This window comes from Callorhinus ursinus, unplaced genomic scaffold, assembly GCF_003265705.2.
Source record: "Callorhinus ursinus isolate GAN/ISIS: 27379988/994484 unplaced genomic scaffold, GSC_fseal_2.0 scaffold1, whole genome shotgun sequence".
NCBI lineage: Eukaryota > Metazoa > Chordata > Mammalia > Carnivora > Otariidae > Callorhinus > Callorhinus ursinus.
The window spans coordinates 11,444,982-11,514,869 of NW_027397063.1; the positions used below are offsets into that span (position 1 = coordinate 11,444,982).

The 69,888-nt window shown below is 36.2% G+C and overlaps 1 long non-coding RNA gene across 1 annotated transcript; it reads left to right on the plus strand.

The window, feature by feature from the left end:
* Positions 1 to 33,175: 33,175 nt before the first annotated feature.
* LOC141373400 (uncharacterized) lies at positions 33,176 to 60,484 on the plus strand. Its single transcript, XR_012379332.1, has 3 exons — positions 33,176 to 33,309; positions 40,803 to 40,834; positions 60,402 to 60,484. It is a non-coding gene; the product is annotated as an uncharacterized lncRNA (long non-coding RNA).
* Positions 60,485 to 69,888: the final 9,404 nt, after the last annotated feature.

Here is a 69,888-nt window from a genome sequence, read left to right on the forward strand (position 1 = left end):
GGGAGACGAACCATGAGAGACGATGGATTCTGAAAAACAAACTGAGGGTTCTAGAGGGCAGGGGGGTGGGGGGATGTGTTCGCCTGGTGATGGGTATTAAAGAGGGCACATTCTGCATGGAGCACTGTGTGTTATGCACAAACAATGAATCATGGAACACTACATCAAAAACTAATGATGTAATGTATGGTGATTAACATAACAATAAAAAAATTTAAAAAAACTATTTGTTCTCACTGGGCTGTGAAAATTTCCCTTTGACTTTTCATCTTATACTTCATTAAAGAGCTTATCTAAGAGTCCTTTAATATTTAAGTAGCATGGATTTTTTTTTTCAGACTAAGCGTTATTTTGTACTTTGCTGAGTTCCATGGCTAAAATTACAAAACAATAATATAGTTATTACATAAATGAAGAAAGCAACTGTTTAGCTCTATTTAAGCTAAATATGAAGAGCATAGAGGGTTAATATTATTTACTAGCATTATATGGTATAGTACAGAGAGTATAAAATATAACACAACAAAAGATTGGACTATACAATCCATCTGTCTTTTGTGTTATTATTATTCAAAAGAAGCAAGAGGGAGTTCCTGCAAGACAGTTCATAAACCAAACACTTTTGGTCCTCTATAATTTTGTAGATCTTTTTCAATATAAATCAAATCTACCATGCAGATAAAAGCAAATTGAGGAAAGAAAATATAACAGACAATAAGTTGAGATGAGAAACTTACAGTTTGAAGTGGTACTTTATAAACGTGAGGGATGAAAATCAAGAGGATAAACCAATTCTCAAATAGTTCTTCTGCTGCCATGACACCCCCAGAGCATATATATCCTCAGGACTCACTGATGTCTTTGGAAATGGTTGAGTGGTTTATACATACCTTGCTCTACAGCTGGGTCATCACTTAAATGATATGGTAGATTTACTTTTGTTTCTGTAAGTGGAATAGCCTTGGTAATGCTCAACAGTCTTAGATTTTGCAACCTGATACATGCTGCTATACTTATCTCTGACCTGCTGTATACAATGACCCTGTCCAGATGATAGAATGTATTCTACATAGATGGCTGGCTTTGATTGCATATTGGAAGCTTGTTGATTCTCAGTGTAACCCACTGTTGATGATAATTAATGACTTGCTTGACTTTCCTTAGGAATAGAATGCTGATAATTTTAGAAATGGAGAAAAACCTGGCAGATTCTATCATTAATAAAATTTTATTGGAGGAAGTCTGGGAATTCAAGTGATCTTATCAACAGGAAAAAAATGAATGGATTTCTTATAGGAAATAAATGCAGAGGAAAACAATCAAGAAAGTATAGTAAATCAGATTTCTTTATTTCCTTTCTCATTCTACCCCATTTTCCTTGAACGTTGGCATTAGATTTTTTTTTTTTTTTAAGAGAGAGCAAGAGAACATGGGACCAGCAGGGGAGAATGGGCAGAGGGAAAGGGAGAGAGAGAATCTTAAGCAGGCTCCACACCCAGCATGGAACCCGACATGGGGCTCAATTTCATGACCCTGAGATCATGACCTGAGCCGAAATCAAAAGTCAGCAGAACTGACTGAGTCACCCAGGCACCCCAGTGCCTGCCCATTTTTATAAGTTGATACATGTATTCATTTATTTAATCAAGAATTCAATAATGGATGCTTTACACCTCAATTAAGTTCTTGTAATGTGCCAGGATCTGTGCTGTGTCTTAGACAGTGTTCTTGCTGTGGTTGCCACTGTTGAGAAAAAAGTAAAGAGAATTCTGAAGGGAAAGAAAAAGAAACCAAAAAAAGTGTAGAAAAATATAAGCTATTCCTAATAAATAGGTTCTTGTGCCTGCCATTAACAAGGCAAAATGAAAGATTTTGCTTGAACATTTGGGTTTTGTCAATAAAATCATATGGTAAGTATCAAAGAAGTCATCCAAAAACAAATATAACACCATTAAATTTGAAATACACTGAAGTTTTGAAAGTAGACTGACTTTTGTAGGAAGAAGTTTCATTAAAATTGTCAGAGGATACCCCAGTTGTCCAGTGGTCATTGAAAATATACACTTTTTAATGAGAAAATGCAATTGCTGAAACAATGTCCACTGTCAAGAAAGAATGGTGTTGTGATGCTGTGGAACTAAGGCATCATTCAGTATAACTTTGAGGGATGCCTGGGTGGCTCAGTCCATTAAGCATCGACTCTTGACTCTTGTTTTTCGGCTCGGGTCATGATTTCAAGGCCTGGGATTAACCCTTGCCTAGGGCTCTGTGCTCAGCTCAGACCTGCTTGGGATTCTCTTCCTCTGCCCCTTTCCCTGCTCATGCTTTCTCTTTCTCAAATAAATAAGTAAACTTTTAAAAAAAGTAAGTGTAACTTTGATCTTTGATAAATGAGCAGGACACTCCAAAGGAAGTACAGTACAGTGGTTAAGAACTATAATGGTCAGTTTTAGCTAAGTGGGAACAATAAGCCCATGAACCACAGTAGATTACAACATTTTGTTTATTTCTCACATTGCATGTTAGGGGATATAGGGTTGTTTTTTTTTTTTTTTCTCCATGTGTGTTTTGTTGTTGTTGTTGTTGTTATTAACCCTATGCTGAAAGATCATCCGCCATCTAGAATATGCCATTTTGTGCCAAGAAAAAGAGAACTGATGGAAACACATAGGGAGGGGTCTTAAAGTCTTTGCTCAGAACCATGTACTTATTTCATTGACCAAAACATGTCATGAGGCCAAACCAAAAGTCACTGGGACAGGGACCAAAGGTCCTATGGCAATGGTTGGTAACAGATTGTCCTTTTACAAAGTGGGAAGTCAGCAAATAAGGACAGTTATGTCACACTAAGACAATAGATTCTGGAGCCAGATTGACTAGATTTTCTACTGAATAGCTGTGTTAAATTGGGTGATTTATTTAATCTCCTCATGCCTTAGCTTCTTCATCTATAAAATAAGAAATAATAGTACTTTTCTCAGAAAATAGAAATGAGGAGTGAAGAGAATTAATATTTGTAAGGAACTTAAAATAATACTGTGTCATAGTAAGTACTATTTAAGTGTGAAATATATGGATATTGCAAAATTAATTAAACTGATTTATTTTAGTGACACTTTCTAATTCCACCCTAGGAGATGCTTTTCAACTGTATGTTCTTAGCTGTAAATAAAGGAACATTATTTTTACTAGATCTATTTGATCTAAGTTCACATGGAACCAAGCCTCTAGGGATTGCAAAAGCTGTAAGTTAATTTTATTCTCCAAGTTGTGATACCATTACTTAGTGTTTAAAATAAACACCACAAAATATAAATTAACATATGTGATCTTTTTGTGAAATATCCAGGATAAGTAAGTCCATAGATATAGAAAGTGGATTGGTGTTTTCCAGGGGCTAGGGAGACAGGAGAATAGAATTGCTGAATGGGTCCAGGGTTTTCTCTGGGAATAATGAAAATATTTTGGGACTAGATAGAAGTAGTTGTAGAGAGAACATGAGAGGGAGACGGAGAAACAGGCTCTCCGTTGAGCACGGAACATGACCTGGGGCTCAATCCCAGGACCCCGAGATCATGACCTGAGCTGAAGGCAGATGCTTAACCAAGTGAGCCACTCAGACACCCCCATTGTTAATAATCTTAAATACCAAATTACAAACATAGGCTTGCCTATAGAATCAATTACTTTATTATTCTGATGGCCTGAAAATTTTTAAACTCCAGATATCTCTTTTGAGTTCCATATATTTGGTTACCTGCCTACAATGTATGTCTTCTTGGTTTTCGCCAAGAAACTCCGTACTCAGCATACCCAAACTTGAACTCATGATCTTCTCTTTAATCTGGTTCATCAAACCTTAATCTCTAACCCCAAAACAATACCATCATCTTTCTAATTTCACAATTTAGAAATAAAAGAGTCAACCTTAACCCCTCCATCTTCCTTATGTAGTTGAACAGTCTTTCTCAAAATCTACAAATTTACTTCCTAGTTGTATATTGATCCCAATCCACTTGTTGCTCATCTGGATGACTCCAACGATTTCCTAATTGGTCTCCCCAAATTGACACTTCCCACATCAAATACTCCTAGACAGCCTGACACTTAGTCATATATCTATTTTAAGCACTGGAGACAAACTTATCTTGGTAATATAAAAATTAAGCCATCTGCTCTCCAAACCTTTCAAATGCTTTATTTGATTTTTCTTGGCCTCCAGACCCCTGACTTCATTGGCAAATTTATACCATGTCGTGTTTCTCTTTGATCTAAACATACAGTCTCTTTCTTCAGTTCCCCAAATGCATCTGGTTCTTTCCAGCGACAAACTCCTTTACCAAAAATACTGTCACCCCATTTGTTATGGGTTGAATTGTATCCTCCAAAAGGATATGGTCAAGTCTTAACCTCCAGTAGCTGTGAATGTGATCATTTTTTGGAAATAAGGTCTTTGCAAGGGTAATCAAGTTAAGATGAGATCATTAGGATGGGCCCTCATCAAATACGACTGCTGTCCTTACAAGGGGAAATTCAGATACAGAGACAACATGCACAGAGAAAAGAGAGTATAGAGACACCCAGGGGAATGCCATGCGATGAGGAAGTCAGAAATTGGAGTTAAGCTGTCACAATTCAAGGAACACTGGAACCTGCAAGAGGCAAGGGAGGAGGTTTCAGAGGGAGCATGGCCCTGCCAACACATTTATTTTAGACTTTAAGCATCTGCAGCTGTGAGGCAATACATTTCTATTGTTTTAAGTCACTCACTTTGTTGCAGTAGCCCAAGGACACTAATGTGCCATTTAATCCCCCTTTTTAACCCTGGATTCAAACAACACAGGACACTTGCTCCTTGGCTACATGACTCGTTCTGATCCCCCTGTTAGGAGCATTTACAGAACCTTATATTGTCCTTTTAACACTTACCAGAGTTGTTGTTTTGCCTTTATTTGTGTGATTTTTCATTTAATGTTTGCTTCCTGGCCCCTGTTTGATTCTAATTTCTCTCAGTGTAAGGATTTTTACTATTTTTGCTCATCTTCATATCCCAACACTTACATAATGGCTGCTGTATAGTATACACTTAGTAATATTTGTCAAAATAAAAAAACATTCAGTAATTCATTATGAAATCTATAAATCACAGGAATGAAGTGAGATGTAAGTGAACAAATATACCAAAAAGCAAATAGTTACTATTTGTAAATATATTGCCTATTATTCTACGTAATTTATGGTTGAATGTATCTGATATTCATGAAGGCATGCATTTAATTCTTGAAGCAATGGTGGGAAGGTTATGTGATGAGATGGATAGCACCAGAATGCCTTTACCTTTCTGAGCTTCACGGCTTAATCTGCTTGCTATATTGATCTGAAGCAGCAACCTATTATTTAAACTATGAGAGAGAAAAATACTGGATCTGATAGAGACTCAAGCAATCTGTCATCTATGAGACCGAAACACAAATTTGAGATGTTGCAGGGATTGAAATTTCAAGTGATACCAATCTCTAGGGGAATTTGACTCTTTGGCTAAAGATACTAAAGATACTAAAGATACTAAAATATGTGTTCTAAAATCTTTGGAAAACTTAATACCACCCAGATAATTATGAAGCATTTTTCATCATTGATAAAATGTATTTTAGTTATATAATACAACTTATTAAAGTGAGTAGTGCATCCTTCTTTAGTGTTTTCCAGTAGTTAACTAATAATATACTTTTCATGTTTATCTGTTTTTCTATCCCTTTTCCCTATTGTGAGTTCACTGAAAATCTAAGTTGAAATCTCCCCTCCCGAAGAGTTCTTGTTTTCACATGCTCAACACCAAACCAAAACAAAGCAAAACCTATAAAACCTGCTCTTACTCTGAATTGTATTTTAGTTCATTCTAGTTTCTCCACTTCTTTTTGCCTAAGTATTTTAATTTTCTGATTCTAGCAATAAAGCATTACTTTTTTATAAGAACACTATAGAAAAAAATATCTAGACAGTAATTAGGGAGAATGAAGTGTAGGTTATTTAACTGAGTAAATGATTTGTGTTTCTATGTTCTTTGGGGATGGAAATATTTGAATGTGATAATTATAAATCACTTTTGAATGTTTTGTTACTTTAAAGATCTATGTTTTGAATATCAGGTAAACGGTTCTTGCATACAAATACTCTACATCTTCATCATTACTTAAACAATAAAATTACAGGAAGCATCTTAATGTGTTGATGTTGATTATAGAATAAGCACATAGTACAAAAGCATCCTAAGCAACTCTCAGGTGCTAGGTGCTTTGTTCTGGAGGTCTGAGCAAGTTGACCTTGTCAGGGAGAGTGCGGTGTGAATAGAGCCAAGATAAAGGTACTAAAAATGTGAGCTAACCCTGCATGGAGAAGCTATTTCTTTGGACCTGCCTTCTGATTTCAACTAGAAAGTTTTCACCAAAGTATGTTGTCGGATGTCTCAGTAAAGACCCGTAATTTTCCCAAAATGTTATTATATAGTAAGAAAGGTAATATTTATATATCAAAGTCCTAGGCTTAAGCCTTCACTTTGCAAGTGATTTTGTGGTTTTGGAAAAACACTTGCATAGTAATATTTTTACTTATAGGGGCGCCTGGGTGGTTCAGTTGGTTAAGCGTCTGCCTTCCGCTCAGGTCACAATTCCGGGGTGCTGGAATCGAGCCCCACGGGAGTCTGCTTCTCCTTCTTCCTCTGCCTGTGTGCTCGCACTCTTTCTCTGCCTTGCTCTCTCTCAAGTAAATAAATAAAATCTTTTAAAAAATATTTTTACTTATGAAATAAAAATCAGGTTAATGCCCACCATATAGAATGGTAGATTCAGTAAGAAGGTTTACAAGAAGCTTTGAAAACTGTGAGAAAACAAACAACTATAACTGCTGCTTTTTCATTTATTATGACTATTTTACTGTTTTCTATTATTATTGCTGGAAAAACAGCTAAATGTGTTCTCATTCTACTGACTTTGGGTCAACAAATTTTCCTTCCTTGTGTATAGCTATTTACATATCACATATCAATTTGATTTCTAAAAGGCTGGTACTGTGAATTATATTATGTTATAATAACCAATTCAAGAAAGCACTGTGAAGACTCCATGAAGACTTGGAACAAGTGGCACAGTGCCCGGCACAGAGTTGAGATCACTATAAATTTCTGCCTCTTCTGTTTCTCCTCTCTGTGTTCTAAGTGAACAATGAGTTTGCAGTTCTCATTATGCAAAGAATCTTGTTAGTTTGGGGACAAAATTGCACATTTTGCAAAGCAATTAAATTGGAAAAATGACAGCCTGATATAAAAGACCTAGGTCAGAGAAAAAATTTAAGTGCAACAAATATGATGACGAATGCAGATATTAAGTCTATTATTATAACTAATAACCTATTACAAGACAGAATAGCCCAGGAAACCAATTGCTCTAAAGAGTCACAGCTACTTTGAGCCTTGGGATGTCCATATTATGATAAGAATTAATACAGACTGCATAGACACACTACTGAATCCCAAACACCAGCTGGATTTCTATGAAGAATGTATTTACTAAACTAAAGTATTATAGCCCATCATCGCATAGAGGCTCCTGCAGAGGTGTTAGCGAATATCTACTCACCAGCCTACTGTTGTGAGTGACTTTTGAATCTGTTTACCATAATAAATCAAAGAGAATGTGATTAGTATTCATTTTAGATTACAATATATCCAACTGATAACCAAATTTATAGCTCCTACTTAGAGATATCTAAAATGTAACATTGTAAGATGCTCGGCTCTCATGCTAAGGACTCTGTGTTAGGGGCCTGATATGTTCCTTCTGAATAATTTCCTTCCAAATATACTTCACTTATTATACTTTACTAACAACAAGGAGTTTTTAAATTAATACTCTCTGACAGATCCTTGGACTAGTGTTTTCCATATTATGTTGCCATATTAAGAAAAGCTATGTAAGCAAAAACTCACAAATTATTAGTTGAAAGCATCCATTATGTTTATTCTCTAGTCCAATTAGCCAAATAGTCGTGGGCTTTTAATGACTACAAAATACAAAACCAGTTTGATGTAAATGGGATAAAAGATGAGAGATATAATACAGCCTATCTCTAGGAATGCTGCTCATTTTGAAAAGATGGTTTAGAAATGAATTTCCTCTCTGTAAAATAGAGTAAAGTATAATAATGCCATTTTCATTTGAAAGGTGTGGACAATGACTGAAAATTCAAATAGGATTTTGAAAAAAGATGGCTACTCCCTTTCGAACAAGATGACTACATTATACTTGGGGAGTCTTTAGAAAAAGAAATCCTCTCAGTGTGCCTTTTAAAATATTTTCACAAATTTAAACTTGGCTTTACTGTATTGCTTTATATCTTCCATTAGCTTGCCTCATAGTGACAAGGAACACTGGACTCCTTGCCCTGCCTACAAAGCCCAAAGACAGCGGCCCCCTCGCTCATCCCAGAAGGTAGTTTGCTCCACTCAGTCTGGCCTTTCCGACCCCAGAGCACATCAAACTTGCTCTGCCTTAGGGGCTTTGCACTTTATAGTTCATCTTTCCCCAAATCATCTTGTAATTTGGTTAGCAGCTCAAATGTCATCTCCCTCAGACCATCTTTTAATTCACATCTCAGCTCAAATGTCACCTCTTCAAAGGCATTTCCGATGGCCTTTAAACTCATGGATAGAATCCATCCCCCTGTCTCCTTCTCTTTGTAGTATGCATCACTATTGGATGTTATATTTGATTGCTAGGGCTTTGTTGCAGAGGGAGAATTTTTGCTCCACCCTCTTAGTGTCTATTCCTGGGGAAGGGGGTTGAATTAAACTGATAAACAATAGATTAACTGGAGAAAACAGGTTTGTTTGTATGTGTGTATATGGGAACCAACAAAAGAAATAGCTGGCTTGCTAAGTGGCTGAAGTTAGAGGCATACCTTACCTTATTTAGTAGGGGAAAAGAGGGGAGAAAAAAGGCTTCTATGGGAAGAACAAATCATTTTCTTTACAAGGAAAAATGGGTTTTTAAAACAGATGGGAGATAGGGAAGTTTGAGATATATTTGTTTATGCAGATGTGTGTGGTTTTTCCCTGTTATTCATGGACGTGAAACGCCCCCAGAGAGGGAATTTATGGTGGGTTTACTCATCATTGCTTTCCTGGGAGTGAATTTATGATGGCCTCTTTTCCCAGATGTTGTTGCTCTTGGTCACACAAGGGAAGCTCTGTGAAGACCTCACTGAAGATCTCAAATCTTCATACCACCTATGGGCTTCCAAGTAGATCCTTATAGCCGAGTAACAAAATTCCGCACGCTGGATGTCTCAATCTTTGGATATTTATTTTCTCACAGTTCTGAAGGTTCTGAGACTGAAGGTGTCTGCAGGGTTGGTTTCTTCTGAGGCCTCTTTTCTTGGCTTACACATGGTCTTTTCTCTGCGTACACGTATTCCTAGTATCTCTCAATATGTTCTATTCTTCTCCTCTTGCAAAGACACCAAACAGATTGAGGTAGGACCTACCCTTATGGCCTCATTTTAAATTAATCAGGTCTTAAGAGTCTTGTCTCCAAATATAGTCACATTCTGATGTACTAGGAGTTGGGACTTTAACATATGAATTCTGGGGTTTACGTTTCAGCTCTTAACAGATTTACTTTCGCTTTCTCCCACTGTAAAGAGTTCTTTGAGGGCAAGGAGATGTCTGACTTCATTGTTCTCAGTGTGTGAGACAGCTCAAGGTCATTGCTGGCTACAGTAGGTAGACAGTAAATATTCATTGGATACCTAAATGAATTGTTTCAGTGAATAAATGTTGATCTCTAATGTTGAGTAGGAAACTCTTCACTGGAACAGATACACTCATATTTTATACGGAGAGTCCATAAAGATGGGAGATAGAGAAAACCTACTTTCTTAAATCTTTGAAAAATTGTTTAATGTCAAAAATTAAAATTGATTTATTTTATTTTGAAAATATTATCATTCGAATTACCATACACAATTTATCTAGGAAAGTTTAAAATGTCTTTCAGGAAGAAAGGATATTTTTCAAGAATACAGTTACATAGCTTACACAGAAAACACAAAGTCACATACTGAGCCAAACTTCTCTTTAAAGATTATGTGAGATGATAAGGTATTAAAGTGACCAGAATTAAGTAGAATATTTTTATGGAATACTTGATGAAGAGTGTAAGACTTAAATAGCATTTTGAGACAATAGGGGAAAAAATGAAAGGCAAGCTGCGTTATAGTAAAATTCAGAACAGAAAAGTCAGGAATGGCAGACAATATATGCTGGCAGGTGAAGGAGTGAATTGAAGACTCATGTAGCTCATGGTTAATACTTGAGTTAGATCAACCATGGCCTTTATAAAGGACAAGTGGTGATGTGTGACCCCTGAATGAAGAGCAAAGATTTTTAAAGTAAGTAAACAAGGGTTACTGCTTGTGTGATGTACAGACATTATGGACTTTGACTATAACATTTGCTATATCATTACCAGCTGGAAATTTGGAAGTAAAGAATTAGTTTCCTTTTCTACAGTAAACTTTGAAAACTGGTTGAAGGGTTACTTCTGCTGCCATTTATAGTGTGGGACAAGCTAGGCAGAGGTTATGATTTAGAGTAAGACATAATGATAAACTTTTTTAGGTGATGGTTCTGTAAAATGGGAAACAGCATAAAGCAGAATTTTAATTAAAACAAATCTAAATGAACAAAGAAAGAAGAAATTGGGGCAGAGATGTAAATTTCAGAGTCAGTAGAGCAGAAATGGTCTCCTTATCAAGGAAAGGAGAGAAACAAGAGCAAAATACCTAATATTCAGGCTTGGAGGATGACCACCCTTGGAACAAATTATATGATTTCTAAGAGAACGCGCTATCACAAATAAACAGGAGAACTAGAAAGAGATCATGTCTCAGTTGAGGCACTTTCTTTTTTTAAAAAAAAAAGATTTTATTTATTTATTTGACAGAGAGAGACACAGCGAGAGAGGGAACACAAGCAGAGGGAGAGGGAGAGGCAGAGGGAGAAGCAGGCCCCCTGCGGGGCTCGATCCCAGGACCGTGGGATCATGACCTGAGCCGAAGGCAGAGGCTTAACGACTGAGCCACCCAGGCACCCCTCGGTTGAGGTACTTCAAATCATTTTCATTTGGAGAATGGGTTGGTGGGATGCCAGTTTGCTTTAAGTTCTCAGTTAAGGGAAGACAATCTACATTTTTTTTTAAGTGATGGTGTTTTGCAATTATGATTTTTATTATGGAATATATCATTTTGAATTCTCCTCTCCATCCTTATCAGTACCATTGCTATCACTTCTGAAACTCATTCTTTTTTTTTTTTAAATGGATTTATTTATTTATTTTAGAGCAAGAGAGAGACAGAGAGAGCACATGAGCAGGAGGGGCAGAGGTAGAGGGAGAGAGAATCTCAAGCAGACTCCCTTCTGAACACAGAGCCCTTTGCAGGGCTTGATCCTGAGACCCTGAGATCATGACCTGAATCGAAACCAAGAGTCCCACACTTAACTGACTGAACCATACATGCGCCCCTGAAACTCATTCTTATCTGGAGCATTCTGTACTATTAATTGCCTATAGGATATAATTGGGGGAAAGCTAAAAGAAAGCCCTGCACCTTAGATTCCCAGATGCAGTTGGGTTATTTTCCATTCAATATTTAACATACAGACACTTTGAGACAGTTAACCTATAAAACAACTTTGCCTACAAGAGGGACCCTGGCAGAAGATGTCCCTTGAATGGATACCCTGGAGAAGTGTTGAGGAGACACGAGAGGAAAGAGAAAAAAAAGAAAGAAAGAAGGAAAAAAACTTTAGACACATCTTGATAATTTATTTGATTCTTTTTCCAACCTCTCATCGCCAAAAATATAATAATAGTAAAACAATGGTAACACATAAAAGTCCCTCTAAAAATAAGTTTAGAACAGTCATACCTTTTTATACTTTTATTTCTGGGCAGAAGCAGCATAACACTGAATGTGCATTAAAAGTACCTTTAGCTTTTTACAAAAGCCTGTGCAAAGCAGAGCATTTTTTTTTTTTACTAGAAACTTTTCCTCCAGGATCTCACAATTATGCAGGCTGAAGAGTTTTCACACATCAAAACAATCAACTCGGCTCCAGTGAACATAAAAACAAACTTGGAAATAAAAACTTGAAACAAACAAAAAATAAATGCATGAATATATGTATACAATTATGAATATATATAAAAATTATGAATAAATAAATAAATACCCCAACCCCCAAAACCAAGCAAACTTGGGACAGGACTCTTGTCTTTCCAACTGAACTTGGCAACTCTTCTTCCCTTCTGGATCTCTGAGCCAAACCCTTGTATTTTCATCTTCTACTGTGAGAAAATAAGGTGAAAAGCAAACCCTGAATCCCAAGACACTGGAAACTCATTCTATTCTGTTTCCTTTTGGCCGTAAGATTTCCCCACTCACTTTCAGGAATAAACAGTTTCGAAAGCAATCTTTACAGTTTTAATAGCTTGTGGCATTTACAGTCTCTGAAGCCCAAACTTCTCTGTAAAGTTTCCTTCCTCAACCACCTGGGACTTCTGGATATTGTCATTTGTACTCTGAGCGTGGTTTTCCTGCTACATTTCTCCTGGATTTCCCTTCTTTCGAAACCAGACACATTTGGACCAATTTTGTGCCAATCACTGGTACAAAATAAAACATTGGAGAGATTTTGAGAACTATTTCTTAACATACAAGTTATCTACATATTTCTCTTAAAAAAAAAAACTTCTTTCACTTGCCTATGCTATATTTGATACACGCAGCCAGCAGTCACACATGAATTTTCTTTTTCATAGAAGTGCTTGGAAGACAGAATATTATATTACTTATATGGAAAATAATTCTGTAAGGTAAAGATTTGGAGTGGGTATAGTTAATTTTCTTCTCAATTCACACTAAAATATCATCATGAGAAGGTATTTTTGTGAAATGAATTATCTAAATAATCTGCCTATGGATGTGAGGATGTAGATAAATTATAAATACAACGTGTTTGGCATCCTGGAAGAGAATGGCCCCGCTTCTAGAACTCAGACACTGATGTCATCCTCTTTGTAAAGGTGTACGGTTCCCAACTCTGTTTCTACTGTGCTTTTCTGTGATCCTAATTACCCTCAGGGGGCGTAGGGCATGCAGGTGACCTGGAAGCCTGGTTTAGGATGATGCTCTGGGTTTATGTTGCAAAATGAGTTCTCCAAGTGGCTCTTGAAACCTGCTGTTTGCCTGAGCCATAGTCTTGAATGAATTTACTTGGTGCACTTTTCAGAAATGCAATTTTTTTCCTGCTACTATGTGATAACATTGTTTATATTTGCCACTGTCATTTGGGCTTCCTGCTTTGCTTTTTGCAGTTACATTCTATTGTGTAAAAATGTTCCCGGGCCAGCCAAGGATGGGGCGATGAACTAGGATTGAGAAGCCTTGGGTTTAATGTTGACTCTGGTGGAGGGCATCTATTTAAAAGTGGATGAAAATATATGCCCCATCTGCTATGTATTTTTGACAGTCACATGAGAAAATTAATATGAATGGGCAATGTAACTTGGAAAACTGTAGACAAAACTCATCTTAGTATTTGCACCATGATCATTTTCACTGCGATCTTGTAAGGGGCAGAAACCCAAAAAACATTCTCTGAGCAGCTTTGTTTCTGTTGTTTTGCAGAGACAGCTGCTCCATTTTCTCTTCATTTGTGCACAGTGAAATTTTGATTGTCTATTTCTGTGTAAACCACCGCCAAAACTCTGTGCTTAAAACAACAATCATTTATTATAATAGCTCTCAAGTTCTGAGTTTGGGGTTTGGCTTATCTCAGATGTGCTCACTAATATATCCAGTGGAAGGAGAGCTACTGGCTGTTGTAAGCTGGCTTCAGCTGGGGCCATTGGGACAACTTTGCTCTGCTCTGTGTGTCCTTCATCTTCTTTCTGGGCCCAATAAGCAATGCTGAGTATGTCTACCTCATGACAATGGCAAGAGTAAGTGTGAGCAAACTGGTCTTGCAAGCTTCTTTCCCACGTCTACTTATGTCACAGCTCCTAACACACCATTGCCCGAAGCAAGTCGCTTGGCTAAGCCCAGGGATGAGAAATTACACTTCTCATCACTCCATGGAGGATACTACAAAGTACATGGCTAAGGACAGAAATAGAGGAAGTACAAATTGGGGCCGTCCTTGCAATCTACTGCAGTCTCCTTTCGAGAGTAATGTGTTCCAAAGTGAAACAATTGTACGTATGCACATAATCATGCAAACTCACAATATTATTCATGTATACGTAGCTCAAGTGTCATCATAGAACCTTCTTTTTTCATTTCCAATCAATGTATTTAGAGTTATCAACACCACATATGAGCTGCTAGCACCTAAAACATATTGCTAGACAATACCAAATGATATAAACATTCAAATCCTAGGTAATAAAATACACATACACATGCTCCCTTTCCAATTGAAACCATATTTTAAAATTTATAACATCAGATGAACCTCCTAAATCAAATCTCAATATAAAAAACATAAATATACTAATATTGCCCCTCTCTTCTCTACATACATGATACAAATGTATTTTCCTGTTTATTACGATTCTTATATTTGATAATTTATAAGAACTAGTTGTTGACATGGTTCCTTATTTCCAGCAGATATTGTAGCAGAATAAATTCACTTTATGGTACTCTTTATAAAATTTGATCTGATTTAAATTGTATTTATTTTTTCTAAATCAGACATGTATGATTTTTATTGGCAATCCTAGACTTTTTCCACAGAATCACATTGCTATTATAAAGTTATTAAAAGATAATTTAATAGCCTGTTTTAGTAACTATTATTGCTTTTCTCTAAATGTGATCTTGTCAATGTATTTTGCATTTATATTCCAACTGACTTCACAGAACCTGCTATTGTCTGAAAGGAAGGCTGATAATTATTCTCCAATGCACACTTTGTCATATTTATGCTTCATTCAGCCCATTAGGAAATAAAATTGTATTTGGTTTTAGCATGCTCATCATTTTCTTCTGTGTGTGTTTGTGTGTGTGAAGTAATAATTCTAGTAGCTCAAATTTTGAATTCATACATTGACATAGAGATTTAAAATCAAGCTATTTTTGGCCTACCGCAAAGTGCTGGCATAACCATCTAAAGGAAGCTAAAAAAAAATGTCAGTACAATAAACAGAGGCCAGGTTTGTTTCTTTAGGAGGCAACAGAGGTCAGAGTTTGTTTAAGAAAAAAAAAACAAATGTGAATCTGAGTTTACAGGATCTTTTTTTAATACTTATCTGCCCTGTGATCCTGAAGAACATTCCATCTCTTGATTTTCTGTTTCCTGACTTCAAAAATGAAAGGAGTAATAATCAACTTCCCAATCTTATACCTTTTGGCATGATTGAATCAAATAGCAGTTAGGAACATATTAAGCAAATTCCAATATAAGACGTTTACAACCTGCTACAGATTAGATCGAGTCAAGAGCTGGTGAGTTGTTACCGGGAGCAATACAGACCAGGGCATGAGCTGGTGATTTGAATGGTTTTAAGAAAATTGCAGCCTCCCGGAAGTTTCGGATGACTGGCTGGGGCAGGGACACCATGGAAACTGTCACAGCAGAAAAAGGGCTGCATCCCTTGACTTTGTGGCAGAAAAGGAGACACACTTGTCACGAAAACTCATGGAAAGTTTGGTCTCTCAGAATCTAGATGTAAACCGTAGCTTTCATGTGTAAGCTTTTATATGCAGAAAGTATCACACAACACACACACACACACACACACACACACACGAGTACACACAGATGCACATTTACTGATTTTGGAGGAGGAAGACATTTCAGGTTGTGGTGACAGCTCTAAAAAGGTAGAGATAGGCATGAGCACGTGCACAAGGAATCTTTCTGGAGCAGAGATTAACGTTCAGGGAGAAAAGGATTTTTATACGACGTGAGAGAAAATAGGCAATCCTCACGTGTCTCTGAGCAAGTAATTTCAATGAAAGAAAAAGAGTGAATGTTTTAGTCAAATTTATCTGGCAGTAGCTTTAAGAATGTATTGGTGGGGTGGACTGGAGCATGATCAGCAAAACGTTGGCAGGTACAGGGTGAGAAGGAGCTACTAGAGTGAAGAAGACAGAGGACACAGGGAGGGATATTTCCAAGGAGGTGACAAGACTTGATGACAGACTGGATTAAGACCATGGAATAGAGGGGACCCTGGGTGGCTCAGTTGGTTAAGCATCTGTCTTTGACTCAGGTCATGATCTCTGGGTCCTGGGATCAAGCCCTAGCTAGTCAGGCTCCCTGCTCAGCGGGGAGCCTGCTTCTTCCTCTCCCTCTGCCCCTCCCCCATCATGCTCATCCTCTCTCTCTCAAATAAATAAATAAATAAAATCTTTAAAAAAAGAAAAAGAACATGGAGGAGGAAGAAGAGTTAAAATTTTTAGTCTGTAGGTTGAAGTATATGGAATGCGTATGCACACATGCTTATTTAAATGGTTTTGCAAAATTTTTTTCAAATCAACTTTATTGAGGCAGAATTTATGCAACAAAAATAACTTTTCCCTGAGTCAGTAGGCAAAAAGAAATCAGCCTTGTAAGATGTTGTGCAGTAACTAAGAAAGATGAAAACTGAAATTTAGTTTAATACCTATCCTAATAATATTGTGAGAAGCTACTTTTGTAATTTTTTATTATGTAATTAATAGCTGTGAAACTAGTGCCAAATTTCCAATGAGGAAGAAATTTGTATCATCTTCCTTTAAGAATAGATTCTGCTCTGCTTAATTTTTTAAAATCTCATACAAAGTCAATTACTCTATGTTCATAAAAGGAATTATGCTGATTTACCACATCCTATTATGCACAGGAACTTTTCATAGATGAGAAGATAATATTTATAGAACTTGATTTACGAACCCATAAAGAAGATGTAAATTAATGTAAAAGCTAAGGTCACAAAGGAAATATCATATTTCTAAAATGCTTTCTTTTCTATATTGTTGGAAAGGTTTTGGTAATGCAACTATAAAAGTCTATTCTTTGTTATTCTGGACTGATTAAATTCAAGTTTTAAATAATCAATTTCTGACTTGTCATTTAATTTTTTATCAGAACAGTCATTCTAACAAAAATGTTAATGAAAACACATCTTATCAGTCTTCAATAGAAGGAAAAATACATCAATTAAAAAGAGTGACAGACACACAAAAATGGAAAAATGATGGCTGTTTTTGAAGATGAAAGTTTTTTTGCATGTGATAAAATCTCTACATATATAAGATGAGTGTTTTTTGGAGCTAACTACTTCTCTTTATGTCGATGTTTCCTCAAGGGCTTATCGCTTAGGAAACTGTTACTTCGCATGTCTTAGTCTTTTTTTCTTTCAAAAAGATTTGAAGCCTGTCTCCTTCTTCTGTATTCCCCACAGCACCTAGGATAGTAGTACTGAGTACATGGCAGGGTCTGGCATTTGTCTAACAGCTGACTTGGTTAGGGCTTACTACATGGGTTTAGTTCAATAAAAATTTCATCTGCTCATTTTGCACAGAAGAGGATCCTCCAAAACTTGCTCTTGGTGATTTACTCTGAGTTCCTTCCCAGATTCTTTGGATTACATTCATGTGTATGGTCCAAATATATTTGAAATTCAAAGAAACGTGATACTCAGTCCTGTTGAGCCTTATCGCTCTGTTGTCTCATGTATTCCTGTCTTGGGGATATAATGGAGAACAGGGAAAAGAAGCAACACTGATGAATTTAATTTGTAGTGGCCCATTTAAAAATTTTAGTATATTTCTCAGGTCAAAATAACTGTGGTATCAGAAAAATAGAAGGGAGAATGACAGGTGATAGGTCTCATTGACCTTAAAGGGGAGAGCTAAGCCTAGAGAAGGGATCCATTCATCCCTCAGCTCACTTGCTAATTTCCAGCAAGCAGGAACCACTTACATTTATTGTGGGTTTAGTTATCAGATGATCATGGACCAGAGTACATGTATGCTGTGTATTATACACTACTAGTGTACCTGTATGTGTTTTTATGTATATTTGTGTGTATAGATACCCAACCATATCTCCGTGCGTGTGTGCATCTATACACACACATTATATATACAGGAATACTTTTTTTTTAACTTTAGATATGTTGTTTAATTATTCAGAGGCATAAGTGGATCAATTTTGTTTTAAACTACCCTGTAATGTTATTTGCTGCAGGATGATTTTTGGTATTATTGAGATGCTCTAAACAAAATGAAGGCCATGGTGTATACCAACTCTTGGTTTTTATTTGTTTTACTTTGCATTCAATTTATATATTTGTGCATAGTCTTTCTTATTACAAGTGATGGTCTTCTGATAGTGATTTTTAATAGTTTTAGCACTATGTATCTATGTATATCTGTTGATCTATGTTTTTAACTTTTTAACAAAAAAGTAATTTCTTAATAAGTAATTTTTTTTTTTTTTGCCTTGAATAATTTCCCCATCATTTTTTTTCTGGCAAAAACTAATCTATTTTTCAGGATCCAGATCAAATGTTATATATTCTAGCTCTAAATTCTTGAATCATTCTTTCCTCTGTTCTTATAAAATTTTCTATCTACCTCTGACATAGATCTAGGCCAGTAAAATCAAGAGTCCAATTGAGGTAAATTATTAGGGCCTTCCTCTTACAGTTTAGGGAGTCTAACATGTCAAGGAAGTGGAAAACTGCCTCCAAAGTTTTTAAAAACAACGGTGGCATGATTGCATATGTGTCTTATATAAATTACTATGGCAGGAGTATATATCATTAATTGGAAGAAGAAAGACTGACTGGGGCCAAGGTAAAAATCAGATCTGGGCTCTAATACTGATATTATTGATGCTTTAGTATTTCCATCTATAAAATAGGGACCATAATACCTACCTCTCAGATTGTTGAGAGGAACAAATCACAAAGTGCGTGGAAAGTACTGATCACATTGCCAAGAAAACAACAGTTATTCAGTTAATACTAGCTAGCACCATTGTTAATCAAATATTGAAAATGAAATCTAAGAGCATTATCTGTGTTGATGAAAAGAATGGTTCAAATCATTCCATAGAAACTGTATCTATGGATCAAAAAAAGCTAATTATCTAAAAAAAAATTAAATGCGTATTTATAACACCAAGACATTTCTTCTTTTTTTTTTAAAGATTTTTTAAATTTTTATTTATTTGACAGACACAGCGAGAGAGGGAACACAAGCAGGGGGACAGGGAGAAGGAGACGCAGGCTTCCCGCCGAGCAGGGACCCCGATGAGGGGCTCGATCCCAGGACCCTGGGACCATGACCTGAGCTGAAGGCAGACGCTTAACGACTGAGCCACCCAGGCACCCCAATACCAAAACATTTCTTAGGAGCTGTGGGTTAGGCAATATTGCATCAACTTTTTTCAAACCAGTCCTTGGAATTCTAGGCAATAGTAAGTGTCCAGATTTGTTCTAGGTATTAAATATAACCTCTTAAAAATACTTTCACAAAGTAGTATTGAAATAATTCATTCCTTTGTTTTTGGTTAGAATTGGATTATTTTGTTAATCATGTATCTAATTTTAATTTAAAAACTATAATTAAGTACAAATATATGATTTGTTTCTCCATGGGGGGAAAAAACAGTCGTGAAAAAAAAAATTGAGAACCATTTACATGAACAGCCTGATGTGCTGTTGTGGGTCGGTCTCAGCTTATCAATTAACCAATGTTGTGGCTGGACTGGCCCTTGTGTTTCTTGTTATTATTATTGCAAGATGCCCGTCAGCCATAACCATCAGGAAATTTTGAAAACAAACAAACAAAAAGTTTTATTACTTATAGGACCTAGAAATGACATAACGCATCTGGGCCACACAGCAAGATCACAGGTAGAGAGAAAGAAAACACACCAACCTGGGGTTCTGCTTTTACTGGTACCAAGGGAGGGGACGTAGGGTTTCATGGGCTCAATCTTTATTGGCTAATGAGAGTCAGAGCTTAAAGCCCACGCAGACAAAAAACAAATGGCCCAAAGGTTGAGTTATTGAAATCAACCAGGATGTTTGTGGGGGAAGATGGCCTTGCTCTTTATTTGGTTGTGTGTCTGGCAAAGTGTTGATATGCCAGATGCTCATCTTTGAAGAAGATGCCTCTTTGAAGTGGATGCCTTGGCAATAAAAGCTTAAATCAGGTATTTGCATGACAAAAAGAAAAAAGAAACAACTGTCAGGGTTTATACTATAAGTGTTTATCTGCTTCTGACAGCTAGGTAGCCTATTCACTTTTGAAATCCTAGAAATCCTTGGGAAAAAAATACTCTTAAAACTCAACAACAAGGAAACAATCCAACCAAAAAAAATGGGCAAATGATCTGAACAGATACCTCACCAAAGAAGATATGTAGATAACAAATAAACCTAGGACAAGGTTTGCAAAATCATGTTATTAGGGAAGTGCAAATTAAAACAGCCATGAGATATACTACATGCCAAAATCCAAAGCACTAACAAAACCAAATGCTAGCAAGAAGAATGTGAAGCAACAAGAACCTCCATTTATTGTTGATAGGAATAAAAAGGGTATAACTACTTTGGAAGACAGTTTGGCAGTTTCTTACCAAACTAACATACTCATAAAATATGATCTAGCAATTGTGCTCCTTGGTATTTATTTACCCACATGAGTTGAAAACCTATGTCTACCCAAAAACCTGCACACAAATGTTTATATTTGCTTTATTCATAATTGCTAAAACTTGGAAACAAGATGTCTTTCAATAGATGAATGGGTAAACATACTATGGTATAATCAGACAATGAAATATTATTCAGAACTAAAAAACAAACAAACCAAAAAAGCAACAGCCACAACAACATCAAAGAGCTATCAGGCCATGAAAAGATATGGAGGGAACTTTAATGCATATTGCTATGCAAAAGAAGCCAATCTGAAAAGGCTACATATATACTGTACCACCTATGTGACATTCTGGAAAAGGCAAAACTGTGGAGATACTGCATGGATCAGTGGTTGCCATGAGTTCCTACAAAGGGAAGGAAAGATGAATAGGTAGAGTACAGGGGATTTTTTAGGGCAGTGAAAGTATTCTGTATGATACTCTAATTGGTAGATACATGTCATTAAACATTTGTCAAAACCCGTAGGATGGACAGCAGAAGAATGGACCCCAGTGTAAATTATGGAATTTAGTTAATAAAAATGTATCAATATTTGTTCATTAATTTAACAATTATACCATACTAAGGCAAGATGTTAATAATAGGGAAAACTGGGGAGGGAGAGGGGTACATGGAAATCTCTGTACTTTTCACTCAGTTCTTTTGTTAACCAATAGCAGTTTAAGGAAAAGAAAACAGTTTAAGTCTATTAATTTAAAAGATAAATAAATAAATAAAAGTCAGGGTCACTTCCCTGGAACGTGCCAAATTTGACTTGCTGGCTCTGGGCTTAATAGTTTTCCCTCCCCCCCATATCTTCCAAATAAATTTAGCCTAAACCTTTAATTCTCCCTCCAAATCCAAAATAATGTTATATTTTTCTGAAGTCAATGACATTCTGATTCTCAAATAAGGAAGTGAACAGAAAGTCCGCACCAACTCATTAAAAAAAGAATACCCTAGGGCGCCTGGGTGGCTCAGTTGGTTAAGCGACTGCCTTCGGCTCAGGTCATGATCCTGGAGTCCCAGGATCGAGTCCCGCATCGGGCTTCCTGCTCGGCAGGGAGTCTGCTTCTCCCTCTGACCCTATCCCCTCTCATGTGCTCTCTCTCTCTCATTCTCTCTCTCAAATAAATAAATAAAATATTAAAAACAAATACCCTAGGGAATAACTCTGAGAGATGAAAGAGTAAATGATGATGTTGATGATGATGATGATGATGATGATGATGATGATGACAATCCTTACACAAGGTAAGGGTTCATGGAAGATGACACCAAACAAGGAATAGTAGTGTAATGAACAAAGCTTAGCCTTCCAATCTCTGGCCATATTACTCATTAGGTATGTGGTCTAAGGCAGCTTTTTAACCATTCTAAGTCTGTTTTCTCAAGCATCTAATAGCAATAACAATATTTATATTTGGGGTATTAAGAAATGGAATGTGTTGTGGAGAGTACTATGACAGTACTCAGGCATGCCAGATAGCTTTCCCCCTCTGTCCTGGAGAGGTAATGCACCATGATCTCTTTGCCAACAGGAACTTGAAATGGGAAAATATGTCTGAACTTATTTTTTTTTTTTCAACACAAGAAAGGAATTGGTGTTGGCTTAGTCCTATACATAAAGCTCTGGTGTTCTCAAAATATCAAATTTATTTCTCCCACTGATAATGTCTTTTTCCCAGTTATCCATTAAGAATAAATTGTGTTTTCAGTGGTTACCCAATACTGCATTCTTTCCACCAATTACAATCACCCCACGCCTCTGATTTTATGAAAATTTTAACAATAAAATTTAGGATTTCAGGAACATTTGTTATTTCATCTTTCACTCTTGGCTCCACAAAGCCAAGACCAGACCAAAAAAAAAAAAAAGAAAGTTGAGATTTACAGTCACTGAGGATTAGGTCAAATGTTTACCCAGATCCTTCATCTAATCTCTACAAGTAAATACAATTTCTTAAATCCTCTTGATAGTCTCCTTTTATGTTAAAACCTCTCTTTCCTACTTCCCCACACTTCCATACCAAAACCATGTAAGAACCCAGATCTCATTTTCAATTCTTCCTCCCTAAGCATCAGGGCACTTAAGGAAGTACAAAATTAGTAACTCAGGTTTTTTTTTTTCTCCTTAGCATGATACATAACCAAGATTCTAGGCTCTCCTCTCCTCTTTTTTGCTCCTGAAATATCCCAACACATCTTTTCTAGATCCTGGCCACTCTTAGTGTATCCATGCACTTTTATCTCCAAAAGTTCCAGTTCAGTAAACAATATTAAGTCTTTATGCCCTCAGAAGATGAAGACTTTCTGCTTGAATGATATTTTTCAGTTCACAATGAATGCCTAGTCTTCAGAAGACCACAGAACTTTTGGCCCCCAGAGGTTCAAACTTTGTTTTCAGGCACATAGCTCTTCCTTATCTAAACACTTACTTTATTTTTTTAGAGAGAGAGGGGGGTGGGGCAGAGGGAGAAGAAGAAAGAGAATCCCAAACAGGCTACACACCCAGCGCAAAGCCTGACACAGACACAGGGCTCAATCTCATGACCCTGAGATCACGAACTGAGTCAAAATCAAGTCAGTCGCTCAACTAACTGAGACACCCAGCCACCCCCTACTTAGCTTATTTTAACTTCTACACGTGAAGTATGTTTGTTTGTTTGTTTGTTTTGGGGGGAGGGTTGGTTTTTTTTGTTTTTTTTTTTTTTTTTTTTTTTTTGTTTTGGAATAACTTGACTGTGTGTCCAGGTTTGAAATTCTTACCCTTGGAGGAAACCTGCCTTTTACTCACAACACATTTCTGTGGCTTTAATTTTTTTTTTCTTTTTGGTCTTTGTCATATTCTGTTCTAAGCTTATAAAAACAAGTTCTTGGAGAAGGAACTGGACATAGACTTGATAATCTATCCGTTAAGTTCACCCCAAGGGCTGATGAATTCCAAGCCATGTCAGACAGGTGCTACAGGAAAAGTTTGCATTAGATCATCTATCAAAATCTTGTTAGAGTTTGCCATAGCCTTGTCTAAATTTGTCTGTGAGAGTTTGGTTCAGGAAGAAACCTCCTGAAAACTCCTGAACATGAGAAGTGTTAGGAATGGATGAGGTCCTTAATTAAAGACAGGTAATCAATTAGATGAGGGCTCAAGTTATGGCAATGTGTACAAAAAAGATATTTGTTGCCAGACTTGGCTGGATTTATCTTTCAAAGTCTATGTTCTCTCTGGGACAGACTTCAGCTTACTTCATGTGTTCACACTATAATTCTAATTATGTACTTATCTTCAAAATCACATAATTTCTCCAAAGATAATTTAGAATTAAGTGGGCCCTTTGAGGGACTTCCAATATAAACAAAATTATTCATTTGAGAAGGGATGCAGAACAAAACATCCAATGTTCAGTAGGTTTCGATTACTAGGAGAAAACTTCCAAAAGGAATTCAGATTCCAAAATTGCTTCTGTAAAAAAATTTGTAGTCAGGTCAAATGAAACACATGAAAAATATAAACTATCTTTCTCTTTTATCTCCCTAAGTCATAACTCGAACCTACCAGATTGATTCCAGTATTCCTTTTCCTTCCATTTATAATCCTACATTACTCTGCTTTGACCACTCCCTCTTCTGACCTATTTCCTTTCCCCTCTGTTCAAAAAGAAACCCTCAGGGCGCCTGGGTGGCTAAGTCGGTTAAGCGACTGCCTTCGGCTCAGGTCATGATCCTGGAGTCCCGGGATCGTGTCCCACATCGGGCTCCCTGCTCAGCAGGGAGTCTGCCTCTCCCTCTGACCTCCTTCCCTCTCATGCTGTTTCTCTCTCTCTCTCTCTCTCTCAAATAAATAAATAAAAAAATCTTTAAAAAAAAAAAAAGAAACCCTCATATCTCAATTGCCTTTTTTTTTTTTTTTTGTTAAACCTCCTTCAGATTAGAGCAAGCTCCTCATGGCTGATTTTAAGCCTTAGTGTCATTCTTGTGAAGAGCTTTCTAAAGCCTAAATATGAAAGAACAAAATTTACAGAAGAGGTTAGAATAGTTCTAGGAGTATATAGAGCTCCACACTGTATATTATTTTTTTTTCTTAAGGTAGGAAAGACCTCAAGTACAAGCAATTGATGGAAAAGGCAGAGTTGGAATTACCTGCAGGTGTTGTGAGAGTCTTTCTCCCCATCCCAGTACACCCATTACACTGAAAGCCAGAGGAGTTTAGAAAAGCTGTACATAGATGTTAGTTAAGGTATTTTGGAGGTTTATCTTCGCCATCTTTACTATGAAAATAGACTGAACTCTAATTTGCTCCTATAGGCAAAGAAGGAATGAGTCCACTGGAAATTCTCATATTTTTTAACAACTTTAGATAGCATTAGTCAGGAGATCCTGAAGCATATGAAAACCTAGCTCTTCTTCTTTTATGTAAACAGCCATAAGCCAGAAACAGTGAACATAGTATCAAGAGAATACTGCAAGGAGAATTAGCCCTATTACCATATCTCCAGCGCCTCCACGGATATTTTGAAAGAGGCTTGGGACAAAAGCACACAAAAATCCAGAATATGAGTTGCTGGCTTTACAGTAAAGCAATTAGAGGCTTCCACACCAGTTATTCATCATTAGGGTAAGGGAGACTTTTCATAAAGACAAATGTAGATATGCTAAATGGAACAGACGTGGGAAAAATAATTCTTTCATACTAAGATACTGAGTGGAAAAAGAAAAAAAAATGTAGATGATCAACGATGGTGCTTGAGGGGAAACCAAGTGCCTGAATTACTATTTTACAGTTAAAGTCACAATGAGAAATGTCACGTAAATGTTTAAAAATAAAACTTGAAAATGTGTGATTTATTTGGATGCCAAAGTATTTACCTTCCACCCTTTAACCAAACACAACTTCCTCAGAATCAAAAACCTAATCAAGGAGCAGGTATTTCTCATAATGCTCTGATTTCCCCCACCTCTCATCCTACAACCATCATTTTCAGATTTTATAATTGAGGGACATTCTTTCCTCCCTTGTGACATCACATCTGCCAGTTTAAGAGGAAGAGGTCTCCTATACAAATAGAATTGTCAGATTAAATACTCCGATGTACTCTTATTTGTTTGTTTATATATTTTGAAAAACTCCAAATACACCCCATTCATAATCAGCCCATAGCTACTTTGGACATCGACTTAACAATATCCATTTGTCAAAGTGAAGCCCAAATTGAAGATCACCACAAAGTGGTAAATTCCTTGTGAGGCCAAATTTCTATTGACATTTGCATAATCACTGGGGCTAAACCCACAAAGGTTCAGAGAGATGCATCCACAATTTTATGCAAGCTTGCACAATACCCTCTAAAACTAGAAATTAAAGAAAAAAGACTAAAACCAGTATTTGAAAGCCTTGTAGAGTAGGGGATCACCATTCCTTGCATTTATCTATGTAATAGTTCTATCTTCCCAGTCAAGAAACCCATTTATAGAGGATATCGGTGTATTAAGTAACTCATGGCCATTTGAAATAGTCATTCTACATTAACTCGTGGTACTGAATATAAATACCGTTTTATCCTCTGTGTTACATTCTAGCTGTAGGTCTGTGTTCTGACTCCTTTAGTGTCCTTCAGGTAAATACTCAATATTGTTTGCCTTTTCCTGGGAACATCAACAGTATATCTTGATTACTAAGACATTCTTTCATTCACAATTCTTAAAGATAAAGAATTATCAGAATTCTTAAGAACTTTACATATTCTTCTGTGGATGCCCTATTGCTGTGTTCTAATCATGGGGTGAGCACACCGACTACGTTTATTTCCTTTCTGTTTGAGCTCCAAAAGGATATAAGGTTTACAAAGGAAAGTTTACATTTTTACACAATAGGACATGATTTAGCCAAAGGAGACATTCACCTCACACTTCTGACAGATTATAAACAATTTGAACATTCCCAGTCACTTAAAGGGGATTAAGAGTACACTTATTTTGATGAGCCCTGAAAATGTATAGAATTGTTGAATCATTTTATTATACCCCTAAAACTAATATAACACTGTATGCTAATTATACTTGAATAAAAAAAGGAACACAAAAAATAAATAAAAATGAAACATTTACAGTAAAAAGATAGGATAATTAAGAGGATTTTTGAATTCCATTAGTTCTTATTGGGAATGGGTTCCCAAATTTTCTTTAAAATTGTCATGCCTATATTTGACTTAGCTAAGTCCTTAATAACCAGAATTCTTCCTTAGGAACTCGAAAAGACCAGAGAATATGCAATTTAAGATTGGTACTTCAACAACTCCCAACCTTGAGTCTACTTTATAATCACATACCTGCTTACCTACTGGTGATGCAGTGATATGGAGAAGCCCTTGATATTATGACTCAACATTATGGGAATCATCAGTGACCAATTGTTTACTACAGCCTTTCACTCAAACCAGTGGTAAAACCTTACCCATCCTGCCTCAATGTAACAGCTGCATCTAAACTAGCAAAATCCTATGCTACCTTATTTTAAAGTCCTCCTTCAAGGGCACCTGGGTGGCTTAATTGGTTGGACATCTGCCTGGACTCAGGTCACGATCTTGGGGTCCGGGCATTGAGCCCACATCAGGATCCCTGCTCAGCGGGGATTTTGCTTCTCCCTCTCCCTCTGCCTTCTCTTCCCTGCTCATGCTCTGTCTCTGTCTCTCTTTCAAATAAAGAAATAAAATCTTGAAAAAAAAATAAAGTCCTCCTTCAACTAGATGGTCCCTCATGTTGTACAATCTTTTTTGCTCAATGAAATACATAATATTTCTCAAAAAAATAGGCTTACATTCTATAAATCTTATTATTTTCTCTTCATAAATTTCTGTTTATAATACTTTAAATCCTTCTAGTCTCCTCCCATTACCTGAACAAAGAAAAATTCATAACTTCCTAGCATTTGTCTGAAAAACTGCTGGGCTCTATACAGATTTATTGGAAATGCTTATAAAAAAAAAGGTCCAGATTTAATCTTGCTTGTTGATGACTCATGGTTTAAGACTGATAAAGGAGACTACCGGGCAAGATATGCCTCAGTGGATCTCAACTCACTCCTAGTACACGACTCCCTACCAGGGAAAAACCTGCCCAGGTGGCATATTTCATTGTTCACTAAGATAGATAAGGAGGTTAATATATTTATACTGACAGCAGGTGTACTTATCAAGTAGTTCGTGGTTTTGGAATGCTTGGAAATAAGTCTGTTTGATCTTACACAGGGACACAAGTAAGAATTGTCAATAGGTTAAAAAACTTTTAAGTCCTATAAAACTTTCTGAAGAGGTGACTGATATAATGGTAAAACCCACACAAAAAGAGATCATATGGAGGTTAAAGTAAAAAATTTCCTGGCTGGTCATTTTTTTTTTTTAATAGGATCACTAAGATCCTAGCCCTCATGAAAGGTATAAAATGGGTATTATAAAATGCAGTTTTTGACTCCAGTGTCAGAAAGGGATATTTGGGGGAAAAAATCTTTGCAAATTCCATGAGAATAATCTCTGGCACTTTCAGGACGAACACTTGTTGGCACCAGAGAATCTCAAATAGACACTTCCAAAAAAAAAAAAAAATTGGTGAAGTCATTCGCTCTAGAAAGGACAAATTGGCCACTGTAGTCAACCAGCATTGCTGGGAAGTTTGACTAAAAGTGCTGATGTTGGTCATGACAAATGTCTCACCAGTCATCAACACAAGTCCCAGTAAAAATGTGAGGAAGACACAAGGGCAAGAGCGCAAATCTCAGAGTCCTTCTGAACATCTCCGAGTATGTTTCATGCCACTATCCCCCACAATAGATTCTGAATATGTTTGTTCACAGCTTTCTTATTCTAGGGATGGATGAAAGCTTTTCCTTGTCACGGAGCTATGAGTCTGATACTGGCAAAAAATATCACTTGATTCTGTTTTCCGAGTCTGGGGATTCCAACCTCTCTAGTGACATATATCCATTTCACTGGGACTGCCAGTGAAAGAGTATTACTTCCAGTAAAGAGATTTTCAATACTTTGCTGCTTATTCAGAAACTTCACTCTCCCTAGGACCCCCAGGCTCCAGGAATGGTAGAAGGAAAAGAATTAATTCTTAAACTAAAACCAGCATCAACAAAACTTTCAGACATTATAGGAATTTCTATGGAATTGGCACTGCTTTTAATGACAATGGAATTAGCTATTTTTAAGGGGTAACTGAGTCTTCCCTTCTGAATTAGTATTAGGCTGCCTCTAGGAGTGTTGGCTTTGATTCTAGATCATCTTCTACTACAAGCAGACATTGCCTTAATACTACAAGGGATTCAAGGTATTTACCTAGTCTTATCATCAACAGACACTTACACTTTCTTCAGCGTCCTCCTAGACAACACTTGAGTGATCTAAATGTTGAGTTTTTGTCTTTTGGAAAAGACATCAGATAATGCATTGAATTTAGTGCAAAATTTCTTATTAAGTACTGTAACTAGTTAGCACAGAAGTAAACACTTTAGGAATATGGTTGTTTCTCGGATATACATCCCACAACAAGGGAAGAGAAATCTTCCTCAAATCCTAGAAAACTGTTCCAACCAGAGACTTCAAGCTGAGGATTCTTAGGAATCATCCAGAAGCGGATCCCCAGGGAGAGACAGCTTCAACCTAAGATTTTTATATCAAGTTGATGATTGCAGGAAGTCATCGATCCAAAGCACAAGGAAGAAGATAATCAGAGATACAGATTGTCACATTTTAATTTGAATGCTGCTATCCTTTGTCTTCCCAAATATTTTCTTGCCTCTTTGCAGGTTTAAGGCTCTGGATTATTAATAAACATGTTGTCTCTTGATTATGATAGTTATGGTATCTATAAAGCCCTTATCTTTAATATTGTTTTGTGCATCCTGAATGTCTACTAATTAAATGTCCTGTTATAATTTCCTGAGATTTTGCTAAAATATACAAAGAAACAAACCACCAATTTTGTTATCAGTTTCATTGGATGGCAGACAGCTTCCTTTTACAGCAGTTCCTTTTTATAAGTAAGTTAGTGTCTTGGATCAGTGGACTTGACTTACAGAAGATTTTTAGAATGGCAAGCACAACAGGCCAGAAAACCGAAAGTCCCTAACACCTTATTCCAGCACATCCAGAGAGACCACCTTTGTAACAGCTAGCCTTTTCCTTTTTTTTTTTTTTTTCCTTTCTTCTTATCTTCCTTTCCTCTCCTTTCCTTTTCTTTTCAGCTAGCCTTTTTAACTGAATGTTTACAGAAATAGACTTGGGGGAAAAATAAGAAACAAGTGATATTTATTTAGAGGCTGTATTCCTTTTATAGGTTTTGTTGTAGAGCTAGATTACATAGTCTTAGCTCCAGGCATTTTGTTTTAGATCTACCTGAAGTTTTGTATACCAAAAATAACCTTTCCAAATGTTGGTCCACTTTTGAGGGGTGGCAGGAAATCATTAAAATAATATTTGACACCACAGTATGTGGTATGTTGGCTGAAAATAAATCACTAGACAGGCACTAATGACTATTATTGGATTTGAGTCATATATGGCCTATGGGGTGTTACCTGCAAGAGATGTTATCTGATGGCTGCCCATTTTTACCCAGGCCAGTGGTTTCAAACAATGTCTCTTTTGGTCTCTCAGTTTCCCTTTTTCCCCAGAAGAGATCTTTAGATAATTTAAATCGAAAAGGAGATTGGGACTTCAGTTTGACAATTTTAATGATCGAAAGGGAATTTTGTTTTTCTCAGGGTTCATTCCATGCTTTAAAAGAGCCCACCAAAGTGAGGAAAATTCTGAATTTTATGGTTCATAGAATAAAAGAAGAACTAGATAATGTCACTACGACTTTAGAACACTGTCATGAAATTGGACAGGCAATAGTTAAAAATAAAGCTTTAGTTGATAGTTTTGATATATCATTGGCCTTTGAGAATAGAGCATATACTATCTTAGAAGAAAGAAATATATATCCTTTAGATTGTGTTTATATCCTTTAGATACCTCAGGTTGCTTTACTATAACAAAAAGATCCACGAAACAAATAAATGAAATTGGGTGATTTGTTTAATACCCAGTTGAATTAACTTAGTTAAATCTGGTCTCCTTCAGATAAAGGAGATTTGTTCTCTTGCTTTAATTTGGACTCTCTTGGTTGCTGTCTTAGAAGTAAACTGTGGGCTCTGATCATTATCTTTCTCTTAGTATTTTTCTGGGTTATAGTGTTCCCATGTGTGATCACTAGACAAATCCCATTGCTCAGTCATTGTCATAAATGCTGCGTAGCTCTTGTCCTATGAAAAGTTCCAAAGAATGATCATCCAACCAATTTGTCACAAATGGATTTTGGGATAGCCTCCATCGGAGACTTCATTCATGCCAGTATGCATTAGGGTTGAGCCAGAGAAACAGAATCAGTAGATGGACATTCAGCAGCTGGTCATGGGGGAATCGGCTGATGTGATTGTAGGGGCTGGCTAGACAAATCTAAGATCTGTAGGCAGGCTGCTGGGAAGCCTGGAACTCTCGGGGCACGGGCTGAAGTTGTCCACAGGTGACATTTCTTCTTCGGGAGAGCCTCAGCCCCATTTTAATGTTTTGTGATGGACTGAATCAGTCTTACTCAGACTATCCAGGACACTCTCCAGTAATTACAGGCAACTAATGATCAGCCATAACCACGTCTACAAAATATTTTCACAGCTACACCTTGATTAATGTTTTATTGAATAACTTGAGACGGTAGCTTACCCAAGTTGGCATATTAAAATGGCCATCACAGTTAATCTAATCTTCAATAATCTTCATTACTTTTCTTTGGCTGTCCGAACAAGTTAGCACAATTTTAGTGGCTTAAACAACACAAATACAGTATCTTCCAATTCTGTGGGTCAGAAGTCCAGTACCATTCTTCCTGAATTAAATACAAGGGATGTTAGGGCTGCGTTCCATTCTGGAGGCTCTAGCAGAGAATCTGTTTCATGGATTTTTTTCCAGACATTGGAGGTTTCCCATGTTCTTTGGTACATGGCCTCCTTCCTCTGTCTTCAAAGCCAGCAGGGCAAGATGAGTCCTTCTCGCATGACCTCACTCTGACATTGCTTCTGTCATCACATATCCATACCTGCTTTTGTCTCTTCTGTCTCCTTCTTTTGTTGTTGTTTTCCGCGTGTGTGTGTGTTTTACATTTTATTGAGACAGAATTAACATGCCATACATCTCACTTATTTAAAGGATAAAATTTAATGATTTGGAGTATATCCACAGATATGGGCAACCACTATCCTGGTCCAATTTTGAATATTTTCATTATCTCAAAAAGAAACCTCATATTCTTTAGCTATTACTTCCCATCATCCAGAGCCCTAAAGCAATCAATGATCTAATTACTGCCTCAATAGATTTTCTTATTCTGCACAATTCCTTTTCTATTCGTTTATATAATATGTGGTCTTTTGTGATTGGTTTCTGTCCCTCAGATTTTGTCAAACACTTTTTTGTGGAGTCCCAAGCAGACTCCCCACTGAGCATGGAACCCACACTACTCCATCTCAAGACCAATGAGATCATGACCTGAGCTGAAACCAAGAGTCAGATACTTAACTGACTGAGCCACCCAGGTGCCCCTAAAAAAATTCTAGTGATATGACATATTACACTAACTGGCTTTTGTATGTTGAACCAATCTTGCATTCATGGAAGAAATCCCCCTTGGTCATGGTGTATAATTCCTTTTATATGTTGTTGCATTCCATTTGCTAGCATTTTGTTAAATATCTTTGCATCCAAATTCAAAGAGATTTTAGTCTGTTTTCTATGTGTCTTTTGTCTTTTTTGTTGTTGTTTTACTTTGCTGATTTCTTTTGTGTTAAGTGGATATTTTCTAATGAAGCATTTAAACTAATTTAATTTTTTCACTATATCTTGTTTTTTTTAAAGTAGTTTCTTTAGGCCTTACCACATACATCTTTTTTTTTTTATTAAGATTTTATTTATTTGACAGAGAGAGACATGGTGGGAGAGGGAACACAAGCAGGGGGAGTGGGAGAGGGAGAAGCAGGCTTCCTATGGAGCAGGGAGACCAATGCGGGGCTCGATCCCAGGACCCTGGGATCATGACCTGAGCCAAAGGCAGACCTTAACGACTGAGCCACCCAGGCACCCCATATACATCTTAACTTACCAGAATCAGTTTCAGATTTATGCTAACTTAATTTTAGCAGAGATAAAGAAATATTACTTCTGTATAACTTGCTATGGACTATTTGTGTGCCCTTCAAAATTCATACTTTCAAGTTTTAATCCACTATGTGGTAGTTTTAGGAAGTGGAACCTGGGGACGTAATTAGATTTAGATGATGTCATAAGGGAGGTGGTCTCATGATAGGATTAGAGTCCTTACAAGAAAAGGAAGAGACCAGAGCTTGCTCTCTCTCCACCATCTGTGGACTTAGAGAAGGCCACAAGCCAGGAAGGCAGTCCTCACCAGAACCTGATCATAGTGGCACCCTGATCTTGGACTTCCAGCCACCAGAGCTGTGAGAAATAAATGTCTACTATTTATAACACCCATTCTACGGTATTATATTAGAGCAGCCTGAGCTGACTAGTGCTTAACTCTATTCTCTCTTTCCCTCTTTTTGTATTTTGTTATTCTATATATATGTATTGATATTACAAACCTCATAATACATTGTTCTTTATTACTTCACATTCTGTAGTCATTCCCTTTACATCTCTGCTTGCTCCACCTCCTTGATGCTGCTACCAGCAAATATATTACAAATATATTAATTACATTTCTATTTTGTAGGCTTAACAATACATTAAATACATTTATATCATACAATTGTTTTGCCAGTTAAGAGAACAAAGGAGAACATTTGCATTTATATTGTCTTTTATAATTACATAATTACCTTTACTGGAGCTCATATTTTTCCATGTGGATTGAAATTACTGTTTGGGGTCTCTTGTTTTTGGCCCAAAGTACTTTCTTTAGTGTTTCTTGTAAGATGGATCTGCTAACCACATATTCATTTTTTTTTTTAATCTAGGAATGTCTTTAGTTAACCTTCATTTTGGAAAAAATAGCTTTGTTTGATAGAGGATTGTTGGTTGTCACTTTTTTTTCCTTTGAGCATTTTGAATATGATATCCTATTGCCTTCAATCTATATTGTTTCTGTTGAGAAATCAGCTATTAATCTTGAGGTCTCCTTGTAAGTGAAGAGTTGTTTTTCCCCTTGCTGCTTTTGAGATGTTCTCCTTGTCTTTGACTTTCAACATTTTCACTATGATGTGTCCATTTGTGGATCCCTTTGTATTTTCTACTTGGAACTCATTGAACTTCTTGGGCATGCACATTTGTATTTTCTGATTAGACTGGGACATTTTCAGCCCTTAGTCCTTTGAGATTTTATTTATTTATTTGAGAGAGAGAGAGAGAGAAAGAACAGTGGGGAGGGGCAGAGAGAGAAGGCGAGAGAAGCAGACTCCCTGCTGAGCAGGAAGCCCTGTGCAAGACTTGATCCCAGGACACTGGGATCATAACCCGAGCTTAACTGACTGAACCACCCAGGGTCCCTGCCATTAGTCCTTTGAGTATTATTTTTTGTTCCTTTTTTTCTCCTCTCTTCTTATCCTTCCATTATATGTATGATATTATACATAATGCATGTCTCACATTTCTCTGAGGAGCTGTTCATTTTTCTTCATTCTTTTTTTCCCCTCTGTTCTTCAGCTTGGACAATATCTATCAATCTGTCCTCAAGTTTGCTTCTTTCTTTCTTCTGCCAATTCAAGTCTAGTGTTGAGTTCATCTAATATATTTTTCACTTGGGTTAATTTATCTATCCATTCCAGAACTTCCATTTTTTTAGGTAATCTCTCTTTATTGGTAGTCTATATTTGGTGTGACACTGTCATATTTTCCTTTATTTCTCAAATTACGGTTTCCTTTATATCTGTGAACATCTTTGTAATTGCTACCTTGAAGTCTTTTCCTGTTAAATTTGACATCTGGTTGCTCCCACACACCTTTTCTGTTGCTTGCTTTTGTTTTGATGTATGTCCTGCTTCTCCTTTGCATGCCTCACACTTTATTGGTGCAAACTGGACACTAAATATATATTATAAATTTGGGGGATAATTCTGGTCCCCCACTCTTCAGGGCTGATATTTTAGTCATATATATCTCCCCCACTCTGCATTGTTAAACCTTTGATGTTGCTTCTGAGGGAGTTGTTATTTTTAAGAATTTTCAATAGTTTCACCGGGGAAAATTTTAAGAATTTTCGATAGTTTCAATAGCCCAAGAGCTCCTCACACTGTAATGCTGGAAGTCTTCTCCTCCCTTCTTTATTTTAAAGACCCTTGTGATAGCATTGTGCCCACCTAGATAATCCAGAATAATCTTACTTTAAGATCAGCTGATAAATCTGTAACCCTAAATTCCGCTTTGCCACATAATCTAATCTAGCCTATTCATGGGTTCTGGAGGTGAAGAAGTGGACATCTTTACAGGGCCATTTTTCTATAATGACCTTGACACATCAAAAAGTGGTGCTGATCTATACTGACCAAATCCCCATAACATAATGGTCTATCTTCCAACTTAGCTTAAAGCATGACCAAAAAAGGGCCAGTGAAAATTAATACAAACATACTTTTCTGTCCTTGTCTTAAACCGGGCATACTCTTCTGCTCCTGTGTTAAGTAATTTGGATGTTGAGTATACTTACATGCCCCTGTGTCAAACAATACTGACAACAAGCAAGCATAACTTAGGTATTTGTTCACAGGGACATTTATTCTTTCTTTCTTTCTTTCTTTCTTTCTTTCTTTCTTTCTTTCTTTCTTTCTTTCTTTCTTTTTCTTTCTTTTTCCTTCCTTCCTTCCTTCCTTCCTTCCTTCCTTCCTTCCTTCCTTCCTTCCTTCCTTCCTTCCTTCCTTCCTTCCTTCCTTCCTTTCTTTCTTTCTTTCTTTCTTTCTTTCTTTCTTTCTTTCTTTCTTTCTTTCTTTTCTCTTTAAGATGATACTGTTTAACTTTAATAGCTAATCAAGACCAGAGTTGGGACGCCTGGGTGGCTCAGTTAAGTGGCTGCCTTCCGCTCAGGTCAGGATCCCAGGGTCCTGGGATCGAGTCCCACATTGGGCTGCTTGCTCAGCAGGGAGCCTGCTTCTCCCTCTGCCTTCTCCCCCTGCTTGTGCTCTCTTTCTCTCTCTCTCTCTCTCTCTCTCTGGCAAATAAAATCTTAAAAAAAAAAAAGACCCAGAGTTTATCCAAACTCCCTTCAAGACTTATTCCCTAATGTACTCAAAGATATTAATTCATAAACTCTTCCCAAATTCAATCAGTTTCCTGCTTTAAAAGACCCATTTTAAAATCACTCAACCCAGTCCATAAAATCCTAAACATCTCCTTTCCAAAGTTTCAAAGGTTGTGACATTATTACAGCTTTGTCAAGGAGTGTGTGTGTGTGTGTGTGTGTGTGTGTGTGTGTGTGTGTTCAATGCTGCAAGAAGTTTCACATTAAACTGCTGGGTTATCTTAATTTTTCTGATGACCATTTTTGAGAAGTTGACAGTTGACAATGGAATCAAGTGGATGAGTATAGACTAAATCCTGACTTTGGAACTGTTGAAAGTTAAGAACAAATGAAACACACTGAAATTGTACTTTGTTTTTGCATATTTGGGTGAACTGTCTATAGAGGCAGAGAAATGATGTTGCAGTTGCTCATCTACAAAGTACTCTAAAGTGGACAGATAAGGGCTTCAGGGAAACACCAAGAAAAGAACAAACTAAGACTGTTGTCTTTTTTCCTCCTTTGGAATTTCTAAGGTCTAGTTACTGAGATGGAAACTATGTATGGTTTTTTTCTTTGTTTATTTGTTTTGTCTTTCTATTCTTTCCATATCGACAGTAAGTTGACAGAAGTGAAATATATTTTTTCTTTTTTTTGCCATCATAAAAGAAAAGTAAATAGTTCCGGATTTTTGTGTAAAGGGTTTCCACTAATTACTAAAATTAATATTTTCTGAAGTAATGCTACATTATGGTTGAGGGCTGTGTCAATGTGAGTATAAAGAACGTAAATCCTTCGGTTTACTGAGCAGGAATAGATCTGACTATCAGAGACCGCTAGTGTCTGACCCCAGCTATCAGTTGGAAATCACCTGTTGGAGCCACATTCCTTAGTGTTAACCCTTAATTTCTCCACAGATGATTCTGATGCAGAGGGATAATTTAGCAGTACTGATATAATAATCCCTCGACCATATACTGCTTTTCGGAAAATAGGGATTCCAGAGGTTATCTTCTCACTCAAGGTTATCAAACCAGTAAGTGGTGGCTGTGAAATGATAACTTATGATTTCTGATGTCAAAGTAAGAATCTTGAACAGGGGTGCCTGGGTGGCTCAGTTGGTTGTGTCCAACTCTTGATTTTGGCTCAGGTCATTATCTCAGGGTCGTGAGATAGAGGCCCACGTCGGGCTCCACGCTCATCGGGGAGTCTGCTTGAGATTCTCTATCTCCCCCTCTCTCTGGCCCTCTCCCCACTCAAGTTGTCTCTCTTTAAAATAAATAAATAATTAAATAAATCTTTAAAAAAAAAAGAATTCTGAATAAATAAAACTGATACTACAATCTATACCTTGAGACATTTTATAATACCAGTTAATCTTCTTGGTCATAACTGTTAGTATCTACAATAACTTGTTAACCTTAAAATATTCTGATTCTTTTATATCAGGAGTCATGAAACTGCAGCCCATGGGCCCAATTGAGCCTGCCATGTTTTTCATATGGCTTGTGAGCTATGAATTCTTTTTGCATTTTTGAAAAAATTAAGTAGAATTATATGTATACATGAAAATTCTATGTAATTAAAATTGTGCTTATAAATAAAGTTTTGGTAGGTACAGTTATGCTCACTCATTTCTGTATTGTTTGTGGTTACTTTCATGTCTTAGCAGCAGAGCAGAGTTGTTGTGACAGAGACCACATGGCTCACAAAGCAGAACATATTTACTATCCGGCCTGTTACAGAAAAGGTTTGCCAACACTTGCTTTTCAACAAAGAGTTAAAAGTTCTGGATCCAAGCAAATTAGTGTGTGGGTGCGCGGGTGTGTGCAGGTGTGTGTAATTAGGCAGCATATGCAGTGCTTGAATGCATTCTTAGGCATGCTTCTCTGTACTCCTCTAATGCCCATTATTATTGTTTGACTTTGTGTTCTTGGGTTGATATGTTAAAGATTAATGATGCACTTATCCTAAATCAAGATTCATAGAGATGTGAAGATGCAGCAGGGAGTGGAAGGCATAACCGTTAAAGATTTTACTCTTTTTCCTCTGGAGAAATCCTGAGGATTCTGTGTGTAAGGACTTTAAGTAGTCATAGAAAGTCTGTTGGAGGATGCCCAGCTCTGCCATTTTCTTGTCATAAAGCTGATGGAACACCTATGCTACACTACTTGGAGAAATCTGACAAGCTGATGTGCAGTGCCAGTCGTTTTCGGTTTAATTGAACAATGAGTATACATAATCTTTGCATATATCTCTAGCTGGGAAAAAAAATTACAAACTGTGCTTAATGAGGTGTTAGTGACTGTCACAAAACAGTGTAGGTCTGTAAGCCCAAAGCAAGATATTATTTAGTAGTAGGTATAAACTATTGAAGGCTCCCAGTACAAATGTAACTACCAAATAATCAACGTTTGCAGTGGTTAACATGCTGCAGGATGGTGAAAACATGTTCCTGTTGATTATATGGGCAGAAGTTAACTTGTTGCCCATTGGGATTAAAAACAACAGTGCCAGCCACAGTAATAACAAGAGGACAAGGAGCAGCAAACAGGTCTCTAGACTGTTTCAGGTACTTTATAAGTTTCACATCACCTAAATCCTCACAGCAGCCCTGCCAGGAACAGACCATTACTCTGCCGTATGCAGTATGGATGAGAAAAATAAAGCACAGAAACGTTAAGTAGCTTGGCCAAGTTCCTACAACTAGGAAATGAAGAATTCAATTTGAAACCAGGCAATCTGGTTGCAGTCTCTGCTTTTAAGTAGTACGTTTTACTGCTTATTCAAACTATAGTTTCTAGAGCATTTAAGTTAAACAATACAACTATGTTTTGGAAAAAATACTGAGATTCACGTCATGACTGTTTTGTTCAAGGGATTTATATACACAGGCACACTGATTAGATAGATATGGATAGATAAACTTATTTTGACTTTAACTGAAGAACATGAAATCTATTTGCTAATATTATGGGAGACTGAGACTATTTCTTCGGACATGGACTGTGTTGTGTTCTCTTCTTTTTTTAATCTCCTGATCCTAACACAGGACTTAGTACAGTACACAGGTGATGTTTCCTAAAAGCTGAATAATGTCGATGCTGAATGAATGAGCTGCTGTGTGGAAAATACTGAATGGTTTCCATAGGAACAGAAGCTCATGAGGATTAGAAAGAAGTGATTTTTCTCCTGATTGCTTTCTGTCATGAGGACCGGCCCCGATAAATCTGGGAAGTCTAGAAGACTTTGGAGACCCAGTCTTACAAGGCCATGGTAAAGTAGTTTCCTCCACAGCCTTTTAGTTAGGTATGTCAGTGTTTTTAAGGAGAACAGAACACTAGAAACCTATCTGAAAATAGTTACTTTACCCCTTGGTTTATTAAAAAATGGTTACTTTATTTCTCTGCGAGCCTGCAGTATAAAGGGATTTTTCTCTGATCTTCACTGTGGCACGTTGATAAGGCTCCTGAAGGTATAAAACTTACAAAAGTGCGGGAGCCCCCAGGACTGAGCCCCAATAGTTTTTGGAGTAGGCTTGTGCCTATATTTATATGGCACTTCCAATAAGTACTTTTGATTTATACATGTAATTGGCATTTTTAAACATAGGTATGAATTAATAAACTATTTCAATATATTTCCAATGTTTTTTTTCCTAGTTTAGACATGAAGAAAAATTATTTATTTATTTATTTATTTATTTATTTATTTTAAATATTTTATTTATTTGAGAGAGAGAGAGAGAGAGAAAGAGCACAAGCATGGGGAGGGGTGGAGGGAGAGGGAGAAGCAGACGCCCTGCCAAGCAGGGAGCCCGACATGGGGCTCAATCCCAGGACCTGAGCTGAAGGCAGGTGCTTAACGGACTGAGCCACCCAGGTGCCCCAAGAAAAGTTTATTATTTTTAAAGATTTTATTTATTTATTTGCGAGAGAGACACGGAGAGAGAGTGCATGATCATGAGCAGGGAGGAGCATAGGGAGAAGGAGAAGCAGACTCCCCACTGAGTCCAGGGGGTGGGGTAGAGACTGAACTGGGGCTAGACCCTGGATTCCAGGATCATGAACTAAGCCAAAGGCAGATGCTTAACCAACTGAGCCTCCCAGGAGTCCTGACATTAAGAAAAATTTCAATTATCAATCTCAATTTAGACTCAAAATTAAATATTTGAATTGTGGAACATTTAAGTTTCCATAGTTGGCTGTCATCAGAAAAGTGTTTTTTTTTCTCTTGAAATATATTTAATTTCTACATAATTTACAAATACAGGCATGCCTCATTTTATTAGTTTTTATTAGTTTTTTAGTGCTTTGCCTTATTGTAGTTGACAAATAATGTGTTTTTTACAAATCAAAGTTTGGGGTTGCTCTTTTGAGCAAGTCTAGGGGCACCATTTTCCAACAGCATTTGCTCGTCTTGTGTCTCTGTGTCACATTTTGGTGACTCTCACATTTCAAACATTTTCATTCTTCCTATTATATTTATTATGGTGATCTGTGATCAGTGATTGTAATTCACTGACATTAGATGGTGGTTAGCATTTTTTAGCAGCTAAGTATTTTTTATTTAAGGATGTATTTTGGTTTTTTTTTTTTAGACATAATGCTATTATTGCACCCTTAATAGACTACAGTATAGTGTAAACATAATTTTTACATGCACTGGGAAACCAAAAAAATTCATTTGACTCATTTTATTATGATATTCACTTTGTTGTAGTGGTCTGGAACCAAACCTGCAATATCTCTGAGGTATGTCTGTATCTTTTTTTCCCAATTTATAAAATAACTACCATTTTTTTTTTAAGAGGGAGAGAGGTAAGGGAGGGACACAGGGAGAGAGAGAAACTTAAGCAGGCTCTATGCCCAGCGTGGAGCCCAACGCAGGGCTCAGATACAGGGCTGGATCTCACGACCCTGAGATCATGACCTAAGCAGAAATCAAGTGTCAATGATTGACCGACTGAGCCACCCAGGCATCCAATAACTACTAATTAAATGTGTATACACATTATAATAACATAACCAGTTGTTCATCCAGTCACTTCAGGGTTGTTATAGTCATGGTCTGAACAGATATTTCCTCCTAGAGACAGAGCATAGTGTTAATATTTTATGTGATTAGTTGAATTGGCCACCCTCCAGTTTACTCCCCATGACTTTGTTCAACTCTTTGGACAGAAGCACAACAAAGCCTTCATTTAGTCTTCATGGATGTGGCAGGTATTTACTAAACACCACCAGGCACTGGTCTTTTTACTGATGATTAGCAGATGACAAAATCAGTCCTGTCTTTGTTGGGCTTAACATTTTAGTCGGTTTAAGAAGACAAAGAAGAACAAAAGTAAAATATATACCATATTAGGTGGAAATAAGTGTTAAGTGGGGAAATACAAACATGGAGGGGGTTAGAAGGTGTGTGTGTGTGTGTGTGTGTGTGTGTGTGTGTGTGTGTGCAGGGGTTAGCAATATAAATATGGTGACCATAGAAATCCTCACTGAGAAGGTGACTTTCAATGACCAAGATAAAGAAAACCATATGCATATTTGGAGTACTATTTCCAGGCAAAAGGAACAGCACAACAAAGGCCCCAAAGAGGGCAATTTTATTCCATTTGCTCTATGACAGTTCATGGACTATTTAAGGATCACTGGTATATCAGTCAAAGCTTCTTTTATTGAAAAGTGCATTGTTTTCCTTCACTTCACAGATAAAATAATTTAGACAACCTTTAATGATACAGTGGTTTTTCTTCTGGGAACATTCTTTATTTTGTGTTCATCATCTTTTTTTAACATTTGCATAGGATAATACTAAATATTCAATAAAGTCCACTTCCTCATTTAATCTTTGTTCTTCAATATCTGTCTGATTTGGTACCTAGTAGCAGAATTAGAATTGCTAAATAACAAACTGCTAAATTCTAACACATCTCTGTTAAGTGTCATCATTATGTCATTTTTCTGTAAAAGTCAAAGTGATAAAAATCAGTGAAGCATTGGTAAATGACATTACAGACTTCACCTTCTTAACAGTATAAATCTCTCCCTAGATTTTAAGTACTCCTCATAAATCATGTCAGTCAATAATATCTGTTATAAATAGAGTGAACATTTAATTTTTCAACAAATGTACGTTTTTGCAAGTGACCATGGACACTATTAAAAATTAAGTCATGATAACAGGTATGAAGCAGAACTATGCAAAGCAAAAATTATGTTTACTCTGCTTACATATTATATTTAATAAAAGCACATTGTGGCTAACAAATCAGGTCCTAGAATCACAGAAAACCAGATTTGTATTCCAGTGTTCGTGATACAGCTGTAGCACCTTGGGGAAATCCTTTAACCTCTCTGAACCTCACTTTCTACATTTGTGGAATGTAGTTATCCATAGTATTTATTTCATAGGATTGCCATGAAGATTCACTGGGGTTGTATATTAAATTATTTAGCTTAGGGGTTATGTATATTTACTCAAAAATAGAAGCACAATTTCTTTGCATCATCTTCAATTTCCTTCATAAGTATTCTATAGTTTTCGGAGTACAGATCTTTTACCCCTCTGATTAGGTTTATTCCCAGGTATCTTATGGTTTTTGGTGCAATTGTAAATGGTGTTGATTCCTTGATTCCTCTTTCTGCTGCTTCATTATTGGTGTATAGAAGTGCAACAGATCTCTGTACATTGATTTTGTATCCTGAGACTTTACTGAATTCATGTATCAGTTCTGGCAATTTTTTGGTGGAGTCTTTTGGGTTTTCTACAAAGAATATCATGTTGTCTGCAAATAGTGAAAGTATGACTCTTCCTTCTTGCTGATTTGGATGCCTTTGATTTCTTTTGTTGTCTGATTGCTGAGGCTAGGACTTTTAGTACCATCTTGAATAACAATGGTGAGAGTGAGCATCGCTGTCTCATTCCATGCTCATGGATTAGAAGAACAAATATTGTTAAAATGTCTATACTATCCCAAAGCAAAGTACACATTTCATGCAATCCCTATCAAAATACCACTGGCATTTTTCAAAGAGCTAGAACAAACAATCCTAAAATTTGTATGGAACCACAAAAGACCCTGAAGGGCCAAACACTCTTGAAAAAGAAAAGCAAAGCTGGAGACATCACAATTCTGACTCCAAGTTATAATCCAAAGCTGTGGGATCACGACGGTACAGTACTGACACAAAAACAGACACATAAATCAGTGAAACAGAATAGAAAACTCAAAAATGGACCCACAATTATATGGTCAACTAATTTTCAATGAAGTGAGGAGGACTATCCAATGTGAAAAAGACAGTATCTTCAACAAATGATGTTGGGAAAACTGGGCAGCAACATGCAGAAAATGAAACTGGACCACTTTTTTACACCATACACAAAAATAAATTCAAAATGGATGAAAGACCTAAGTGTGAGACAGTAAACCATCAAAATCCTAGAGAAAAACACAGGCAGCAAATTCTTTGACTTCAGCCATAGCAACGTCTTACTAGGCATGTCTCCAGAAGCAAGGGAAACAAAAGCAAAAATGAACTATTGGGATTGAATCAAGATAAAAATCTTTTGAAAGAAACAATCAACAAAGCTAAAAGTCAACCTATGGAATGGGAGAAGATACTTGCAAATGACATATCTGATAAAGGGTTAGTATACAAAATACATAAAGACCTTATCAAACTTAATGCCTAAAAAACAAATAATCCAGATAAGAAATGGACAGAAGACATGAGTGGAAATTTTTCCAAAGACGACGTACAGATGGCTAACAGACACATGAAAAGATACTCAACATCACTCATCATCAGGGAAATACAAATCAAAACTACAATGAGATATCCTCTCAGACCTGTCAGAATGGCTAAAATTAACAACACAAGAAACAACAGATGTTGACGAGGATGCATAGAAAGGGGAACCGTCTTGCACTGTTGGTGGGAATGCAAATTGATGCAGCTACTCTGGAAAACAGTATGGAGGTTCCTCAAAAAGTTACCCTATGATCCAGCAATTACACTAGTAGGTATTTACCCAAAGTATACAAAAATACTGATTCAAAGGAACACATGAACCTTGATGTTTATAGCATCGTTATCAACAGTAGTCAAATTATAGAAAGAGCCAAAATGTTCATGGATTAAATGGCCACTTATTTATGATGAATGGATAAAGAAGAGGTGGTATAAATATACAATAGAGTATTATTCAGCCACCAAAAAAGAATGAAATCTTGCCATTTCCAATGATGTGAATGGAGCTAGAGAGTATTATGCTAAGTGAAATAAGTCAGTCAGAGAAAGACAAATACCATACGATTTCACTCATATGTGGAATTTAAGAAAAAAAACCGATAAACATAGGTAGGAAAAAAAAGAAAAAAGAGGCAAACCATAAAACATACTCTTCTTAACTATAGAGAACAAACCGAGGGCTGCTAGAAGGGCAGTGGTTGGGGAGCTGGGCTAAATGGGTGATGGGTATTAAGGAGGGCACTTATTGTGATGAGCACTGGGTGTTGTATTAAGTGATAAATCACTAAATTCTATTCCTGAAATTAATATTACACTATATGTTAAGTAACTGGAATTTAAATAAAAACCTGAAACAACAACAACAACAAATAGAAGCACAAGATTAGTGAGCATCCTTATATTAAAATACTGAAAGAACTTATTCAAAAGTGGACTTTAAAAATCATAAAAACAAAATATAATGTGTACCCACAGATACTATTATACTACAAATTGGTTTTGATTTTCTGATTTAAAGATAAATGAGTAGATAACAAAATTAAAGATAATAATAATATCTTAATATATGACCGACACAACTTTAAGCACTTTATATATATGTGTCAACTAATTTAATCATCTCAAAAATTCTGAAGAGCTACTACTATGGGAAATTAAGACATGCAGATGCTAAGAAGCCTATCCAGGGTCACCTAACAAACAATTGGCAAAGCACAACTAAACACAGGCAGTTTGGGATCTTATCACATAGGATATACTTTCAACATGAATAGAAATGGAAATTAATTACACAGTAAATTTAGAAATAGACAAGTATATGCTATAATATATTTTTTAAAATCTGGTTTTTATTTGCAGGGAAAATGGTATAAGAGAAAGAAATTTATATCCAACCTAAAAAAAAAAAAACCTGGAAAACTGGACAAAGTATATGAAATAGCCATTTTTTAAATATTGAAGAATAGGCAACATGCAGTATGAGAAAGTGATTCTTGAGTAAAACATGATAGTTTCCAGACTTAAATACAGACTGTGGGGGACTAATCAGAATTTGGAATTCCTGATGAGCTGAGGAGGCAGTTTGGGTTTGGAAGAACAAAGTGATTAAAATTTACACAGCACAAAATGCTAAAGAGGAGAGATTAACAGATATGAGAACTGCATATTTGTAATAGGGCATCTCTCATTTTTGAATACTAAACTTTGCAAACATGAGAGGGCATTAATTGAAGTTAAGGAAAGAAGTATTGGAAAGGAATGTGGAATAATGCTTGTAGCTCACAAAGAGCTGAGGAAAGTTAATGTTCCAACCAGCCAAAGTGGAAAGACTTACTACTATAAAGGGCATAGTGTATAGTGCTCAGAAGAGTATTATATTAGTAATAAGGACAAATTAGCTCTGTATGGTTGGTCTTGACCATCCTAACAAGCCTGAGAAGCAAGTCTTAAAAGGATCAAAATGATCCCAGGTATCTTAACTGTGTCCCAAACAAAACCTAACAATATTTAAAGGGCCGTGCCAAACACCCAGGAAACAAAAACATAAAATCCACACTGCTCAAAATCTGAACAAAAACTAAACAACCATGAAACGAAGCAGAAAAATATGATTGATAACCAAGAAAAATTACAAGTGGAAGCAAACCCAGAAACAAACAAAAAAAAATACAAAATTAGCAGTAAAGAAAATTAAAATATCTATTATAAATATAAGCCATATTCAAGATGATATAGAATAAATGAACCATAAGGAGTAGCAAAACGAAAGGTATAAAAAGAACGAAATTGAATTTCTAGAGATGAAATATCTATCTGAAATGAAAACACTTGACATTAACAGGTGATTAGAAACTTCAGAGTTGGGGTGCCTGGATTGTGCAGTCAATTGAGCCTCTGACTCTTGATTTCAGCTCAGGTCATGATCTCAGGGTCATGAGACAGAGGCCCACATGGGTCTCTGTGCTCAGCACTTCTCTGCCCTTCCCCTTTTCTCTCTCTCTCTCATTCAAATAAATAAATCTTAAAAAAAAGAAACCAGAATAAAAGATCAATGAATATAAATACCTAGAAATAGAGACTAACTGAAACACAGAAAAAGAAAACTGAAATGAAAATATTAACAGATGTACTACATATGAACAAGTTACTAATAGTGATCTTTAGAACAATATCAATCAGGGGCACATGGGTGACTTAATTAAGTGTCTGAGTCTTGCTTTCGGCTCAGGTCATGACCTCAGGGTGGTAAGATTGAGCCCCACATTGGGCTCCATGTTGGATGTAGAGTCCGCTTAAGATTCTCTCCCTCCCTCTCCCCCCACCCCACAGGCACTCTCTTTCTAAAAAAAAAAAAAAAATCAATCAGCCTATCACACTCAGAACTGGAATCACAGAAAGAATATGGACAGAAATTTATTTGAAAAAAAAGGTGTAATTTTCCACATTTAATGAAAAATATAAACACAAAATCCAAAAAGTTATAAAAGATCACAGGGAACATAAAGAAAACTACATTAAGGCATTTAAGAATAAAATTGCTGGAAGGCACTAATAAAAATAATATCTTTGAACACAAAGCTAGAGAAAAAGAAATAATGGAACAAAGATAAGAATAACTGCAATCCTCTCATCAGAAACAAAGCAAATCATAAGATAATAAAGTGATACCTTTAAAGTACTGTGGGAATAAAAAACAACTATCCACTTATAAGTGTAATCCACAAAATGTCTTTCAAAAACGAAGGCAAAATAAAGACTTTTTCAGAAAAAAAGTGGCTGAGATAATTCACTGCTGGCACAGGGGGAGTGGAAGAGGGAGAAGTAGGCTTCCTGTGAAGCAGGGAGCCCGATGTGGGACTCGATCCCAGGATCATAGGATCATGACCTGAGCCAAAGGCAGACACTTAACAACTGAGCCACCCAGGCACCCCAGAAATGTTAAAGTTCTTAAGGCAGAAGAAAAATGATGTCAAAGCCATTTGTATCTACACAATGAAGAACACTTAACATTATTACTATGTAGGTAAATATATAAAAATTCTATTTTAAAACAATTTTTCCAAAATAAATGACTATTTAAAAAAATAATAATATGTTGCAGGGTTATAAAATTTAATGAAAGCTGTGACAACCATAGGGGAAAGGATGGGGAGAGGGAGTGCACTGTTTTAAGAATCCAATAATTTATAAAGTGGTATTATAGTTTTTTGAAGATAGACAATAAGATAGTATGTCTATATTCTAAACTCCAGAGAAACAACTCAAACAAAAGTCAAAGCTATTAAACCCTAGTGGCCGTCTAACAGAATCACACAAAAATACTTTGTTTACTGAAAAGAAAGTGGGAAAAACAAAGAAATTATTTAACAAAAGAAAAACAAACAGCAAAATCACATTTAATGAAAACAGTGTAAAAAACACCAACTGAAAGGCACAAATGTCAGATGGGATTATTAAAAAAAAAAAAAAGAAAAAAGCAATGTACAACTTCAAGAAATCCACTTTGAATAGAAAGGAACCAATAGGTGAAAAATCAAAGGACACAAAATCATTTACTTTACAAAGTCCACTAATAGTAAGCTTGAGTAGCTATATTATTGTATGAGAAAGGAATTTTACAACAAGGGATATTAACATGGGTAAAATGGGATATATCTTAATGATAAAGTGTCAATTCACCAAAAAGACATAATGATCCTAAATGTATACACATACTTATTAACAGAGCTTCAAAATATGTGAAAGAAAAAATGAAAGCATAAAAAGATAATTCAAAATTATCTTTTTTGAAATTATAATTTCAAAATTATAATCAGATATTTCAACACTCTTCCCTCTGTAATCAATATTACAAGTAGACAAAAAATAAAAATATATAGAGAATTTGTACAAATAACATTGTCAACCAACTTGACCTAACTGATATTAATAGAACACACAGCAATGGCAGAATACACACTCTTTTCAAGTACGGCCAAAAAATTCATTAAGATAAACCATATTTTGTGTCATAAAACAAGTCTCAATAAATATAAAAGGATTCAGATAAAAGAAAGTGTGTTCTCTAGACACAACAGCATAGAAACAGAAATAACAGAATGCTCTCTGTGCAATCTTCAAATATTAGGAAATCAAACAACACAACTCAAATAACTAATGAGTCAAAGAAGAAATCACAAGGGAATTTTAATATTTGAACTGATGGAAGATAAAATGCATAATATTAAACAAATATTCTAATCTCCCACTTATGAAAGTAGAAAAAGGACAAATTAAACTCAAATTAAAGAGAAGAAAATGATAAAGAGAGCAAATATTAATGAAATAGAAAGCAATGAAAGAGTAGATAAAAGCAAGACAAAAAAAGCCAAATATTTGAAAAAATGAACACAGTTCATCAGCCAGACTGATCAGGAAAAAGTGAGAAGAGACACAAGCATGAATATCAGGAATAAAATAGCAGTCATCACTACAGATCTCACAGACATGAGAAAGCTAATAAAGAGAGATGGTGAAAATCTATATATTGATCAATTCAATAACATAAACAAAATAGACAGATACCTTAAAGAAGATGCTGCCAAAGCTCACTAAGAAGAAAGAATTAGACCAAATAATCTTATATTCATTAAAAATATTTACTTAAAACTTCCCCAAAAGAAAACTTTAGTCTGTTAAGGCTTCAGTGGTGAATGATATCATACACTTAACAGAAGAAATTATTTTAATTATAAGTTCTTTGAGAAAATAGAAGAAGGGGAAACACTTCCTAAGTCATTTTACATAGAGACCAACACTACTTGGATAGCAAGACTTCACAAAAAAAATAAAAGCACTAAACAATATTCTTCATTCTTAATATTTTATCAAATTAAATGAAGCAAAAAAATATGTTTCTTTATATATTTGAAGAAAGGAGAATGAATCTAAATGGGATTTATCCAAGGAATGCAAACCGTGATAAGATTTGAAAATCAAACAATGCAATTCACCATACTAACACACTAAGAAAGAAAAAACATATGGTTTCAATAAATACAGGGGAATTGCTTGATGACATTCAAAATCCATTCATGAAAACAATTCTCAGCATACTAGAAATAGAAAGACACATCTGCAACCTGATAAAGGAAAACAACTAAAGTCCTATAGCTAATATATATAAAGCTGAACAACTGAATGCTTTCACTTATTTTGTTCTCCCTCGTGACTTCTATTCAACATTGTGCTGAAAGAGGGTCATAGAACTAAAATAAGGCAGGAAGAGAAATAAAAAGCATACAGACTGAAATGCAAAAAAAAAGTAAAATTGTGTTATCTTCAGGAGATATGATCATGTATATAGGTAATCCAGAGGACCTGTGAAAAAAATTACTAAAAATTGGAAGTAAATTTGGGAGGCTATAGTTTACAAGTAGGTCATTCTACACTAATCAATTTTATTTCCACATCCTCACAATAACAAAAAAGTTGAAACTGAAATTTAGAAAATTACTGTTTACAATTTCACCAAAAATGTGTAAGTGTTAGAGATAAAGTTAATAGAAATTGTACAAAACTTATATGTAGAAGCTGGCAAAAGATTATTGAAAAAAATTAAAGAAAACCTAAGTAAATAGAGGAATAGGCCATGTTCAAAGATGACAGACCCAATAGTGGCAAGATGCCAACTCACTCCAAATTCACCTACAGATTCAAATAAATCCTAATTAAAACAACAACAAACTAATTTTTTTAAATAAAAAGTGCCAAGCTTATTATAAAATTTTATGGAAATTCAACAGATCTAGAATAACCAAAAATTTTATGGAAAAACAAAATCAGTGTTGGAGAATGTAGACTACCTAAGTTCAAAGCAGTACAGTATCAGTATAAAGATTGACATATAGATCAATGGAACGGTATTCAGGATCCATAAATTACATGTTCAGTTGATTTTTAACACAGTTTTCAAGGCAATTTAATGGAGGAAAAGTTAACCTCCTCAGTAAATGGTGCTAGAACAATTGGATATCAATGTGCAAAATATTTTACAAGTCTAACTTAAAACATATACAGAAATTAAAAGGTCAACCTATGTGTAAGAGATAAATTTATTAATCTGGGGGAAAAAAAACAGAGGAAAATCTTAGTAAACTTTAGTTAGATAAAACTTCCTTAAATAAGACATGAAAAAGCACAAAAGAAAAAAAGATAAATTAGATGTCATCAGAATTTAACATTTCTTTCTCTTCAAATGCTGTGTGAAATCAATAAAAACACAAGCCACAGACTGGGAGAATATATATGAAAACAGATTTTCTGAAAATGAATTTAAATTTAGAATATATGCAGAGCATATATTTAGTGACAACACAAAAGAAGAGGAAAAAAATAAGATGATAAAATGGGAAGATGTGAGCAGATGCTTCACCAAGGAACATATAGGATTAGTAAATAAGCACATTAAAATTTTTTGATATCAGGGTGCCTGGCTGGCTCAATTGGTAGAGAACGTGACTCTTGATCTTGGGGTCTGGAGTTCAAGCCCCATGTTGGGGATAGAGCCTACTTAAAAGAAAAAAAAAATGCTTGATATCATTAGTCATCAGGGAAAAGCAAATTAAAACCACAATGAGTTTGAACTACATACATATTGCAATGATTGATATTTTTAAAGGACTGATGTTTACATGGATGTGAAACAACTTGAAAAGCAAAATGTTATAGCCACTTTGGAAAACATTTTGTTAGTTTTTTAAAAGATTAAACATGTACTTACTATATGACATAGCAATTCCATCCTTCAATACTTAACCAGGAAAAATAAAAACATAAACCCACACAATCTCACACTTCATTGAATGTTCACACAGCATCTTTATTCATAACAGCCAAATCGAAAAGAATCCAAATGTCCCTCAGCTGGTGAACAGGTAAATAATTTGTAGTATATCCATCCAGTGGAATACTCAGAAATAAAAGGAAATGAATGACTGATAAAAATACCCACTTGGATGAATGTCAAAAGCACTATGGTAAGTGAAAGAAGCCTAACATAAAGGACTTCATACCATATGATTTTGTTTATGTAAAAATACTTTTCAAAAGGCAAAATTATTATTTTAGAAAGAAGATCAGAATTTGCCAGATGCAGGGAAGTGGGGAGAAAGCACTGATGACAAAGGGGAAGGAAATAATATTTGGGCTTGATAAAAATACTTTGTTAGTGGCTACTGAATTTGTACATATGATGATTTGAACAGTGAAAACTGGTGAATTTTAGTGTATTAAAATTATGCCTCAACAGAGCTGTTTGAAAAACCTGGGTAAAAGCAATATTAAATATGTGGTGGTGACGAAAGAAATATCTAACAAAAATTATAATAAAATGCAGAAATGAAAATATGTAGAAAATTAACTATGTTAAACATTTAATCAGATTATCATAACCTCAGAACTTCTTAATGAAAATGTGAAAATTTACTCATAGTTGTGCATAGGAATGTGAAACCATGGACTATTAAAATAAGCTAGAAGACTAAGAAATAGCAGTGACATTGACCTAAATAAATACATCAGGTTCAAAGTCATCATTTCTCAAATTATAAATAAAAGTATTTTGAAAATGAAGAAAGGAGGTTCAGTACAAAAGACTTATTAATGGGAAAGACCCCAATTAAATGCAATTGTGAATTATCTCAAAGAAGAATGTATGCGTTTTAATGTGTGTCATTAATTTTATTTATTTATTTATTTGTTTGTTTGTTTGTTTGTTTGTTTATTTAGAGGTGTGGGAAGGGTAGAGGGAGAGGGAGAGAGGGAGAGAGTCTTAAGCCGACTACACGCCCAGCGTGGAGCTGACATGGGGCTCAATCTCATGAACCTGAGACCATGACCTGGGCCAAAGTCAAGAGTCGGATGCTTAACCAATTGAGCTCTCAGGCGCCCCATGTGTGTCACTAATTTTAAATGTAAATAGGAACATCAATAATAAGTCATGGGAATGAAAGGCACAGCAGAGGGAATATGGTCAATGATATTATAATAGTGTTGTATGGTGACAGATGGCAGCTACCCTTGCGGTGAAAATAACATAACATATAGAGATGCTGGATCACTACGTTGTACACATGAAACCAATGTAATATTGTGTATCAACTACACTCAAATTAAAAAAAAGAAAAAAGGTGGAAGGATGGGTTAGCCTGGTGATGGGTATTAAGGAGGGCACGTTCTGCATGGAGCACTGGGTGTTATACGCAAACAATGAATCATGGAACACTACATCAAAAACTAATGATGTAATGTATGGTGATTAACATAACATAATAAAAAAATAAAATAATAAAATAAAACAAAAATAAATGAAAGTATCTAGTGGGAAAAAATAAGAAATACAAACATCAACTATTATGTCACCCTACATATGAAAATGCTATCAAAACTCATCATTTTGACAGATCATTTGAAAATACAGACAAAAATATGTCAAAAACTCCTGAAAAACTCTTTGTCATCTAGGCAACATCAAACAAGTAACAAAAATTTTAAAGAAAGAATGGAAGTGTAGGATATTTTCATATGGCTCTGAAATGAATAAATAAAGATAAATTGGAAGTAAACTGCAAGCTATTAATAGAACCATACATTCACTGGTTTTACAATATAAAATTGCCCACTAATGGCTGAAGTCATTGCGGTGGACTTCTTCCTGAAGTTTGTAAAATGCAAAGTGGCTAAATTGTAGAATTGAAGGTTGAACTCTCAGGCAGAGTGTGTAGAGGAGAGCCAGGATCGAAAGTGTCTGAGACCCTCAGAGCTGTCAGATTTTGAAACAACTACCCCTAACCACTACCCTGCACCAGTCAACCTTCAGGAGTGCTAGTTGGACATACTTTGCCAAGCTGAACGAGATTCCAAAATGAGCTTTTCATGAATGGCTGAGTTTTCCAATAAGTACTTACTGTATTTGAAAGATGAGAATGAAGATAGATATACTATTTTTGAACAAATCCTTTTTCTCATAATGCAACATGGTTTCAATATGTTTTCTTTCACAATTTTAAAATTTGATCCAATTTCCCCCCAAATGTGTTCATTAAAAGGGTAAATGGAAAAAATAGAGGCCCATTTTCTGAACTCTAAACCCATTGTTCTTGCACTGCATACACAAAAGATATAACTAATAAATTCTAGGCCTGAAATATTAATTTCAGAAGAATATGTCAGTGAAAAAGATTTAAGAATTCAATAACTAGTGTCCTAGACATGACTGGAATATTAGATAACTGATAAAGAGAAATCTAAACATCTAATTTTCTCACCATCTGACACATTGATCATTTTACCATGCCTTGAGAATTCCATGTTAATTCCTCCTCCAAGACTCCACTCTACCCTTTCCTCACCTGGGTCTCTCTTATCTGTTTCTTAAACCTCCCCACCAGATTTTAAGCTGCATGAAGAGAATCAATATATGTCATTCATTGCTTTATCTAAAATGCCTAGGGCAGGTACTGGCACATACAGAGGTTAAATAATTTATGTTAAATGGAAATAAATAAGCATACTTATCCCCCTGCAGTACTTAAAAAAACAATAGCTTTTAAAGGATAAAAACTGATAAACATTGTGAAAACAAAAGCCCAAATATTCATGTTCTAGAAATTCATAATCAGATAAGAGGGGAATCCCATAAAATACAATTTTTAATTGTTGACAACAATCAGTGTCATTATTAAAGTTCAGAGGTTTGTGATTTGTTCAGCAGCTGCACCTTTTGCATCAAAGTTTGGATTGTGTTCTAAGCAAATAATTTTAATAAATAGGATTTAGACTTCTCGGTTTGTTATTCATAATACAGCACATTTGGTCAAGAGTACTGATTATAGTACTGATTTGGACATTTTGAGGAGGAAAACATAATGAACTGACATGTTAATGTGAAATGACTCTTACCAGATGGCAATTAAATAATAAGGTTTTTGCAGAAGCAATTAGAAAATATCCTGATACATGAACAGGACTTATTTCTATTAGGGATGACACAGATTATATATTACTCTGAAAAATATATTTTAGAAAAAAATGAATTCATAGCACTATCCATTAGAGGTGTAAGCCATATTCTAACCTCTACATGAAATGTAATGAGGTTCTCATTTAATGACACATTTCCACATTTCTAAAGAAAGTGACAACAAAACAATCAAAGATACTTGATGTTGAAACACAGCCAAAGATCAGACCATCAGGAGAGGGAACTTGGAAGAACTAGATTAATAGTCATGAAGGTGAGAAAGTGGTGTTAAACCTTTTTATTGTGGCAACTACAAAGAGAATTCTCCACCTACCTGACAGGAAAACACATCTAACTAGGTCCCCAAAACAGCAGCAAAGTCTCTGAAGAAGGTGACAAATGAACTACTCCCAAACTTCTTTTCCAGGAATTTGGAACTTCAACCCTCACCAAACTATTGAATATGACCTCTCATTTAACTCATTCTAACAATAACAAGACAAAGTGTTTTGTGGTAGGTTCTCTTACACAGAAACTGTCTCTTTTTGTATATCAGGATTTCAATCAATTCCTGGAAATCTGCAGTCAAGGCTATTTCAGGTTTTTGTTTGTTTGTTTTTAAGATTTTTATTTATTTGACAGAGAGAGACACAGCAAGAGAGGGAACACCAGCATGGGGAGTGGGAGAGTGAGAAGCAGACTTTCCGCAGAGCAGGGAGCCTGATGCGGGGCTCAATCCCAGGACCCTGGGATCATGCCCTGAGCTGAAGGCAGGCGCTTAATGACTGAGCCACCCAGGCGCCCCATGGCTATTTCAGGTTTAAGGAATGAGCCACTCAGCATTGCCTTCACATTAAACAGACATCCTAGTGATCATGTGCACTCCCTTTAAGAACGCTCAACCAAAAAAAAAAAGAATGCTCAACCTGCTTTTGGCTGATAAGTATATTAACGTTATTATTGATACCTGACCGATCTCTGCATTTTTGGAAAGAAAAAGAAGACCTGCCTTCAATGGTGTACAAATTTAAAAAGTCATAAATACTCAGAGACGACAGTGAAAAAACAGCAGTGATGCAAAGCAAACATCTGGCTCCTAAGTTCAAAGTCAATTGACTTTCTCACAATAATTTCCTCAATGTTACCCTCTTTGAAGGGGATGGAGAGAATTGCAGTGGGAATAAGTGTTACTTCCCCTCTTTTTATTTAAAAATATTACTCAGAAAATATATTTGGAAGTAGCCTGAGGATACGCATGCCCTTGCATCTCTGATGTCCAAAGACTGTGCTATTTTCAAAGTGTTTATGAACCAAAATAAAGTGGCAGGAGGAAGCAATTCTTTCATAGGTGTTCATATACATGAAATTCATTCCTATATTCTTTTACCAGATATCACTGAATATCTGCCAGGAACTGCATAGGATGGGACAATATAGCTGAGAGAAAATCAAGCACTCTGGTCCTGAGGGAAATCCCGGACTGATAAGATTTAGACAATCAAACTCCTGAGGACGGGTACAGCCTGCTGAGAGGGCCATAGTAATCACATGCAAATATGTCATCCCAAGTATGGGAGGAGTTGCTCCCAGCTAAGCTGTGCAAACTCAGACTTTTCTCTCTAACTGAGAGGCCAGTTATATAAATTATGTGTATGTAATATATAACCAATAATAACCAATATATTGGTTCTGTTTCCATTATATGCATATATACATATGTATATAATATACATTTACAAAAATGTATATGGCACATAAATCCTATTGGTTCTGTTTTTCTGGAGAACTCTAAGACAAAGCAATTACAACATATACTGTTGTAATACATACACACACACACACAACTGATTTATATCCTGTAACCAATAGGTTATATCCATTTATCTAGCTCTCTATCCATCTCTTGAAAGAAATGCATTACAAAGTATTAGGTCACATGATTATAGAGACTGAGAAGTTCCACAATTTGCTGTCTGTATGCTGGAGACCCAGGAAAGCTGATGGTGTAGTTCCAATTTGAGTTTGAAGGGCTAAGAATCAAGAGAACTGATGGTATATGTTCTGTCCATGTCCAAAGGCCTAAGAACTGGAGAGCTTATGGCCTAAATTCCATTCTGAGTCCATAAGCCTGAGAACGAGAAGTGCAAACCCGTGTAAATCCCAGTCCAAGGGCAAGAGAAGATTGATGTCCTGGACCAACAGTCTGTCTGAGAGAAAGAATTCTCCCTTCCTCTGCCTTTTTGGTCTGTTGGATTGGATTGTGCCCACTTACATTGAGGAGTGCAATCTACTTCACTTAGGCTGCCCATTCAAATACTAATTTTTTCCAGAAACACCCTCACAGACACACCGAGAAATAATGCTTGACCAAATATCTGGGTCCCTGTGAACCTGTACGATTGACACATAAAATTAACCATCACACCCTTCTTTCTGGTGGGGAGATATTAAGAACTAAGGGGGAAAAAGAAAAAGAGAAGAAAAATGAAGCTACTAAAAAGAAAAAGTAAACAGCCAATGAAAAATCAATAACTGAAAAGTGGATAGGACAGCAGATGCAATGGAAATATGAGCAAAAAGTCCGAATTAACAATCTGCAAAAGAGAAAGCCCAAATGGGCGATAAACGTAATAACTGACGTTCACTTCACTGTTAATTAGGAACGTGCAACAATAGAACATTTTACTGGATTCGGCAAACCCCAGTAAGTATGTGCAATAATGAAAACAGTCATACCCTGTTACTGGTATTATAACCTGTCCATCAGCTTCAGATGTGTAAGCTATACCATTAATTAGGTTTGGATGTAGCCAGGTATTATAAAATTTGTGAGACAATTTCCCTGGAAAGAACAAGACTAATCCCCTCGGATCAGAAAACCTCTAAATGAACAGATATGCAGACCAGGAGGGGCACCTCATGCTTAGAACAGGCTTCATTCAGAGTAGCTTTCAGTAATGTAACTTTTACATTGTGCTTTGTGGAGCCTCAGGGTGCCTACCACAAGTAGAGACTAATTTAGAGGCACCATTGTGACAACATAACCCTCCTGCTTTGACAAGATCACCGCTTGCCACATCATAAGATTAGAAGTCACTTTAATAAGGGGGTGCATTATTAAAACAACTCTTTACAATCTTAGTAGTCCTAAATAAGGGTGAGAAACTTTTAGTGATCTGACAGAGTCGTCTAATTAAAATATGAATAATTTAGAAATGTGTCGGACTTGGGAAAATTGAAATGGAGTGCAAGAATAATGCTTTTAGAACTGTGACTAGAAACATTTTTGTATAGAAGTGCATAGGGCTGGGGAGTCGAGAGGTGGGGCAGTGTATAGGGCAATTACCTCTTGATCCAAATCTAAAGAATCTTTTATCATTTACAGACTACAGGGGATCATAATCTTTTTCATTATAAGCTGAGACAACAGAGCAGAAGAGATGGGATTTTCTGGTGTCGTAGGGACAGAGAAATACAAAAGAGGGTAGGACGAAGGTTTCCCCAAGCCTTTCCTGACACTGCCTTGCCTCCACTTCCTACAGCATAGATCTCCAGAGCTAGTTCTAGTTTTTCAAATCTTTGATGATTATATTTTAAGTGTCTTAGAGCATAGAAGCCAGAATTTACTATTATTTCTTGCTCACTAGTTTGAACTATTTTCAGTAGTACTTCCACTTCACTTTTTCAGACACACGCGCACACACACACACACACACACACACACAACACAACACACACACAGGCTTTCCCTAAAGCTAAAAGGGAAATGAAGGAATATAACATGAACTGACAAATTCAAGTCTGAAATCAACATTATTTTAAATATAAATAAATATCTTATTATAAATACAATGAAAATACATTGAGATGTTCAATCTTGTTTTATTGATGTTAATTAGCTATACACCATACTAATGTAGATAGAGTGCTATATCTTTTGCAATAATATTGTGATGTCACCTCTTACAAAATGAAGTCTTGTCAGATTTAATTGGTAGCTAGTGTATCTTGCTAGAGAATTCACCAGGGAATCCTGTAGGCATTAAATTTGTCTTTTCTTTGAGGAACTGGCTGAGGCCATTCATGAATGCTTGACTAATATTAATTGGGCTCAGATTTGGAGTTGCTACTTGAGATTGATTGTGATTTCTAGTGCAGAAAATTAAAGATATTGTATCATTTAATTATTTTCATTGTAAATTGATAAAATCAACTCAAAATTTCCCAAGGGAAAAAAAAATCAACCAATTGTCTTATCCCTAACTGAGAAGTCCAGCTGAGCGGAACACTTTGTCCAGCATAGTTGGATCAGGAGCTCAAACAATGGCATCAGAACTCTTTCTCACTTGCACTCCCTTTCTCTCCATCATATGGCTTTGCTTGTTTCCACTGTTTCTCTCCCTTACCATAAAAATCCTAGATAAAGATTCTGACAAGCCTTGTACCATGTGCTTATTAACAGATCAATCACTGTGTTCAAGCACGTGGGATACCGGGATTGGCAGACGGGCTAGGGCTGCTTGTTGAAAAGGTTTACAAGAATCACACTAAATGAATATGGGACCCCCTCACAACAAAACAGAGAGAGATTGAGCAAACAAAATTAATAGACAATAACTCTTCTAATCTGTATTAAGCATGTCTTTATGATGTGGGACACAAAGGCAGAAGAAAAATTACTAAATTTCCTTACTACCTACAGCCCACTGACAAGATCTTGAAACAGGCAGAGTGACATTCCTCTAGGGACTCAACTGTCTTGGTGTTAATAACTTTGCTAAGGGCTAAAGGCAATTCTAGTCTGATCCCACCCCCAATCCTGTAAATCTACTTTAACGTGTAAGAATTCCTTTGGAAACTTTATCTCTAAACCCTCCAAGATGCGTGTTGGCAGTCATCCCCCAAGCATATGGCCTACGGATATACATCTGAAGGGTCTCATGACTAAGGTTTTATTAGATGGTAATAAATGACATTTTCCCAACACTAGCTAGCCCCCTCAAGGTCCTAGAAACCTTGCTTCCAAATTCCTTAGAAACTTAGGCTATCCCTAACCCCCTCCCAATTTGAAAGTATATAATGGGCCACTTCTCAGGACCCCGGTGCAGCTCTTTCTGGCCACGGGTCCTGTCCCTGGGCTTTAATAAAACCGCCTTTTTGCACCAAAGACGTCTCAAGAATTCTTTCTTGGCCATTGGCTTCAAACCCTAACAACGTCTTTCCTACATCATTTACTTGACACCACAGCGGAAGGGTTTGCTCCTCCCAGTACTAGCTAATTCCTAGAGATAGAAAACAGTTCACCAGGGAGGTTTCCTTTCAAATGCAAACTAACCAATCAACGCCCTCCCCTCCAGCTCTCCTCTGGCTCTTAAAACTCCAGGCCAGTAGTCTCTCTGGTACTAATCTTGCCAGGGTCAGGTATCATACAACTCTGGACAGCTTCTGCAATCCAGTGCCCATAAAAAGTATCAACAAGCCAATTCAAGCCTACTTAATTTACCCCTCTTTCTTTCATTCAGAAACCACAGCAAAGGCTCTTATATTTTCTGCTTGCTTCCTCTGTCTCCTTAATAACCCTGGTGCTTCCTCCTTTGGCCTTGTATGGTGTGTCGTGCCTCCTGTATGTGAGTATAAATGTCTTCCTTCATGATAGTCATTTCCATATCTGCATGTACTGCTATACCCGCTTAATAAAAATCCTGGGTATATTTTAAAATATAACCTTATATGCTTATACTTTAAATTCAATTGATCGATTCATTCACTCACTCCTTGTTTTATCATTCAATTGATATTTATCAAGTACTTTGTTCTAGATGCAAATGTTATTATTTCTATAACTTAAGGGCTAAAAACCATCTATTGATTCAAATATTTCAGATGGCACTTTTCCCCATTACTCCTGTATTAGCCAGGGGTTTCCAGAGAAACAGAACCAATAGGATAGATAGATAGATAGATAGATAGATAGATAGATAGATAGATAGATAGATACTATGAGGAATTGGCTCCCATGATTATGGAGGCTGAGAAGTCTCACAATTTGCTGTCTGTAAGCTGGAGGCCCAGGAAAGTCAGGTGTAGTTCCAGTCCGAATCTGAAGGCCTGAGTACCAGGGAAGACAATAGAGCGAGTCTCATTCTGAGTCTGAAGGCTCAAGAACCGGGAATGTCAATGTATGAGGGAAGAAAGTAAGGGTCCCAAGTCATTGGTTCTTCCTCTGTCTTTGTTTGTTTTATTCAGGCCCTCTGTGGTTTGGATGATGCCTGACCTCTTTGGGGAGGGATTTTTTTTTTTAAGTACTCTAACCATTAAAATGCTAACTTCTTCAGGCAACACCCTTACAGACACACCCAGAAATATTCTGTCAGCTATCTGGATATCCCTTAGCCAAGTAAAACTGACACAAAATTGTCATAGCCCTAAGTATCTTTTTTTATAGTGTCATTTAATTTACAAGTTTTTCAAGACTTTGGAAACTGTAATATACAAATCAAAGTGAAATATATATATATATATTTCAGAGAGAGTGTAAAAGAGAAAGGGAAAGAGGAAAATATTCTTTCAAAGTATATGGATTTATCAAAGTTTTTATTTTTGGTTTTTATTTTTATATTTGTGTATTTCTTTTCAACTCAGAAACAAAATGCTGTAGGTCACCTGTGTTTTTTCCATTAAATATATTTTGAGGTTTTTGTCAGATTCTGCATTTAGTATTATTAAACAAAGTTTAGTTTTTACACACCATTTTGTTTTATTTTATTTTATTTTATTTTATTTTATTTTATTTTATTTTTAATGTGTGATAGAGAAACATTTTAAAGCACGCAGTCCATATGGTTCAGAAATCTGATGAAGGAAAAATAGTGTGTCCTTGTTAAACTTAACATCAAAATTAGCCTATGGTAAAAAGCAAACACAGTAGGAAAGAATACTCTTCAAAAGCTAGAGTGGGATTAATTTTGAAAGTGTTTTATTGGAAGTAAGTTTTGAATCTGATTTTAGGGACCAAAAAAAGAGCTAATGAAAAGTTTGGGGAAGATGTCAGTTTGGAGCTAGGCTGAGTTATGTGTTCTCCCTTGGGTTCCAACTTTAACTCAGATCCCTTTACTCACTATTAAAAAGGCACAGGAGAACTTTAGTGAGTGAAATGGCAATTTTCTTATAGACATCAGTTTGAAGCTGTTGTAGTTTATATTTGAAATAATGCAATCATAAAAACAAGGGATTTATTAACAGTAACAGAGAGTTTGGGACATCTCACAACAGATTAGATGATATCCTGGTAGGTCACCTTTAGAGAGAGAACAATTAAGAGGAAGACTTACAGAAATCTTGCAGTGGGACAAGGGGCTTAAACAGAGACCACACATGGAGCCAATGATCAGACCACTGTGTAGATGAACATGTATGATTCTCCAAGGAGCAGAGTCCTTGAAAGTATGATGGAAATGAGAATCACATTAAACCACTTTCCCTTGAAGCAAGGTATTATAATAAGCCAAACATAAGACAAAAATATTTGCGGAGCCATGCACAAAGCCTAGTAGATAGAATTAGACTTTGCCTCTCAAAGTCATGTACTTCTGTGGTTTATTGTCAAATTTTGAAGACCATTATCCTACAGCTTCAAGATACGTATCTATATATGAAGAACACAGCAGTAGAAATAATACTTCAATGGACCGCTAGAATCAAAAAGTTAAGGAGAGAATACTCATCATCCAGTTAAATGAATCAGCCTTTTGGATAGAAATTTTCTTGTCAGCAGGGGGAAACTGTACTTTAAAACTCAGTGGCACACACTATAACAAGGCAAAAACACCTGGGGGTAGGCATTTAAGAGGGAATTTGGCACCATTGTGCCCAGGCATATGTGTGCACTTGGGTTATTGCCAGGGGTTTTCAGTGAGCCAACACTCGGTAAAAGGAATAGAAGCAGCCTTGGCAGCATCACACTGGAAACCAGCAGAGGCCATGCCAACCCTGGAAGCAGAGGCAAAGTGTGCAACAATAATTAAGTAGGAGCACAGCTTTGCAATCCTTCCTAAACAAAGGGAGCTTGGAGAGAAATCACTCTTTGGAGTCCTAATTGAAGGCATGTTGTTTTTGCCCACCCACTCTATTCATCTGATCCCACAGCCATGACTTTCACAACTAGTTTGTAAATGCTATTGCACACAACCCATTGTCTTTCTCCACTCTGAAATGGAGACCCATAGAGAGACCTTTCAGCAATTACAGACCTTGTAGATCTGTAGCACTTGTGAAGAATAAACCTAATAGCTTTAAAAGATGTGTCCTAAAATTAGTTTGCCACCACAAGCCTTTCTGTTCTTCCATTTTATATATAGCCCTGATTTGCTCGGCTCATGTTGCAAAACTCTAATGTTCATTTAGGAGAGTGTGTGTCCTCTGTTTCATTCTGAATCAAGCCAAGATTGAAATAAATAAAAAAATTCCCGTTCCCTCCTGTCTTCTTTGTGATTCCATGCAGGATGTGTTAAATGACCTGGGTTGTGAAGCAACAATATGGCTATCTTTTGCACACAAGAGCAAGTGTAGAAGACACCAGTGAGAGAAACCTAGAACATGGGGCTGAAGCTGAAGCACCCAGGGCACCACAGAGACCAAGACAGACTTCTTAGAAGGGTAGGAGAAGCAGCTACCCACAGATGGCTTTCCTCCTCCCTCAGGTCAGTACAGTGAGGTCTCCCCTACAGAGAGGTGTCCCCTGAAATTCCGGTTCCTCCAGGGGAAAAAAAAAAAAAAAGCCCACGGGGGACAACCAGCTCCCTCAGCATTGTGGGCCACTTCATGGGAGACCCTATTCTAGTCTTATCCCAGGGATTGCAGGGGAAACCATGGGGTTCTATAACTAGGGATCTGACTGACAGGGAAGGCAGAAGGGACTTGCAACAACCAGCACATGGATGGTGGACCACCACATTCACACCTGCAGTGTCCAATAGTGATCTCAACTAGTGGTTTTGCCCATCTGCAGAACCAAGCTGGTGGTGCACTCTGACCAGAGAACTTGCTGGAGTGGAGATCTGCTTGATTTGGGTCTTCACACGACGGGTTTTGCCAGCCCCAAAGCCTGGTTTGCCCACACTCCTGTAAGGAGCAAAGTCATTGCCCCACCAACGAAGGGAGTGTCTTCTGGCTCTATCTGACCAGAAGGGCTGGCAGGAGTACCCGAAGCTGCACAGCTCTGCAATACTTGAGGTGAGAGGCAGGCAGAAAAACCTGATTGCTCCAAAGAAAAAGCTAGTACCAGGCATGGAGGGCGCTCCTGCCTCTCTGAGGCAGGGGATTAATTTATAGTCAAGGCTGAGGGTAGTTCCAAACAAATCCTGAGAGGCAAGCAGCTTAAAGAAAAAAACAGTTAGGAGGTGTCTGGAATGGCCTCCGTGCATCAAGGCAAGAAAGCTGAAACATAGCTCCACCCCCTGGGACTCCCAGGCCCCATCGGGCCAGAAGGGCTGGAGATAACACTCAGCTCAAGAGCTGAGAGGAGGCCATGCAGAGCCGATTGCCCCCAGGCAAAGCCAGCACCGGGTATGGAAGGTTCCCATGTTATGCCCAGAGAGGGGGATTCATTTACAGCTGAGACTGAAGGTAGCTCCGGGCCCCTCCCCACTAGTTTGCCTCTTCAGGAAAAGTTGGGAGAGGCCTGGAGTGGCCCTTTCCCATACCATCCAGGCCAGAAGGGCCGGCAAGAACACCTAGAAACTGCATAAGCCAGCAACACTTGAGCTGAGGCACTGGCAGGCAGCATTGATAGTCTGCCGAGCAAAGCCTGCTGCCCTGTTCAGCCAGGGCTCTTGGGGAGTGAGTCGGCTTGGGTTAAGAGAACAAACAAAGAGCCCTTGCTGACTTTATTGCTTCTTCTAATACACCTGACCAGGAACACTAATTTGTAGACCCACTCATTGCTGAATTTAGCATTCAGGCTGCCCAGCCAGGGAACTTAACTAGAGCACACAGGAAGCGACATAGCCCATCCAACAGCCCTGTTTAATGTGGCCCTTGAACAGAAAGCATAGCCCATGCCTTCCCCAACTGCAGAGCAAAAACAGTGGCCTCATCTGACCAGATAATTCAGTGCACACTTTTGACTGATTTGGATTCCCGAACAAAGAGCCATGTAGGCTCTGGATCCTATCTTGCTGCCTTAACAGGGCAGAGAAGCTAATGCATAACCCCACCTGCTATTGCATTTAACACCAAGTTGTGACCACCTAGTAAAGCCTGACCAGAGAATACAGGCAACCACAGAGCCCATCCTATAGCCTCACTTGGGTAGGGAATCAAACCAGTAGTCCTAGCCAACTGTTCTCAGCTGGTGCACAACCCCCCATCCCTGACCTCACAGTTCAAACAGTTCAGTTGTCTCACCCCAAAATAGACCATAGTAGTGGGGCCTACCTGCCCAAGTGCATTACCAGCAGACATACCTAGATACCCAAACTGAACAGACTGGTGAGAATCCATCTCTGCCAGAGCAAACCTATAAACTCCAAAAATGGAAACTGATTGCTCAAATGCACAGATATCCACGTAAGGAATCAGGATTATAAAAGAACCGGTAAAATGACAACACCAAAGGAAACTAATAAAGCTCTAATAACTGATCCAAAAAAAGGGAGATCTATAAAACATCAGACAAATAATTCAAAATAATTCTTTTAAAGAAGTTTAGTGAATTACAAGAACACACAGGCAGTCAACTAAATAAAATTAGGAAAATAATTCATGGGCAAAACAAGAAGTTCAAGAAAGCAATAGAAACCCTCAAAAAATTGAGCTGAAAAATCCAGTAACTGAACTGAAGAACATGATAAAGAGTTTTTTTCAAGCTTTATTAAAGTATTATTAACAAATAAAATTGCATTATAAAGTGCACATGATAATTATGTAGGTATATCTATAAATACATATATGTGTATATAAAAATATATATGCATACACACATATGTACATATAGGAAAAAGATTCCCATCAAATTAACACATCCATAACCTCACAATTTTTTAACTTTAAATTTTTTTAAATTTATTTATTTATTTTAGAGGGAGAGAAAGCGAGAGAGAGAAGGGACAGAGGGAGAGAGAGAATCCTAAGCAAACTCCGCACCCAGCGCGGAGCCCGACTCGGGGCTCCATCCCAGGACCCTGAGATCATGACCTGAGCTGAAACCAAGAGTCGGAAGCTTAACCGACTCAGCCACCCAGACGCCCCACACTTTTTTAACTTTAAATATTAATGCTCTTGATTAAGTACTAAGCGATCTTCCTAGACTCCTCACCTATGATGTCATAATCTTTTAAAACCATGGTCTCTTACCACTCTTAATAGTGATTTAGTAATATTGACTTATTAACTTTCACTTAAACCCCAATTTTTTTTTCTCTTTAACTCTATTCTCATGAACTATTTCTCAAAAAAAGAAAATCCGGATGTAACATATGGGAAATACAACTCTATCAATCTTGGGGGAGTTAAACTAAAATAATTTTAGCAACCAACACACTGAAAAGTCATGAATATTCCATAAGAAAATTAAGCAGTAGATAGATCTGGTGGCCCACATAGGTCCAAGTCAGAATTAGTTTTGAAATAAATTGTTTTTTATTAAGTCTATTTAATGTTCAATAGCATTGAGCAAATGCTCTGTGCTTCAATTTCTCACTTACGGAAGAGGGGTGCACTGGTATTGCACAGAACTTCAAATAGAAGATCTGTTTTTTCTCCTATATATTAGAAACAAATTGGTAATACACTTGACTTAATGACTTAACAATGTGTGTGGATATATCACCAAGATAAAATTCCTTGACCTTTCAGTTTGAAATAGTAACAAAATCAATGCACAAATAAAAATATACACACTGGAGATTTTGTTTTCATGAAGGGGAATAAGGTTAGCCTGTGGCATTTACACGGATACTTTATTGGGACTTTTACTTTCTCGGTACTACTTCTGCACTTTAGGAATGCTATGGCAATTTTGTATTGTTGCAGTTTTTCAAAAAAAAGTTAAATCGGCTTCTCAAGTAAAAATACATACAGCTTTTTTTTTTCTTTCCTAAATATGCTTAGAAAAAAAATTTTTTTTCATGACACTTAACAGAAAGTCAGAGACTTGGGAGTCCCAGCATTGGCTATACAGAAATTATCTTCTAGAGAGAAAAAAAAAAAAAATTCAAAAGCAAGCTAGAGCTCTTCTCAAGAAGCTACTGCCTATGGTGGCATAAGATGCTCATCATTATGTCTCTCCTGATGGCAGTTCTTCTGCTGTATTGAAGAAGGCTATCACATTAACCTTGACTTTAAATGCACAAGTCCTGACAACCTCTTAGACATCAGACCAGTCTGGTGATGAGAAGGTGGAAATGATCTATATTATCCCTCTCTTGCTCTTGTGTTATTTAGAGATTAGCAAATTGATCTTCAGTTAACATAATAACAAGGAAGATTGGGTTCTAATTAGTGTGTAATAACTTTAGAGATGATAATATGTGAAAGCTCAAGAAAAATTTCCTTGCATTATTAGTCATTCATCAATACCTGGGCTACTGGGGAGATTATTGAGTTAGAGAAATTAATCTACAAGATTCTAAGCCTAATTTATCCAGTGCATGTTAAAATCTTCTTTAATAAAATGGTAACATAGAATTTGTATTATTAAAAGTCTGTTGACATGGATTTTTATAATTAAATCCACAAAAGTAAATAATAAACACTGATTTCAGATTCATAAGAGTATCCCTAGGAAAGTGGACATATCTTTATGATAGATTTTTGGACAATTTCTGTAGACCATTATTTTAGCGAGACAGAAGTACAGGTGACCCACTGCTAGCTTGACACAATTGTCCTTAGACAGTCACCTGGTGTAGAGAAATCTAGTGGGAAAGCAGAAATTTCTTTTATGTTTATGATTATATAGTGAATCTACGGTATATAATGTTTCAGCATATTATCCAATGTAAAATATATAGTCAACTATATTGACTCCATATTTGATCAAACTTACTGTAGAATGCAGAAATAGATAATACCTTTCTTCTACAACTCATAAGGATTTACATTGCCCTTCAGATCAAGTTCAAATCATATTCATAACACACGTGATCTTTCACAGTAGTGTAACCTTACCATGACTTTTGAAAGTCTTTTTTCTCCTACAGTAGTCTGTTTCTTTACTCTCACCCAATATACAATATGCATTTTCTCATATCTAAATTTTCTTCAGGTTTTATGTTAGTTTGTGCTTCTGATAACCTGCATTTTGCTCTTCCTAAGCTGACCACTCCTTGAAGTTCAGGTAAATCCAACTCCATCATCAAACTTCCTCAGAGGGTTGTAACAAATATTATCTGTTCTTTCTGTCCTAATGACTATCTAGAACACATATGCTTGAATTAAGCATTGGGAAATTTCTTTCTTAGCTTTTGCTTTCAAATTCACTTATCATGTATTTTTTTATGTATATTCTTATTTTAGATGTAAATCTATTTTTGCTGCAACATTAGTGATCCAATGCTCAAATACCGCATTTATACTAACTCAATAACAGAGGTAAGAATTTGCCATCTTTTTGTTCTATACTCCTAGCAGAACAGTACAAAATTAGGTAATTATAAATTAATAAATGTTGAATTAAACTGAACAGAAAAATAAAACACCACTTTTTAATTATTTGTTTTAGTACTTTTACCTAATGATGTTATTTTATAAACTTTTTTCTATGGCATGATTTTTTTGACTTAAAAATCCCAAAGTTTTTTTATTTCTTGTTGGTGGGGAGATTCCAAATCTCGTTTTATTCTCAATTAAAATATAAAAATTTGTTGGTCTTAGGAATTAATTTATTTATAAGATCAGTAGTTACCATAAATAGGTCATGTATTATTTGTTGGAACTTTCTTTTCCTTAAATTCCCAAATACCCTGTAATGTAATGACTCAACATAATAAGGTTGTTAACAGATAAAAAAAAAAGTTTATTGTTACAGATACTAAGGAACAGAACTAAAATTTGATTCAGTTAAGTCCTAAATGCTTTGCTCAAAACTGTTTGATTAAAAACAAAATTTCCATTCTTAATTTTTAAAAATTATATTTATTATATCTGTAAATTTTAGATCTTTTGGGAGAGGAAAAATACTCTGTAATTGATAGAAACATATAATTAAAAAAAATTTGACCATATAAAAAATCTTTTCTATGTAAGAAAAGAGTAGCTTTGCCCAAAACAGAACTCAATGCAGCATAATGAAAAACTCTAAAGCTATTTACTTCACTCACTGAGCTCCCTCATTATCTTTACTGGTCCAGTTAGACACATATTATATTACACATGTCACTACTGAAAAAGCACAGATGTGGTTGTTATCTATCTACATCTATCTATCTATCATCTATCATCAATCTACCTTTGAGTAAAATTTTTATTGTCCTCTAGAAACAATGTTTTTATTGTTCTCTAGAATTCTGTCTTATTTGTTAAAATAATAATAATTTTATGGAATTATTCCATTAAACTTAAATCATTTTTCTATTCTATTCATACAGATCTTGTTTTAAACAAGTTGCCTTAAATATTCTGTGAAAACCTCAACATTTTACCCTATGTAATATTTAAGTAATATCTAGTTTCAGAAAATGAAATAATATAAAAACCATGGTAAAATATAGAGTTTAAACCTCTCTATTTTGCATCACCAGTTTCAGTTCCATAAGTGCCCTGTTGATTATTAACTTGCCTCTCCTACAGCAGTTAACTCACCCAAGAAAGAAATTCATTTTGCCCAGCAGCAAATGATAATATTAAAAAGAACCTTTAACATTCATGTCGTAGCACTTCACTTTGGCAATATATGCCAACCACTTCACATATATTGACTCTAACATTTTCAGAATCTCAGTAAGAGAATATTTCTCTGTATGTACAGCTTCTTAATCTGAGAATTTAAAAACACCTTAGCTAATAAGCGGTAGGGAACTCGATGTTTTTCTCATTGTATCACACTGCCTCCTGCTGGTCATTCTTTTTTTTGAATTTCCAAGTTTTTATTTAAATTCCAGTTAGTTAACATACAGTGTAAAGTTAGTTTCAGTGTAGAATTTAGTGATTCATCACTTACAGGTGTATGTGCATGCCAAAACTTGCTAACTTAAATACGCGCCATTTGGTATGTCAAATATACTACAACAAAGGTGTTAAAATAAAAACATGTGTTTATAAAATAATGTTGGCAAATAATTCTGCAATGTGTATTAACTGGTCTTTCTCTAAATTCAACGAGAGGAACAATGTATTTTAACAATAATGGGACTTGCAAAGCATGAGGTAGAGATAGGGAATATGAAAAGATTTCTTTAGCTAGAAAAATTACTACATCAGTTGTTAGATTTAAAGAATTGGACTTTTCCTTTATTAATCTCTAACCATGAAATGAAGTTATAATGCTGTGTCACTAACTAAATGGATATCAGAGCAACAGATGTTGGCTATTTTCAGCCAGTTAGATATT